This window comes from Sander lucioperca, chromosome 16 (assembly GCF_008315115.2).
Source record: "Sander lucioperca isolate FBNREF2018 chromosome 16, SLUC_FBN_1.2, whole genome shotgun sequence".
NCBI lineage: Eukaryota > Metazoa > Chordata > Actinopteri > Perciformes > Percidae > Sander > Sander lucioperca.
The window spans coordinates 2178678-2248903 of NC_050188.1; the positions used below are offsets into that span (position 1 = coordinate 2178678).

The 70226-nt window shown below is 40.7% G+C and overlaps 7 protein-coding genes across 12 annotated transcripts in view; 3 read left to right on the forward strand and 4 right to left on the reverse strand.

The window, feature by feature from the left end:
- Positions 1-2602: 2602 nt before the first annotated feature.
- Positions 2603-7748, reverse strand: txnl4a (thioredoxin-like 4A). Its single transcript, XM_031287205.2, has 4 exons — positions 7575-7748; positions 7145-7324; positions 3841-3944; positions 2603-3135 (listed from the first exon to the last, which is right to left on the reverse strand). The coding sequence occupies exons 2-4, from the start codon at positions 7295-7297 to the stop codon at positions 2964-2966; spliced, it is 429 nt and encodes a 142-aa protein (XP_031143065.1). The 5' UTR covers positions 7298-7324; positions 7575-7748; the 3' UTR covers positions 2603-2963.
- Positions 7749-9238: 1490 nt separating this feature from the next.
- Positions 9239-15773, reverse strand: LOC116041276 (E3 ubiquitin-protein ligase ZNRF2-like). Of its 2 annotated transcripts, XM_031287168.2 has the most exons (4): positions 15005-15758; positions 13537-13632; positions 11015-11120; positions 9239-10196 (listed from the first exon to the last, which is right to left on the reverse strand). In XM_031287168.2, exons 1-4 carry the CDS (start codon positions 15330-15332, stop codon positions 10139-10141), a joined length of 588 nt encoding a protein of 195 aa, XP_031143028.1. In that variant the 5' UTR covers positions 15333-15758; the 3' UTR covers positions 9239-10138. The 2 variants fall into 2 exon arrangements, with proteins under 2 accessions (XP_031143028.1, XP_035849070.1); XM_035993177.1 differs by lacking the exon at positions 13537-13632 and having other exon boundaries at positions 15005-15773.
- A 928-nt stretch (positions 15774-16701) lies between these two features.
- On the reverse strand, positions 16702-24310 carry mturn (maturin, neural progenitor differentiation regulator homolog (Xenopus)). Its single transcript, XM_031287198.2, has 4 exons — positions 23855-24310; positions 19932-20054; positions 18126-18331; positions 16702-18080 (listed from the first exon to the last, which is right to left on the reverse strand). Exons 1-3 carry the CDS (start codon positions 24011-24013, stop codon positions 18224-18226), a joined length of 390 nt encoding a protein of 129 aa, XP_031143058.1. The 5' UTR covers positions 24014-24310; the 3' UTR covers positions 16702-18080; positions 18126-18223.
- Positions 24311-26425: 2115 nt separating this feature from the next.
- On the forward strand, positions 26426-44988 carry LOC116041231 (SH3 domain-binding protein 5-like). Of its 2 annotated transcripts, XM_035993145.1 has the most exons (10): positions 26427-26822; positions 27674-27736; positions 30241-30369; positions 39113-39277; positions 39474-39604; positions 39892-39934; positions 41254-41470; positions 41658-41821; positions 41855-42038; positions 42725-44988. In XM_035993145.1, the coding sequence occupies exons 1-10, from the start codon at positions 26736-26738 to the stop codon at positions 42898-42900; spliced, it is 1359 nt and encodes a 452-aa protein (XP_035849038.1). In that variant the 5' UTR covers positions 26427-26735; the 3' UTR covers positions 42901-44988. The 2 variants fall into 2 exon arrangements, with proteins under 2 accessions (XP_031142980.1, XP_035849038.1); XM_031287120.2 differs by having other exon boundaries at positions 26426-26822; positions 41658-42038.
- Positions 44989-46713: 1725 nt separating this feature from the next.
- zgc:110239 (uncharacterized protein LOC550326 homolog) lies at positions 46714-54693 on the forward strand. Its single transcript, XM_035993144.1, has 11 exons — positions 46714-46922; positions 47721-47780; positions 47871-47963; positions 48703-48875; positions 49489-49750; positions 49832-50027; positions 51366-51559; positions 51646-51737; positions 53109-53270; positions 53858-54047; positions 54141-54693. Exons 1-11 carry the CDS (start codon positions 46880-46882, stop codon positions 54326-54328), a joined length of 1653 nt encoding a protein of 550 aa, XP_035849037.1. The 5' UTR covers positions 46714-46879; the 3' UTR covers positions 54329-54693.
- Positions 54694-56387: 1694 nt separating this feature from the next.
- si:dkey-166k12.1 (solute carrier family 22 member 6-B) lies at positions 56388-62526 on the reverse strand. Its single transcript, XM_031287155.2, has 10 exons — positions 61664-62526; positions 60865-60968; positions 60191-60345; positions 59664-59832; positions 59366-59480; positions 58559-58665; positions 57341-57552; positions 57084-57192; positions 56764-56976; positions 56388-56605 (listed from the first exon to the last, which is right to left on the reverse strand). Exons 1-10 carry the CDS (start codon positions 62000-62002, stop codon positions 56503-56505), a joined length of 1626 nt encoding a protein of 541 aa, XP_031143015.1. The 5' UTR covers positions 62003-62526; the 3' UTR covers positions 56388-56502.
- A 2396-nt stretch (positions 62527-64922) lies between these two features.
- LOC116041263 (trafficking kinesin-binding protein 1-like) overlaps positions 64923-70226 on the forward strand; it is a 19964-nt gene continuing 14660 nt past the window's right edge. Inside the window, exons 1-3 of one of the 4 annotated variants that reach the window (XM_031287153.2) lie at positions 64923-65305; positions 66967-67244; positions 68513-68707. Coding sequence is in view for 2 of the 4 variants with exons in the window: in XM_031287152.2 (XP_031143012.1) it covers positions 69989-70070 (82 nt within the window). In the remaining 2 variants the exon portion in view is untranslated. Of the gene's footprint in view, positions 65306-66966; positions 67245-68512; positions 68708-69779; positions 70071-70226 lie in introns of those variants that run through there. The other 3 variants (XM_031287154.1, XM_031287152.2, XM_031287151.2) reach the window with 3 other exon arrangements.

Here is a 70226-nt window from a genome sequence, read left to right on the forward strand (position 1 = left end):
GGCTTGTTTCTTTCTTTCTGTTAATAGTTTGTTTCTATGACTTTAACTAATTGCTTATGTTAACCTTTTTATTTTTATTCTATTGTAGGCTACATACAGTGCATTTGTTTTAAATCCTTCTCTAGGGTTTTTTGGCTCACACAAACTGTGTACATGCTGCTCATTTATATTGCACAGGGTTGGGTGTAATGGTTGAAATTTGGATCTATGATTTATTGTATTTTGAACTTGTATTTGTATTAATTGCATTAGTAGTACTAATGTTGTGTCTACCTTCCCAGAAAATGCAGATGGAAACTTGCTAGAAGCTAAATCTGATACATTGTTTTTCTTTAATGTTTTTGTACACAGTCCCTGACAAACAAATTCACTTTACTAAAATAATCTAATCAGTGGGGAATAACCAATCTGAATATTTAGTATTACAGAAATGTAATCAGTGACTGCCAAATATCTCTGGCACCACCTGATGGAGATTTTGGGGAAATGCCCTCTCTGGCTTTTAGCAGTAACATTGTCATGTTTTCACCACCAAATAAAACTGTCTACAGCTGGGTGCTTTTACTTTTTCAAGCCTTGGATTTCTTTCCAGATGAACATGGATTCCAATCAATGTAAATAAAATGGAATTATTCTTATGTAATTAAATCACTAAATATTGCCTACTAACTTTCCTTGGTTACTTTCAGTCAGTGTAACATTTAAAAAATATATAGGGAAGGTCAAATAACAGCTTTATCTTTCTTATTTGTAGATGAAATTTGTGACGTACTAATGCTGCGTTCCAGACACTTTTTAAGTCACGACTCACGACTTGGTAGCGTTCCAGACAAAGTCACGACAAACCCTTCTAGCTAGCTTTACTGTACAGATCCACTTTGGCAACACGACTGAAGCGTGGTGTCATGACGTCATACATCCATGGTTGATGCTCCACGCCCTTGACCGGCAGCTGATTGGACGAACGCGTCACGTGGGTCTGGCTACTCCCGAATTTCAAAATGACAGTATGGCGGCTCGTTCGGAATACAATCTAGTATTTTACGAAAATAGTTCACCGAAACGTGTTTCTGAAAACATTTTAAGCGAGAAGTAGGCCACACAGTTGCTGAATCTGTCTCCATTTCAGATTGACAAAGGTCAGTTCGAAAGATTTTCGTCTACTTCTACTGGATAGCTGCGTCACGTTCAACAGATTAATTTGCATAAAGATGGGCATCGGCCAGCTTTTTGGATGCGCTGCATTTTTTCAAATGTAGTAGTACACAATCGTATGTGTATTGTTTAGATTACAATGTGCGGAATTCTTTACGTTGCCTATTTATGTCTATTTCTCACCGTTAATCACCGGCGTCTGTACAGCATCAACAGGGGTTGCCACTGTTGTTAATGTATGTGTGATGTCTAAAACTGTAACTGGGAGTACAACGATCTGGTACGAGTTCACGAGTAGTAAGTTACGGGTTTGACTGCCGTTCCAGGGCACTTTCACGGGTAGAAGGTTGTGAAAACACGAGTTACGGGATGCCTGGAACGCAGCATACATTCCCATCAAAGCTCCGGCCCACCTTCAACCTGAGCAGAGGTCTAATCAGCCAGAATAAGTGAAGTCACCTGTGTGGGTATTCAGAGGCTTTAAAGCTTTTTTTTGGAGGTCTCAACCCTGGGTATCAAAGCTAATAACTTCAGTAAACATAATACAACACAAAGCTCTCCAACATGACTGAGTTGAATCAACATCTCTGACACTCCAGCAAAAAGCAAACAGCTTCACTGCTTTTACAATAGACAGCCACAGTTTTTAAAGTGGTTGCTATATTACCTAACCACTGTGGCAGAAAGTTAAAAGTAGTTTTTGTGGGTGATTGCGTTCACAGCGTCACAACTTTTTCTCATTCTAAGCAACCATGCTGTGTGAAGCCCCCGACACACTAATCTGAAGGCTGACCGTTGGCAGAAAAGGCAGTTTGACTGATCAGTAGGCTCCCTGAGGTCCAAAAAGTGCCTCAGAACACACCGAAGCGACGCCGACTTGAGCGTATAATACGTCTCCATAACAGCAGGCGGCGCTAATCTGTATTGTCGCCCAAAAAAAAGAAAACCGGCAACTGATTGGACGAACGCGTCATGTGGGTCTGGCTGCTCCGGAAATTCAAAGACAGACCGTCATGGCGGCTTGTTCAGAATACGATCTCATATTGTACTAAAATAGTTCACTGAAACGTGTTTCTGAAAACATTTTAAGCGAGAAATAGACCATGCAGTTGCTGAATCTGTCTTCATTTCAGATCGACAAAGGTCAGTTTAAAAGATCTTCGTCAGATTTTGAGAGGCGTTAGTCACGCTCATCATATCCGGGTTAGCACTCCACCAATCAGATTGGTCATGGAGTCCAACTGCCCGCCCTCCCGACGCAACATGTCAGGTCAGCTAAAATGAAGGCTGACGGCCCCTCAGACGGACGTCGGCACGGAACACACCGAACAGACTCGAGTCACTGACCTCGCCAGATTGTCCGAACGGCCGATTATGGAGTTGGTGTGTCACAGCCTTAAGTGACATTAACAGATCGGAACATCTGAAAAGACCTACAGCAATACACTTTCAAATGTAAATATCCATCCATGTTTATTACAACATTCAAATAAGAGGACTTTTATTACACTGTCTGGTTTCTTAAGCACCTGTTTCCCAATTGAGTTAAAAAAATAAAAATTGTTACAATACACATTGTTGTTGAAGAAACTGAAAAACACGTCAATCCGCGCACAAAAAACACAAATGGCACAATGCAACACAGTCATTACCACTGGTAAGAATATTGTCCTGTTTCACTAGCAAAAACAAAAATGTTGAAAAAGATCTTCCTTGACTTGTGTAACTTGTGTAGTCCGTGCGTCACTAAATATCAGGGGGGAAAAAACAACCCCTCAAAAAAAGTTAGATTAAAAAATAAATAAAAATCAATATCTGTATTTTGTAGAATAATCCTTTGGGGACACCACCAGACCTCTTCCCTTTCTTGCTCCACGGTACACTGTTTCAACAATGTCAATCATCTCCTGCTTGTCCTCCATTGTCCAGTTTATCTTGTTGTTGTTGCCGGTGCCCAAATCAATCATGATGTGCTTGTTCCTGAAAAAAACACCAATAATAATAATATGAAGTTCTGGAGTCGCACAGTAGTTCCCCAACAACGACAGACAGGAAGGCTTTATATGAGAAGGTCCTCATACAGCAACCATTTAAAGTGCTCATATTATGCTTTTTCCCTTTCCTTCATTGTGTTATATATCTTTTTGTGCACGTTATAGGTTTACAAAGTGAAAAAGCCCAAAGTCCACCCCAAAGGGACTTACCATCTCCAGCAGAAAACACTGTTCACAAACTGCTCCAAACAGCTCTATTGTAGTCCAGCCTTTACTTCTGTGATGAACGTGCGTCACTTTGTAACACACGTTATAATGCACGCCTAGCATGCCTTGCCCTCATACTCTGCTTCTGACTGGCTAGTAGTCCTCACCTAGGTACTGCTCATGTGCGACTCCCAACAAAGATGGACCAGAAGTGAGATGTCTCACTCTGTAGCTAAAACAGAGAGCTCAACACACAGGGTGAAAAGAGGAGCTGCAGCAATGTGCAGTACAACAAATATATGGTGTTTTTAGAAGATTAAACCATGTAAACCTATAAATACATACATTGTATTTAGATATAACCTCTAAATACAATTATGAACCTGAAAATGAGCATAATATGAGCACTTTAAATCACATCATAATAATCATAATTCATAGCATTCCCATTGATATTTTGAAATCCAGACATTAAGCGCCTTACCTGAAAAAGAACATGACGGTGCAGGGGTCGTACAACTCGTACATCTTGTTGAAGTCAGGCACTTCTGTGATGTCCACCAGGTAAATGACTGCAAAATTCTTCACCTGTCAGGTATATGGAGGGAGAATATTAATGCAACAGTAAACAATCAAGGTATCATGATGAACAGCAAATCATGTAGCATTACAGGCAGAACAACACAACAGGGAGTAGTTGGTTTTTGGAATCAACAAAACAGTTGTTTTGGCCGATTGATTGATTTCTTTTTTTTTTTTTCACCTGCTTTGCCAGTTCACACTACCATACATTGGGTTATTTGCATGACTAGTACACTGGCTATCTGATAACATTTAAAGTTCTATGTAAGATATTAACTATTAACATACCAAGGTTTTCCCTGCTCGATGGTGTTTTAAGCCCCCAACGTCGACTTCAAGGAAGCACTGCGACCGTTGACTTCAAGGCACCTAACCATTGCCTAATCCTAGTGCCTCCCAGGCAGCGCTGCCTGGAAGGCGACGTTGGAGGATTAAAACACCAAACACCATTTTCCCTACCATTATAAGTCTTAGATGCAGCACCCGAGCCGTTCCTGTCAGCACCTAAGCTGAATGAATGTGAAATGCGGCAAAAAAAGTGCCAAAAACGCGGGGAAACGCGCCAAAAAAAGCATCTAACTAAAAGACTTTTCTCAGATCTAAAGATTGTAGTTGGCTTTCTTTAGCAAGCTTTGTCTTTAAGCTTTTTGTGTGTTATATATTATCTGCTCTAGCTTTTCCAACGTTTTAGAAACAGGTATGGTGTCCTTCTTTGCATTACCTGCAAACCCTCACCATTTAAGTGTGTTGGTATGAAAAGTGGGCATGCTCAAATAAGCTTCAAATAGAGTATAACTTACATCTTTTAGAATGTATTGCAATGCTTCAGCTTTTTAACTGCCTTAATAGCTTTGCGCAGCATGTCCTGAAAATGGTCTACAAACTGCTGACTGAGAGTAAGATAACCCCAACATAACATACTGTAATGGGAATCTTAGTTGTAAAATCAGCAATAAACTGCCAAGAGCAGTGAACAGCGTGATGAAAAAAAGTGATGAATCTTCACATCCCTTTAGGAGACAGTATAAATCTATACTAGAAAACATCTTCAGCATTGTAGAAAAGGACCCTCAGATGATTTTCTGTTACCTGTAAAATCAATAGGATTTTCAGCTGAGGTCAAGTCAAACTATAAACTGTAATTGCTCATTTTGTTTTACCTGGCAAGCATTGTTTTTAAGTTTATTAATACTGCCGATATGTAGTGTTATCATAGACTTTAATATCATAATTTGTAAGTAGGTTTGGGTACCGAAACGCGGTGCCAATAGGGCACCGGTTCCGACGTAAACGGTAGTAACGAGACCGAATAAGAACGAAAATTTCAGTTCCTCATATCGGAGCTCGACTTTGTTTTTTTTCAGAAGCATCGCTGCACGGGACGCTACGTTACCTTTAGCTAGTAGCTGGATTAAACACAATGGTTAAAATGCTGACAGCTTACGTTAAGCGGTGTAAAGTGTGACTGTAGAGGATTCCAACACTGGGACGTAACAGTCTGCAGGCAGCTGCCGTTGTTGGAAAAACAACACAGACGGTGCGTTCACTTGAAACTTGCCAGCCTTGTGGTGCATTCAAAGTTATTGTAAAATACCCTTTTCCCATCTGGTGCTTGTTTTTGTCGTTTACCAGCAATTTACTGGTGAAATAAGTCATTGTTATAAGTTATTGTTATTACATATTAATCAATCATTTAATTTTTACCATATAGCAATAAACAAGCTGTTCTTTAATGTCGCAAACTGTCGTTTTGTGCTCCTTTTTTATATTATATACATTATAAATATATTATATATATTTCGGTTCAGGCACCGACACCGTTTTAAAAGTATCGTTTTAGCACCGGTATCGGAAAAAACCCAAACGATACCCAACCCTATTTATAAGTGTAGAATATACTGTCATTTGCACACAAAAAAAATATAAATTTAGCATTTAATGCAACTGATAGCAATTAGTCGCTGTAGCAACATTTAACCCAGCTAACAAAGAACTATCAAGGATATTAATAACGTAAAGCTCCCTATGGAGTTTAATTGTGTAGGTGTACTAAACATAACGTAACTTTTATGAATACTACAGCCTGCGATCATCATAGTATTTATTTTCCATCCCCAGCTGGTAACTGTTATTCTGATATTTTTAGGCCTTTATATTTTGGCATATCATGTGACTAGGCCTGTAACAATTTCTTTTTTTATTGTCTTAATATAAACAATATTTGTTTAAGTAATCGCCATTTCTTTGTTTATCCACAATAATTGCTAACATTAGCTAAGGTGCTATGGGGTAGGACTGTCGATGGTAATTGTCAATTTTATAAATACAATGTATTATGATAAAAAAAAGAGGCGTGGTTCACTTTATAGGCTGTGTACTTGTGTTATTACACTAGAGGTGCAACGATGAATCGATTAATCGTTTGAGTCATTTTTTTTATTAAAAAAAAATAAGATTTCTCTGATTCCAGCTTGTTAAATGTGAATATCTTCTAGCTTCTTCTCTCCTTTGTGACAGTAAACTGAATATCTTTGAGTTTTGGACAAAACGAGACATTTGAGGATGTCATCTTAGGCTTTGGGAAACACTGATCCACATTTTTCACCACGTTTTGACATTTTTATAGACCAAACAACTAATCGATTAATCGAGAAAATAATCGACAGATTAATCGACTATGAAAATAATCGTGAGTTGCAGCCCTATATTACACCATTTGGGTCACATAACAGTGATAGAACCAAAAGATGTATCCTGGAGTTCATTTGGAACTTTATTTGTTTGAAAAATAAAATAAAAAACGTTTTAATTTGACCGAAAGAGACAATTATATCGTGAATCGCAATTATTTCCGAGACAATTAATTGTACAGCAAAATGTTGAATTGTTACAGCTCTACATTTGACAGTAAACATGAGTAGTGTATACACCTGAATACATTTGACTGAAATATAAGGTCTAAGTCTAAATGTGAAACATCTTTGTTGGCTACTGTTGCTGTTCACGTACGACTTTATGCTTTGCCCCTTAAGACAAGTCTGTACTGTACTGCTGTCTCATTTGGCCAAATACAATGCTATCTCTATGGAAAGCTATAATATATCTGTTACAGCGGACCAGCCGGTGATAGCAGCCAGGGGGTAGCTTATAATGCTATTGTTACAACACACACGGTTTATCTAGGCTGGATCAGACAATAATCAAACCTTTTCAGCGATGCTGTAGAGAACTTCGTCCATTTTCATACATGTTGGGTCCCAGTCGTGTCCAAAGCGGATCACGAGGACTCGGTCCTCCTCAGACAGGATGGCTTGGTCAACCTGCCAGCCATTATGGAGATGTGGTAGCATGTACGACATCTTGATCCTCAACTGTCGATTCCCAAGCTGAAAAACAACACAATTTGACTTTAGCTTCACATAACTTGGGAGGCAATGAGAGCAACGTTAAGTTGACATCCAGCAAAATCAGGATTTCGCTCGTAGTTTTCAGTAACGTTAACGTTAGCTAGGTATGTTTAGCTAGTTATCCTGCAGACAACAGACAACGTTAGCTAGTTAAGGAGCCAAAGAAAAGTCTGGAAGAGGAAATAATTAAACTTAGTTACGATAAAAGAAATAGTGCGGAAACACTTACCTTAAAATAAAAAGGATTGCGTATTAAAACGTAGCGTGTTAACTCTAATATAAGGCAGAAGAACCCCGTTAACTGATGCTGCTGTGTACCTTTTCGTAAATGTTACGTTCTGTACACACGTCATCAAACGAGCGACACTGTGGACACGACGTAGTTACGTCACGCGTATGTATACCTAATTTTGCAGCACTGTAAAAAAGACTGTAAAAAGAATAAGGTATTATATTTTAATTTGTGTTTTTGTAAATAATAAGAAATGTATTAATACATTTTTTGAAAAATATAATGGTAGGCCTATTGCCTACCTTCAGTTAAGTTTTATTTATTTGTTCATTAAAAAAAAACTATATATATATTTATTACCGTTGTTTGTATTTATTTAACTCTTGATATGTTACTGTAATACATTTATCTTGTGTCCTGATAAGATAAGAATATATCGCCTTATTGAGAGCGAAGACATGGCTGTCGTTGGCTATTGGCTGTCGAGTATAATGCTGAATTGTTTTATATTTGATGTGTTTGTCGCAAGTTGTATGTGTGAATTTACCTATAAAGTTAATGTAAAAATACAAGTTGTGTTTTTGTTGTAGTTAACACATTTCAAAATACAAAATTGGATTTCTGATAAAACACATTCAAACACGTAATAAATGAGAAGTCAGTCATACAAATAATATTAGATATAATTGAGAAGATTTAGATTAATATGATTTGATTACTAATTTCCAAAAAAAAAAGAAACATTGTCAGTTTGCATGCAGGCATATATGATTTTATCCCAAATCAGAAATGTTTTAGATGCTTTAACTCACTCAATATACATTATTCAAAGAGAATGAAATAGCCTACATTGGCATAAAGACAGACTTGTTTGTTTTTGACTAATGTAAGGTGAATTTCTAAGTTTCCAACATTCCTCCAGTCAATACAATGGCCTTAAAACAAATAGCTGATGTGAGTTAGTGAAGAGAACTCTCTTTTACACCTCTCTAACCTGTGTGGTTCCAATCTGGATAGAACATGCAATAAGTAAATATGATAAAAGTACTTTAAGATGATAATAGTTGTCCTTCAAATGCTATACCTTTTCTTGGAGACAGACTTTCTCATTTGCTGTTATGAAAAATACCTTCTGTGGCACTCACATGATTTTGTTAGCAAATATATTCAAAGAAATACAGAGGCGTTATCTCTGCAACACCTTAGGTAAATTAATTAAAAGCTGGCATTTCGGGCAGACTGCTCATTTTGCAACAAACAGAAAGAACACTTGATCCACTTTAACCTGTCACATGTCCCTGCATGCCCAGTTGAGTCATTACTCCTCTTCACTGCCGTCTCTCGGCTGATAGAACTTAAGTAATCAGCTGTCTTGTTTATGATACTAATAGTGGACATTCTTTAATAGAAAATACCATTCCTTTGTACTTTTTGGGGAAATTTCTCAACTGCAAACGGTCTGTGTAAATTATACTTCTAAATACTTTTTTAAAAAAAGTCTATTTTTTAAAAAAAAAGTCTATTTTTTAAAAAAAAATGTTGTTGTTGTTACCTCATTTCACTTCTTCATCTTCCTCATCTGCGGCCACCATATGGTAAAATGCCTCTCGTTGGGAATGACTTATTTCCATTACATATAAATCAGTATATAAATTACACTCTTACATTAAAATATTTAATAGTTTGTATGCCGTACAGAGACATAAAGACAAAACATGTATTGTTGTGCAATTCATTACAGTTCAAATAGAACGTACAATAAACAAAGGTTCAAAGGTTACAGGAAAACATTCCAGTCTATGACATAGCAGCACATTATGGCACTCCTTAAAGTATGAATCATTATTAGATATGTTTTAGCCTGTCTTTAATTCCATCACTAAACTACACAATCACATTACTGAGGTTATCAATGGACAAGTGATTGACAAAGTCCGACTACTTCACATTAGACTATTTGGTCTAGGACACATGATTGTTTAACACAAAAACAATTCCGCCAATTTCACAATAAAATTAAGATCTATTTCCTAACTACCATCAACACTGTAATCATCCCTTAAAGCTGAAAAAAGGCATTTTTAATTCCGAGTGGCTGTTTTTCACATAGCACAACATCGGCCTTCAGCCTTCTGATAAAGTCTGAACAGTCTCTCAACCTCAATCTCTGCTGAAAAGAGATGGAACTCTCTCACCATGTTGGTTAAACAAGTCCTGTGCCATAAAACCACACCCTGTTCAGCAAAACAGTTCAGTTCAGATCCCAGGTTGCATTAACCCACTTTAGGCCAGCAGGTGGCATAAGGAACATTCACATATTTTCTGGAGACAAACTAACTCCACCAGTGGTTCTTTGAACATCCCACGACGTCTGGAGAAACATATCCGAAGTACATCTCTATTCCATGATGCAATATGAAAAAAATCCTGTGCACATTAATGTCTTAACAATCCCTGAGGAGTGCTGATGCTCGGCTGGAACAGACAGTGTTGGGATGCGGTCAGGGCACACAGTCGACCACAGTGATGTGCAGTAGACTGAAACTGCACTCCTGCAGCTCCTAGTCGGAGGGATGCTCTGGACACGAGCGATTCACCTCAAACCACTCATCTATACACCTGAAACAAGAAGAGGAGGAAAACAGAAATAAGATGAATTACATTTAACTCCAAATATTTACAATAACAATCTCCTTTTTATTTTATAAATGACCAAAAGATGGCATCTTTTCAAAAAGATGACAATCTTTATCCAATTACCTGGATGAAAATGTGTTGAGTCAATAGGGCTACCACGAGCGGCAGGTTAGTTTAGCATAAAGACTGGAAACAGGGAAAAACAGCTAGCCTGGCTCCCTCCAAAGGTAACAATTTGCCTACCAGCACCTCTAAAGCTCATTAACTAACATGTTGTATCTTGTTTTTGTGATTTTGTTACATTTGGACAGAGCTAGCTGTTTCCTTCCTTGGTTTTAGTCTTTACATGAGCTACACTTCTCTATTCTTCTCATGTGACTCTCAGCAAAACAGGGAATGTGCATACTTCCCTTAATTGTCAAAACTATTCCTTCATTACTTTGAATAAATAAAGCAATACATATGCTTTATTAGTCAATAACCATACTTGGTCCGTACGGGGACTTGAACCGGCCCTTTAGTTCCCAAACCAAGTAAGTCCCCATGGACTGAGCTATTGCCGCCCCAAACTATTAGTAAGCGAGACAGTATGTACAGCATGTATACTTTTTACACTTTTATTCAAGTTGTTCAGGCTCTTACGACACATGTCCGATACCACTCTCATGTTTGTATGCTAAAAATGAAGGTTACCTCTTGAGGTCGGGACTGTTGGCACTTGGTGCATTTTATGCATTTGTCAAACCATTTCCAACCACAATCTATTGATGTGTGTGTGTTTGTTTGTGTGTGTTAGTTACCCTTTATGGTAGATACAGAGGCAGGGCAGCCTGGCAATTGTGTCTCCCTGCTCCAGCTCGTCTAAACAGATGGCACATTCCCCAGAGTCTCTGGACAGGATGTCCTCTGAGAAAGACAATACAGACAGAGACTAACTGAGAAAAGTGCTCTGCCTCGCACACCAAACCATGTATCAGATGTTAAGTTCAGTCACTGAATCCTGCACAACCATCTGTTTAACTTTAGTACCAGAATGCCTGTTGTTGTCTGTGCCCAGGTGAGAACTGGTATCCCTCTACAGTAGTGGATAAATACGCAGACTCCAGTGGGAATCGGTTGTGTTATGTAGAACTTAGTTTCACTTTTTATTATCCTTTTCTTTCTGTAGTTTGATGGTTTGTTTTAATAACAGGTACGATGACTTCTTCTTTTGTCTCACGTGTTACCGTGCATATTTATCTATGACAGGCCCTAGGGTCAATACCTGAGGCGAAGGAGTAACTAGGAGTATCTGTTGTTTCTCATGTGCTCATGTCAAAATGAATCCTGCAGGAGAAAGACTGCACTTACGAAAATATTTGCATGGGTTAGGTGAAATATAAAGCGATGATTGTACAGGTTTTACACATCTGTACGCCTGTGATAAGCTAAGACACACTGTGCACTGTCTATGAGCAGCATGTACTGTATATTTATCAGTGACATGCATGCTGCTGTGGGTGTGTGCCAGCTGAAAAACTGTGTGCGCATGTCTCTGCACACTTAAAGATGAGCAATCTAATTTTGTTTGTGTACATGCAACACTGTCAAGCCTGGGATGTCTCTACTTGCAGAAAGTGTGTGTGGTGACAACTGTATGTCTACAGACACAATGTGCATTTCCTGTGTGTGCACATGTAGGTGTGTGCACTACACAGTTAGTCTGCATGCATATACTGTTGGTGGCTGTGTAAACGTGCAGCTGCATAGCTGCATGCTACACTGTATAACATCTAGTACAGGTGCATTTCTGTGGATAATGAGTTCTTGAAAAAAATATCTATGAATCTTTTATTACAAGACGTTGTGCATTAATACATGATCATCCTCATGATCTAGTTGTAGAAAACAATAGGGCATACAATTGTGACTGAGGAAGGGAAGACAGAGGCAGTGGTGGAATGTAAATAAGTACATTTCTGTACTGCCTTTAAGCACCATTTTGAGCTAGGCTTACTTGTACTTGATTACCTCCACTCTAGGCTACCTTATACTTCTACTCCTTTACATTTATAGAGGTGCCTTCGACTCTGTCACATTTATTTGAGAGCTATAGTTACCAGTTACCTTGCAAAATTACATAAAAGAAACCTGTGATGATCTTATAAAATATGATTATTGATTAAATTACCCAACAAAGAGTAGTTCCATGTCAACTACTTACACCATTAAAATGCAGCTTACAAAGTAATGCATTAGAGCACGTGTCGAACTCAAGGCCTGCGGGTCAAATCCGGCCCCTTGCAAATGTTGATCCGGCCCGCCAAGTCGTGAGCCAAACCAAAAACGTTTTTTCAAACTGCAATTAAGCGACACTCAAAAAAGAATTTGGTAGATTTGCCGACTTTGAGACTCAGTAATTCCCACAGAATCAGAGAGTTTGCATATTCAGGCTGTCGGATGCTACAGGATGCTGGGAGTCAGCTGTGTGGTAGCCTGCTTTTAAAAAAGGTAATCATTGTTTTGCTTGATTTGCTAAATTCTATGATGGATAAGGAACTTTTTTTGCTGAGTTCTTTAGGGCTTTATGTCGACCAAACTGTAAGTGAGAAGACTATATGAGACATGCAATAAAGTCACAAATATTGAACTTTTCTCTTAAATAAAAGCATGTCAATAAACTATACATGTCTGGACCTTGATGTGATTCTCATTCCCCAGTGTGGCCCTCAGTGAAGTTGAGTTTGACACCCCTGCATTAGAGGTAATATTCAAGTATGATAATATATTGAATGTTACAGTGGTTTCCAAAATGGGGGTCAGGACCCTCCAAGGGGTCCTCAGATAAATATGAGGGGTCACGGGATGTTTACATGGATATAAAAAATAAAAAAAAGATTACATGTTACACAACATTCTGTTCACTTTTTTGCTATTTGTCAATGTTCTTTGCTGGTTTCATGTCAGATAATGGCTGCTTTTACCTTTTCAGGGCTTTGTAAAGCTTTCAAATAAAACAATCTATAAAAATCCATTATTCTGCATAAGGAGTACTTGTATGCATGACTTGTACTTGTAATGGGATATTTTCACATTGTGGTACTGTGAGTTTTATTTGAGTAAAGGATCTGAATGCTGGCCATTTGTAGTCTGGTCCCAGCCCTCTGATGCACCAGAATTCATCAATGTCATTGTTCAGTTCTTTTGCATGCCTATTTTAAACAGAAATTAATAATTAAAACTGAAGAATTACAGATGGTAGCTGTGGCCAAAAACTAATACCAAATCCTTTGACTTTAAGAATCACCCATGGCCTCTTGCACCTTTACTCTTAGTTTCTTACTGTTGTAGGTGAGGCGTGTTTTGCTGAAACACATGAGCAGGTGCTTCTCTATTTCATCTGATGCCATAAACTTGGAGCAAACAGGACAGTGGAAGCCTGTGGAGGAAAACACAAAGACGACAAGAACATAAGGACCCAGATGTGCCAACGTCCCTCTCATAACTTATTTATTGACATTTATTTAATTTTTTAATGTACACAACAGAGGGCGTGGGACAGTTTGCATGAGCTTGATCTTAACACCTCCATGCACTTGCTTAGCTCAAATCACTCAATCACATTCTCAGAATCATTGATTCTCATAAGCAGAGGTTATCAATGTGGTGATTAATGATTAGACTTCCTCATCAGGGAAACTACCATTGCCGGTAATTAGAAGGAGGGGAGATAAAACTTCAGATCTAGTTTTATTGACCACGTTATGAAAGATACAAATATTGGAGCATTTACAAAAACTCCAACAACAATAAGGATTCAGGAAACACTGTCAAATGTTAAATGTTTTGTTAAGGAGCATTTGTTTTGTAGTGAAATGGTTGTTAGAGTGCCATAAAGGTCCTGTTACAGTATATGAGTGTCCTGTTTTGTTGGGACCTGAACCCACCCACCAGCTGAGAAACAGCTAGACTTGCAGATTCAGGAAGTATAAATACGTGTGTGTGTGTGTGTGTGTGTGTGTGTGTGTGTGTGTGTGTGTGTGTGTGTGTGTGTGTGTGTCAGGCAATGTGTAACCAGCAGGAAGCTCATTTCTTATCTGCTGACGTACATAATGCACTCTTCCCTCTCAGCCGGAGTGAAAAACTGGCCTGTTTTGCAAGACAGAGGAGGGGCAAAGGAAGAGAGAGGTACTGCAGTACAGTACAGCTGTGCCACCTGTGGCACTGGCTGCAATAAAAGTGCAGAAGTGTTAAACAAAGGGCTCAGACATCAGACTGCTATTATCATATGCCCGGTATCATATGTCAAATGGAAAAGCGACTTTGACAGCAACTGTAATGGATATAGCTTATTATATATTGTAGGAGTATCATAGACATATCCTACATGAACTAACATGTTGACTCTAAACTCATACTGAGTGCCACAGTATTAGAACCGGAAAAAATAGTTATGCCAAATGAGATAGAAAAAATGGTCCTTGGGTAAGATAAGGACAATAGCCTATAGTGTACAAAAATAACAAACACACTATTTATAGACACACACTAAAGATAGATGTTACTTGAATCTATCTTTTGTAATAAAATATTTAAAAAAAAGACAGATTCAAGTAAAAATAATGCTCCATGATGTATCTGCTCACTACAGTGTAACACAGACAATGTGTACTTCAGGAACAATCCGGAGATTAAAAAAGTTTCACTCGCACTGAGCGATAACACATTCCTGTTATGTGACTGCCCTCTTTCCAGAAGTTTTATGAAGTAACTGTTATGAATGTGTAGTAACCCATGCCTTACAATCTTACCTCCCAGCAGGCGAGGGGACAGGTGAGCCGGTAGGGACCCTATAAGCAACCTGTGGCCCTCAGGAGGCCGCTCGCTCTCCTCGTCACCATCCGTGCCATCGAGGCTCTGATTGAGTCCGTGCGACCCTGACCTGCCACCGGCCGGGATACTGCGCCCGGAGCTAGTTGGCCCTCCACCTGTGTAACGGATCCGGGGCCCATCTGGTCCATTTGTGTACCTAAACCCCGCAATCCTTTCCCCTCCGCTGGAGTTACCAGATGGGAGATCAGAGCTGGAATAAGCCCGAGTTCTGCCATCAAATACTGGGCTGCTCTGTTTGGCCCCCATGCTGTCTCGGGCTTCCCTCCTCAGCTTTTCTGTGCGCTTTAAAGTTTTTAGCCACGACACATGGTTACAGTGAGTTCTGAAGAACTGACAGCAACAAAGGAAATCAAGTCTAGCACGTGAACAACAACAAAGGCGAGGCGATCCAACATCTTAAAGTTTCATGGTGCGCCCTGTGCGTAAATTGCGCATTCACTGACGCATAACTTAATTTCCAAATGGTTGTTTTTTTTCTTGGCAGAGCCCTTCCCTTTTTTTCAACAATGGAAAAATGAAAAGGATAAAATCGCTTCAGATAAATGTCTTCAATTGCTCCACTTCAGACGAGGACATGCGTGCAAGTGTTGACCTACTGCTCGTCTGGTTCAAGTTTGTTTTTGTGCTCAACTGTGGCCGTCTGGAAAGAAAAATAAAAGCAGGGATTGCCCTCCTCCCCCCCTGTGAGACAGCTCCGTCAAGCTACCCAACGTTCACCAGAATAACACAAATCTCCTTCAAAGTAAAAGCGGTAAACACATGGAAAAAATATGACAAACTGTGAAAGTTACTGTTATATAGAATTAAATCCCCTGTCTAATAAAATTCTAGGCCTATATTATACTGTGGTTTGTTCTAGAGAAGCCTTTATCTTTGTTTGCCATTGCTGTTTCCATCCTGCCTTTGCAGGATCTTCTGCATCCACTGCAGTGGTGTAAAGTAATGAAATTATTGAAGTACGTGTATGTAAGTATGATTTAAAGGAACTTTTACCTTACTTGAGTATTTCCATTTCATGCTACCTTACTTCTACTCCACTAGAATTCAGAGGGGTGTGTATTTTTACTCCACTACATTTCACTTGTACTGCTTTTACAACTAGTTACTTTCATATTAAGATTTTACATTAAAAAGACATGATCAGTTTATAAAATATATATGCACTTCTGCACTGTTGTGCTGGGCAATTCACAAGGACTTCTGCCATTATTGGAGATGGTGTGTAAATTACGTGTGTGTATATTTGTATATGTATGTGATGTGTGTTTTTAAAGACCCACTGTAAACTGTAGGTACAAATCATCCAAAGACATAATGTTTGATCGTTCAGTAATTTGCTTTTAGTCAATCAGAAAAAGCTACGACTGAAAATCACTTCGATACACACCTTTTGTTCTTTTATTTTGAAGGCCAAATCATAGCTTCCTGTCTGCTGTTCCCTCCAGCCAATGCCTCCAGCTTCAGGCGCGTCAGGTGGCGCGTGACGTCAACCAGCGGGCTGTTGGCACAGCAGCAGGTCACCAGTCCACTGTGTGTGTGTGATATGAAAAGCCCTCCATGTTTGGCGCTTTGTGTTCCATTAACTTCAGACCATTAAGGGAAAAAAGGAGGAACGCTCTGTTCACACGGTTTATTGAACAATTTCACACACATTGGAGGACAAACAGAAGATACACTGCATGAGAAACATTCAAATACTGTAGGCAATAAAATGACAAACATTTACAAGCCAAAGTAAACAGGCTAAGGATGAACCACTGAAACAGTCTTGCATGTGGATCGAGTGGTTGAAGGCGGCGGAGGCCTGAAGCATTGCAGTGCACTGGATGTGACATACAACAACACAATGTGAGATTAGAGATAACAGGGCAGGCGAAGGGTGGCTGTCAACAAATATTCTCTCTCCCCTGTGATATCACTCAGGGATTTGAGTGTGCACTAAATTATGGTTAAGAAAAACCTCGAAAGGAGCCGATAAGTTCAAACAACACACGCAAAAGAGGTTTTGGCTAGATTTAGAAAGGTCTCTCGTCAGATTTAGCTGAGAAAGGAGGGCAAACCGTGAACCAGGAAGACTACAGGACAGGAGAACTAAAGGGTGTCGTGTGACAATGCAATACCCAAGCCAGGAATGGCTTAAGCTGCAACATGGGCCTTTGTTGTGATGGTCATGTAATAGTAACATTGATTAAAAACGTCCTCATTAAGTGACTTTAAACTCTTTGAGGTGTACTGCCTTAGAAACATTAAGAGACACACCTCAAGAAATGATCCATGCTACTGTAAAGCTGCACACTGTGATTTCCACATGAGGTGCAAAATGCTTTTGTCTGTAACCTATACGACTATTGTAACCGTGTGTGCAAAACTGGATAGTTTGAGAGCTGCCCTATCTAAATCTATATCACAGATATACATCCCTCAGTTCCCTCCTTGTTTCCCTCCATGCAGTGGAAAACTTTACCGCTTTTCCTCTCTTTATCTGCGTCACTCCAGCTGCCTCACAAAGCCACAAACCGTCAGTTTTTACCCATTCCTCTTTCAACTAGCTCTTGTTTGTCCTCTGTGTCAACATACAGGCAGAGAAAGTAGGTTATCTGTCACATTCATCTCCAAAGCCACGGGGGAAATGTGTGTATTGCAGTAACATCTGACTGTATTTCTGCATAACAAAGCCAGCTGAGGCTGATGTAATATTGCTGTGCTGTGGAACTTTAACTAACCGGATGGTGAATGATTATGATACTTGCATTGTACGTGGCTACTACTCACGTAGCCCCAATGTGTGTGTGTGTGTGTGTGTGTGTGTGTGTGTGTGTGTGTGTGTGTGTGTGTGTGTGTGTGTGTGTGTGTGTGTTTGGTTGGGGGGATCATCACAGTGCAACAGAGTGCACTCTTTGGAAAGCAAAGCCACTGAGACATTCAAAAACATGGTGGTGCATTTTTAGCAAGTTGGCCGTAAGTATGTGTGTGTGTGTGTGTGTGTGTGTGTGTGTGTGTGTGTGTGTGTGTGTGTGTGTGTGTGTGTGTGTGTGTGTGTTAGATAAGAGTGTGTTGTTAAGTGTTTGGGCTGATGAGTTGAGGCCCAGAGCTTCTCAGCAGCTCTGCCCCAGCTGCAGGCCTCATCTTGGGGCTCATCACTGCTGGCTGACCCCCATCTGCTGGTGGTCGGGCCCTGGTTCCCCCTCCATGTCAGCGTGGTAATGCTCAAAACTGTCGTCTTCTATGTCTGGCAGACCCAGCAGCTAACAGGGGTAGAAGGAGAAAGTTGTGTTACTATTTGTAACAAACATAATAATGATACATTTATATCAACTTAAAAAAGCAACTAAAATATGATTTGTCAGTTTTATACATAGACTGTTATATTTTATATGTTATAATATTAATGGACAAAGCATCTGGTTTCGGCGAAGTGCTGCAAATGAGGAAGTTCCTTAAACCTGCATTCTATCTGAATTCCAGCAGGGGGCGACACGTGCGGTTCCAAAAGGAGGTCGGTTTCTGTAGAAGTATATAAGAAAGTGACCCACTTCTCAAATGATTTATTACCTCAGTAAACATTTTCATAATGAGTTTATGGTCTCAATCGCTAGTTTTAAGTCTTCTGCAACACAGAATGATGTTCATTTTTTGAATTATGGTCTTGTTGATTTTAAAATCGGCGATAAAGCAGGGGGTATTTTAGGGCGTGGCTCTGATGTGATTGCCAGTGAAAGTGTGTAACGTACCGTAGAGTGTAAGCAGCTCCTCTCTCACTCCTCCCTCTCGTCTAAAATCGTCACATCCGCAACCAGGATGGCTGCGCCCGTAACGGCAAACTCGACGACGGATAGCAGATCTCCACAAACCAATGGGTGACGTCACACATGCGCTGTCCATTAATATGCAGTCTATGGTTTTATAACTGAGCTCTTCCAGACATTTAAATGAAAAACAAACTTTTCTTTTTAATAAAAAGAATAAATATGAAGTGGTGATCTACTAAAAGGGGCATCTTGCTGACGATATTTATGGATATTTTTCCTTTCCATCGATAATATTGGATCGTGATCGATATGTCGATCCAGATCGATGTATCGTTACAGCCCTAGTAAATGCAGTGAAGAGAAGTTTGTGGGGCGGGCAGCAGCTATGTTCTGGAAGCTGACGTGGATAACAGACTGTGTCACTGAGAAACTGACGGCATATTTTGCAACCCATAGGTTTCGGAAAAACCAAAATGACGCTCAAAGTGGATGGCTGTGCATTGTAGCTCCGGCCATCGCCATCTTGGGCAGTGCCTGACGTGGACTTATTAAAATATGGGTAAAGAGGTGGAGCGTGGATGGCGCTGAGGCGGGCTAAATGAAGCCTATGCTCGCCACCTGTCACTCAAAGCGGTACATCCTTAATTATGCAGAACTTAAAGCCTGAATATAATCAAAACGGGTAAATTATAACCCCGCCCACTCTATTTTTTTTTTTTTAAAGATCTTAAAGTATTGTTGTTTTTATTCTAATTTTTTCCTATTTACCAAAAAAGCTTGAGGAAGAACGTGTTAAAGCAATGTAAATCAGCTTAAATTGTTGTTTCATGAATATAGACAACAATTTCTAAGAATTTTCAAAAAGCCTTGAATCATGTTGTCCTGCTCCTGTTGTTTTTGTTTTTGTTTTTCTTAAAATGTCAGAATTCTGGGTGGAGTTTAACATGTTTTGTCCCTACCAAAGGGAACTGACTGTATCAGGGTTGTAATAGACCCAGACTCTACGAGCAGAGGTCACTGTGCTGCGGTTGATGCAGTGTGTTAAAAAGAAAACAGTGTCTCCAGAAAGCTGAGCGTCATTATTTTGTTTCCTTACAGGCCTGAAGGATGTGAAGACCTTCTCCAGCACCTCTAGCAGAGTCTTCTTCCCGCAGGAAGATATGTAGTCCTGGGCCAACTGAAGGAAGGGAAGGCAGTCCTCACTCTCACTCCACACGTGCTACAGACAGATAAAAGGATGAGCAAATATTAATGCAAGTAGGTCTTGGCTTCTCTACCCCTTTAAAAAATTATTTTATAACAATGGAGTCTAATCTCCAAAGACTCTGTACATTTCATATTATGCATATGTACAATAACTCTTTGCATATCTGCAACGAAGTCTCTTCTGATTGAAATATAATGAATTCTATGCCAGGTGATATAATTAATTCTATGCCAGATGATGTAATCCTGTCACACTTCCTCCACCAGCGTAGCCTCACGTGGGCTGTAGTGACATACAACTTGCAGGAATTAACCAGTAAATAAGTAAAGCTGGGTCAGGGGCAATGCAGCACAGAAAAAAAACTAGAACAAAGCAATTAAACCAGATAAAGAGACATTTGGTCAAAGACATGCAGCAGACAGGAGTAGGAATAACACAGTGGTGACACTTTACAGTCAGATTCACAGTCCTTAATATTTATCAAGGAAAGTGCAATAACTAACAATGAAATGAGGGACAAATTGTTCGTGATTATATAGTAGATAACGATACATTCTTGAGATCAGAGTGTTACATATAATATGTTAATGAATAAGTGTCAAATCATAAGCTCCTATGTATTTACATCCTGAACACGTTCTTTACGATAAATGATTATGAATATGATTATTATTGGTTATTCAGGAATTGGTATCAGATGTTGAGGACTCTGTGGGCCTTGTTGTAAAGTGTAACCTCAACAATAAGACAACTGCTACTGTTGTCACACTCAGTAAATGAACATCCATAAACACATATACTACACAGTGCTGTTTCTCTAAAACCTGGGTTTAAACTCTACCTATCTGTTGGGTCAGAAATATTAGTGTGCTAAAGGCCAATAAAACAGTAATAAGTAACAGTAAATTATAATTCCTGGATATCAAAGGTAAGAGTCCGAGTCAGATTAAAATCAACTTCCTCATCAGTGCAAGTTGTCTGCTACATCAGTGCTCTGAATTGTTAGATAAACATCACTGCTTGTTTAATTGGAGTCTACAGGCCGCACCGTTATAGATTATGTATTAGGTAATGCTATTAGGGGTGTCTGGCCAAGTGTGTAAAACAAAATGCAGGTGTTCTTACTGTAGTGTGGAGTCTACAGGCTTTGTAGTAAAAGTTTGGGTTACCTATCATTTAAGAGCATGCTATCTGATTTTATAATTTTAGGAAATCAGTATTGGGATTTCGGTTTACATGAAGGTCGGAAATATTTTCAGACAAAAGTTGAGGGAGTTATATTCCTAACAGTGATCAGGTTTTTATGCCACACATTTGGTGTTAATTCATGGATTGTTATTCATAGGCAAAGATTTTCTTAAAATTGACCACAAAACAATTGATACCATCCTTTTAATTTACACCTTAAAAGGGTCTTATTTGTTCAATGTGAATGTGTTCATGCCAAACATGGGGATAATTAATGGATAAATTCATGTTTGTAATAGTAATTTTAATATGTGCATGATTTAAGAGGTTTTTAATTTGGTGAAAGAAATATTTAGACCCTCTTCAAAATAGCTTCATATATTACAATCTATATATTTATCCATTAAAAACACCTTAATGTCATCATTATTAGTGGATGAGTTAATGGAATGCTAAGGAAAAACAACTAATGGCTTTGGTCTACTTGTGTGGTAGGGACACACCTTCATGTAACAGTTTTAGGAGTCACGTGAGAGTCATGTGAATCCACCTGGGGAAATAGTTTTCACGGTGTTGTAGACGGGTCTAATATTGAGCCCTCCAGCTCACCCTGCTTAGGGACAGTTGTTCCAGTTTGACACTGATGGATGAATGAATTGAATGAATTTTTCAGCAGCTAAACACTGTCTCACCTGACATGGACGACTACTTAAAAAACTACTTAGCTACTTGCCCTGAGGAAAATTACAGAGCTGGAAACAGTGATGTGCAGCTGTGCTGTGACTGTATTATGGTGGAATTGATCTCACAGCACCCTCCAGTGAAAGGTTAGGGTAATGATACAAAGTTTTGAGGGAAAACTAAAGATAAATAGTGGATGTGAGTGTGTGTGTGTGTGTGTGTGTGTGTGTGTGTGTGTGTGTGTGTGTGTGTGTGTGTGTGTGTGTGTGTGTGTGTGAGAGAGAGAGAGAGAGAGAGAGAGAGAGAGAGAGAGAGAGAGAGACAGCATGTGAGAGCCCTGCTGATAGCTGTATTGATCGAGCGACAGTAACCAGATCTCAAGCAAAAGGAGACAGAGTTATTCTAGCTGATTTGAGAGTGCATAGCAGACAGCTAACTATGAAAGTGTGTGTGTGTGTGTGTGTGTGTGTGTGTGTGTGTGTGTGTGTGTGTGCAGCACTTAACTTGCGTTAGATTCAAAAGCAGGAGAAAAACTGAGGGTTATGAGGGAGATAAAGTGATTTTTTTTTATTGTGCAGCAGCTGGATTTCTATTGATCTATTTTCCACCAGCAGCCATGGAAAGCCCCTGCTTAAGCAACCCTGCTCTGCTGTCTGTGGGACAGACCAAAGTCATAACACAGGCACGGTCGGCGTGACATAATGTGTTATTGACTAAACAGACGCCCTGGCTCCTGGGTCATCTCCATCTGCTCCCTGCCTTGTTAGCCTCTGTCACTGAGCAGGAGGAGGGAGCAGGGCGGGTCTGGCCTCAGGAGCTTTCAGGGCTCACAACACCACCACTGCACTACACTGGTGTAGCACATAGGCTAGTCTGTATGATTAGAGTAGGGCTGTAGCTATACCATTGAAGACACTGAGCTCATATTCTCCATATTGTTTCTGGAGTTTGGGAGATTTTAACAACTTCAGGAGTTTATGTTCAACAATTAGGCCTACAGACAAATTACACATGGTGTTTCTTTAAGGCTGACTTTGATACTGCTTAGGCCTTTTTAAATGTGGCTGTTTAAGGGGAAACAAATGAATAGGCTAAATAAAGTCAAAAAGGGATTTGGTATTTCTCACCATTGCAGTGTGGGGAATTCTTAGAAACATCACCTACACCCTAATGTCTGCAAATAAATGAACATAACTTTTTAACTGAACAGTTAAATTAATACATTTAAAAGCATCAAATATTTACATTTGTGTCTAGGCCAACATTTTTTTTATAACTTTGGTTTCACTGGGATAAATTTGACTCTATAATTTGGCCTAATTCCTTCAAAATAAAGATATAAAAATGCGTCCCTTGTTAAATATTTACTATGTCTGCAGAACTACAACTTCTCAATCAAATAAGTCAGTTCATTAATATGGAGAGAAATATCTCCACATTAGCAGCAAACATTGGCCTTCATTGCTATATACAAATAATGTATGTGTAATGAAAATGACATTTTAATATAGAAGTAGAATATGCTACTTATATTTCTCCAGACACATCCATTTCTTAGTTTTAAAAGAGGCCCTTTTGTATTCCAAATGCAACATGATGGTCTGCAGGGCTTTTATTTTGAAAGTGGAAGGCCTCGTGTTTTTTTCTAACCTGGCTAGCTGTGGGTTGGAGGGTTATCGCAGTTTATTATGATGGAGGAATAAACACCATCGAGAGACGGGTGGAAGGGTGTGGGATGTGCACCCAAATTGAAATGACATCATCCCCTCCATTCTTCGCCCAAAGCCCCCCCCCCCCCCCTCCCCACCCCCTCCTATATGTCCATCAGGCGGAAAACCGGGACCAACCGTGACAACCCCACCTCCAACTCACCCTCGACACACCTACAAGAACACGCACGCACAGAGTGAGGGAGCTGAAGGCCCTGCAGAAGCTCTACTTACGAAAGTGTCGGTGCCGCTGGGACACAGCACGTAGAAGGAGACGCCGGGCTCTGCGTAAAAGTCCAGCCGCCTCTCGTCGTCCTCCTCGGCGAATATGAGGTCGAACGGGTTACCGGAGCACCACTTCTCCGCCGCCTCCACCAGATGCTTGAACTCCATCCTCTGTTCTCCGCTCTGCGGTGTCCCTGCTGGCTCCGGAGCTTGGTCTCGATCTCTCTGGCCGTCACGGCGATGATGCTCAAGACAAAAATAACAGCTGATCGGACAGCAGCATCAGCAGCCTCCTCTACCGCATCTCCTCTAGTGCACCGCCTGCATGGCCCGGGAATAGAGATAACACTGATGGTGCATAGAGCCTACCTACCGGGTCTGGTGCTCATCCGTTCTCAAAGCCCCATTCCTCTCTTCCTCCCCACGTTATGAAATCAGCCCGTCGGTCGCATACATGCATACGCAGGAGGACGCTGGGAAAAACGCGATGACGAACAGTGAAGCCGGGCAGCCGTCCATATCTGAGGCGCTGTATAGGCCTACTCCCAACTGTCTCACTGTAGGCATCATGACTGTATCATTTATGACCTGCTGACATCATGCAGGAGGCAAGTCAACTGACTCCTTTTAGGATATTAGGTGATGCATTATAGAAGCTGCTATAGAGTATAGGAATATTGCATAAAGATAGCCTCCAGTAGCTGGTAGGCTATATTGAGAAAAGACTAAATGTCATCATTAACTAATAAAGCAGGCCTAAAAACCATTACTGCCATAATATAGATTTATATAGGCTACGACTAATTCACTGAAGGACCAGTTCACCAATATCACAAACATAAAAGCTTATTTTATATTGTAAGCCTACATAATCATTATTATCACTGGGCAGTGTTGGTTTTAATTGCTAAGGATGCGTAGGTCTGAAATTCAAGTCAGTTGGCAATATTTATTATAGATTTTACAAAAAAATAATTATCTAAGAAAATTGCACAATATCCACTTAGCCTACTGAAAAGACCAGAGTCAACTATATCCACTGATAAAGACCACAACATGAAGGTGTGGCTGAAAGGTCTGGAAAACTTCTACTAAATGGACGTTGTGTTGCTTTTTGTCAAACTACTATTTCCAAGGTCAATAATGAACTCTCAAGCTCAGATAATAGAAACATATATAATACTACTACTACTAATAATAATAATGATGATATTGATAATACTAATTATAATAAACATGTACTATTTCTATAACAATAATAATCATGTAATATTTCAATCAAAAACCTGAATTTTAAAACATTTCTATAATCATGGTTCTGAAAAACTCCTTTAATAATGTCCAGTCGATGCCATATTACTGGTAACCAGTGGTCTCCATAAACACCACAATGTTTACAGGAATGCAGCGTGCTGCCAGTATCACGCCTCCAGGCTGACCCTCCCCGCTCCCAGGAGTCCTCACCGCCAGAGGGCGGTTGAAACCAACTCACCATCCCATGCTGGAGCTGCGTCAAGCTCGTAACAAGTAGCTCCATAAAGACCGGAAAATATGTGCGTGTGTCCCGTCAAAATAAAAGCGTAATTTGGGGGAAATAGGTATATGTGGGCAATAAATATGTCATATAAGCTAGCCTGTGTTAAGCACATTAAAGTTGCAGACCATTATCTAAATAACACATCTTATATTACCAGTACACGAAAAAAATGTCTATAGACATATTCTAAATTAGGATTAGGCCTAATTGAGAAAGTCTCAAAATATGCATTTAAAAAAAATCTATGAATCAAAATGACAGTATGTGAACATATTTGTTACTGCAGTGGTCAATTAAATGACTGGTTAGGCCCTAAACTATGGGTTGAAACAATATAGACATACACTTTGTGTAGGTTTTGTGTATGAGGCCAAATTTACAGTAGGCCTATAGGCCCTGTCCAACATCATGCAATTGAGGGCTTGTAACTGTAAGGTCTCAGTTTGATTCCTGAATGGACGTGATAATCTAGGGAAACTCTCTCCGCCCTCAAAACCACCAATGAGGTTCTTCCATCGTAGAGCTGGGCGATAAGGAGAATATCAAATATGACAATACTTTTGACCCAATACATCGATGTCTATATTGCGGCGATATTGTAGGGTTGACTATTGGTGCTTCCACAAAATATTACCACAATGAGAGTTTAGATAAATAATTACCAATAATGTGGATACAATGACTAAATGGGTAAAGGCACATAATAAAACATCTAGCAAGTCTGGTAAGTTAAAAAATGACATCACTTTACTGTAATGCAGCCTTTGAAACCAGGAAACAACACGTGCATATCACAATTTTACGATATCCAAAATGTAAGACAAAGTCTAGCCTCATATATTGATGTCTGATATAATACCGATATTTCCCAGCCCTACGCCAATGGCTCAAGTGGGACTGCCAGTATGTTTCTGAAATTTTTTATTTGATAAGGTTGTTTAACATACTAGAACATTTTTATTATATTATCATGCCTGCCCACTTTTTGACAAAATAGTTTGCGGCCACACTAAATTGGCTTTTATTTTGAAAGTTCAAACCAGAAGTACTCATATTGATCATGATCGTTAGTTTAATACTTTCTTTTCCACAGTGGCTCTGCTGCCTATCCCTGAGGTTATGATCCTACAGTGTGTGTGTGATCTCCCAGCGGTCAGACGCGCTCCTCTGCAGACAGCGGACTCCCTATGGTCCTTTAAACTCACTGGAACCGAAGCATGGAGTATGCAATGTGCTCTGTGTAAAGGTTAGGGAGGGCGGATCACTGCTGGATACCCCTGCCGTCCAGCACCCCGGGGTCGCGCATTGTTTGCAGTGAAGACCCGCATTTTCAGATTTCCACATATCCTGAAAATGGATCCTTTACGAAATGGGAATAATTGTGAGGAGGACTCCCAGTGTGCTGAGGTGGAAGAAGAACAAGTGGATCCAAGAATCCAGGTGAGTATTTTTTATTTATTTAAATTGGATCCAGATGTTGCCACCAGTGAAAGTGACATTGAGATGAAAATGGGAAGCCCAGTTAAAAGTAGTCAGGTTGTGTGTAATCGCCTATTATTTAAACCTTACATTCAGTGGAATTTACACAGCCAGTAAAAGCCAGGAAAATGTGAAATATTACTCCTTTATCATAATAATACTATATTACAGCAACTACAGTTCCACTTATAGACTAAATAATTTAATATAATAATTCATTGTTAACTGAATGTGTCAATTGTTCTTTCTACTCATGCAATATGAAATAGATTTGAGAATATTTGTCCCTTTAATGCTTTCTCAACACACACACGCGCACACACACACACACACACACACACACACACACACACACACACACACACACACAGTGCATCTCACTATCTTTGTGGGGACCCATCATTGACATAATGCATACCCTAGCCACTTACCCTAACCTTAACCATCACCACTAAATGCCTAACTTTAACCCTTACCCTAACCCTAACCATAACCTAATTCTATCCCTAATCATAAAACCAAGTCTTAACCCTCAAACAGCCCTTCAAAGTTGTGGGGTCCAGCATTTTGGCCCCACAAAGCTGTCCGGACCCCACAAGTATACTGTATTCCCATTTTTTGACCCCACAAATGTAGTTAAACAAGAACACACAAACACACACACACACACACACACACACACACACACACACACACATACACTGATGGCTGCATGCTCAGTAATTTGGTAAAGAGAAGTCACACAGTTTACACTCACAATCTGTTCTCTTTGTGCCTTTTCTCTCCATGCATGATATGCTTTATGGAAACAGGGAGAACTGGAGAAGTTGAACCAGTCTACAGATGACATTAACCGCTGGGAGAGTGAGCTGGAGGTAAGACGAAACACCAACTTGCAACACTATTGTCATTATCATCAGTGCCTCTCCCTGCTGGGGTAAACACTTAGTTATGGCTGAGCTGCGCTGCAAAAACAGGCATCTCAAGAAGCCATTAAGTCTAAAGTTAAGGCCCCAATCCTGCCGGTGCTGTGAAATAACTCATCTCATTTCCAGTTCCGTTTCGTGTATTTTCAGGAATTTGCCTGGCAAAGTGGCCATTGAATAGAAACAGTTTACACTGACTGATGGAAATTGTCTAAATGCGGGAGCTGCTTCTGAGGGAAATGTGGAAAAACGGAAGCAGCAGCTGTCACTCCTCCTTAATAACACTGCACTGTACTCTGAACTCTGAAGTCTTAGTGCAACAAGAGGTGTAACTGTGATCAGAATGTTAAATATAATATTTGAATGGCACAGTTGGAGCAATCTAAATCCCAAGTGCTCTCCTCATTTCCTTTAAAAACATACCAAACACGTAAAGAGAAAAGAAGCTGTAAAATTCAGCAAGAAACAGCAGAAATATGGATTGTAGTTGTTGTTTTTTTCTCTCTAACAGCGCTCACTTGGATTTAAACATTTACTAGAAGGGTTAGTGTTCAGCAAAAGTAAAAACATTCCAGAGGCAGCTATGTTTTTTCTTTTCCTCAAAGTAGGCCCCTTCTGTTTCTCATTAGATTAGATCAGATCTTCACTGACGTCCGGATGCCACAAACTAGTGCTGGAATAAAGTTAATAACAGACAGTGGCAGGGGACGGGATTTTGTATATGCACATCTAAGCGATGGAACTATTGTTATATATTGCCTAATTCATGCTTCCATCTAAATACTGGGTAATTATTATACAGTAGATCCTGGTCATGTTTACCCATCTGGTGTAAAAGGATTTAACTGCTGTTTGCTGTTTTTTGGAAAAAGCTAACTTTTTTTCTAGTGATTTAGCAATATTTTGAAGCAACAGTTGTGCCACTGATATACATACTGCATACACACACACAGACATAAGCAAACAGAAAAAGAAAGAAGGCAATTCATCGTGAGGCAGAGTGAAAGTTGAGAGCTGAAGAATGTGAAAAGGCAGGCTGCAGAGTCTGGGGTTGATTAAGGACCATGTACAGTAGATTCAGGAAAAGCTGAGACAGTGAGGTTAAAGGGTTCTCATACTCTGCCAACATAAAGGTAAATCTTTTATGGCAGCGATAGAACATTGTGTGTGTTAGAGATGAATAGTGTGTGCTATCACCTGACCAGTTAGCGTACACATTTTACTTCCCACACGCACGCCGTGTCACTATTTCATGGCAGGAGCAGGAAGTCAGGAGACGTAATAATGTGACGGGAAGTGTGCTTCCTGTAGGACCCTCTCCCTTTTCCCTCTTTTACCCTCTCTTGTACTCTTCCGTCAGTTTTACGAACAGGATGCAGGTGCTGTTGCCTTTCAAACTCTCTCCTCTGTAAAGTACAACACATGCAGGAACACATACCTGTACACACACTCAGTAACTCGGATTAGGTGATTACAGACCTAATTGCACACGCACGCACGCACGAACGCACGCACGCACACACACACACACACACACACACACACACACACACACACACACACACACACACACACAAACACACACACACATCCATACACATTTCAACATTATTTCACCACCAAAGAGTGTATAAGGTTTACTCAACAACACTGAGGAGCAAAAACTATAATTGAGATACAGGTAGTACTGGGCCATATGACAATATATATATATATCGTCAAAACAATATAAAAATGTCTATCGTATAGATTTTTCTATATCATTTATAACGCGATGTTAAAAACTAGCGGCCGAACTGAGCAATATTTACATCATCTGGAGGATGCTTTACGTTCTGATCCTTGCACGTTATGTTCATTTTTGCACAAACGTTCTTAAGAAAATGAGCAAATACACATTACTTCTCATTTGTCAAGAATTGAATTCATGCAGGAGTAAACAAAAATAGGCTTTACCATAAAAATAATAATGCATTTTATTTATATGGCATATTTTACAACACTCAAAGACACAGAGTTTTAAAAAGAAATCCATACACTTATGTGCTATTTATTTATTGAATTACCAGAAAACATGTTATATCATGGTATATATCTTTATCAAGATGTAAAATTACCTATATTGGGACAGAAGATATTGGAATATTCGCCCAGCTGTGTATATCACTGCATGTGCTTGTATATGGGTAATGGTTTAGTGATGACTTGAATTAGAAGAGCTGCTTTGGAGGCGCCAAGCCAAATTGATCAGGGCCAGCAGGACAGCACAAGCAGCAAGGCAAGCCAACTTATGGCTAAAGCTTACAACATTAAAAACGAGGGTCGTACTGAGTAAATCACCAAAAGTGATTTCCCAGTTTTCCACCTCCAGTCAGCACCTTCACAACAGCTTTGACATGCAGTATTATGACTGTATGATAAAGGATAATATCTGTGTGTGTATCTGTGTGTAGGACTGTCGTCAGCGGTTTCGTGCTGTGCTGGTGGAAGCAACGGTGAAACTGGACGAGCAGGTGAAGAGGATCGGACGAGCTGTGGACGACTCCAAACCTTACTGGGAAGCCCGCAAAGTAGCAAGACAGGTACACAGACACACACACACACACACACACACACACACACACACACACACAAACACACACACACACACACACACACACACACGCACACACAGCTGGAAAGCTAGAGTGACTGAGGTCAGCAAACAGTGAGTGTGAGAGCAGGCTTACTGAGGATTAGCAATGAGAACATTAAAGAGCTCAGAGTATAACTACTTAAAGAGAGCACAGTCACGTGATGCCTATTTTTAAACTCAGTCACACCTCTGTATACAAAGTTACTTCACACTCACGCATGCACGCACACGCACACAGGCACACACGCACGCGCACGCAGGCACACACACACACACACACACACACACACACACACACACACACACACACACACACACACACCGACTCTGTGTGGGGAAGATGAATATCTGAGCTCCACTTAAACTGCTAGTCTTGCCATATTTCTCATAATCTGTGTTTTCATGCTTGCTGCGCTGTTGCAGGTAGATGCAAAAATGGGGTGACTTCCCCAATGGTTAGGGAACTAAAAATAGTACTGTGTACTGTGTGCAATGTGTGTTTATGTTCTTTTTTTCAGATTTTAGCTACCTGCTCTAGTCTGTACAGCACTTTGGTCAACATGGGTTGTTTTAAAATGTTGCTCTATAAAAAGATTTGACTTGACTTGACTTCTTTACTAAGGAAATTAGTTGTGACCGTCTCTACAAGGCCTCACATAAATATATCGATACATAAATATATTGTGAACCACAACAATTATTGTATATATTGGATAAACTGTGCCGTTCCCTCTTCAGTGGGTCATGTCCGCATGTCCTTTACTGTGGAATTGTTCCAGCCTCTTGAGGCTTTGATCTGATTGGGTACCACCAGAAATTTAGAGTCCAGCGCACCCCTCGTCTCAGCCAATAAGAAAGAAACTTATGAGTCATTCATCAGAAGGCTGACATTTGTGTGTCAGAGCTGAGCTGCCAAACTAAAATAGACTGTGTATGTATGTGAGTGTGTGTGTCCTTGCTTAACTTTGTTGCAATATGACAAACTACCTGCCACTAGCATCAGCTTCTGACAGTAACACATGAGAGTCAGGATTACTGGGAGGTTTTGGATTTTGATGCGTTCACGTGAAAGAATCCAAAGCCTTTTTCTAGCTTTGGGTATGTGTGTGTTTGTGTGTTTGTATGTGTGTGTGTGTGTGTGTGTGTGTGTGTGTGTGCGTGTGTGCGTACGTGCATTAAGGGTGTTGAAAAGAGCAAAGCCGATGAAGCCCCCAGGTTCAACCAGCGGATTGTCTGGTCATGATTTATGGATGCATATTTAATATTTAATACTTAACCTATTTTAAAGGGATTCAAATGCTTACCCTAACACACACACACACACACACACACACACACACACACACACACACACACACACACACACTACCTACCCCCACCCATAAGCCAGTCTCAGCCCTCAGCCCCCCATGTTTATCCTTCTACATTCCAACAAACTGGGGGGTGGTGTATAGGAATTTGCCTGTACTGTCATATCTTTTGTCCTTTTTACCCAGCATTCTCTTCTGCACCACTGCCTGTCTGTCTGGCTGTCTGTCTCCTGTACCCCTCCCTCCCTCCATGTTTTAGTCACCTCTCTCCACCTCTTTCCACTCAATCTCTCACCTCCAGAAAACTGTAAATGAGGTGACTTTTTAGAGTCAAAGGCGTCAGACAGGATGACAGCGTCTCACATGTGAAATAAAAATGAGTCACACTGACACACACACACATACTCAATAGGATGATATGAATAGCATATACTGTATACGAGGTGACAGCGTGTCATGGTATTTCAGACCAAAACCATCGTATTGTTTGCCTTACAGACAGTCACATATTGTGGGCTCTGTGACATGAGGTTAATTAACTGATAACAATGCTTGTCATTTGCATGCTGGCCCATGCTCAGCAGGCTTTTGTGCCACAAAGATAACGACAAATTGTGTCCTCCACCATTGATGAATGTCACTCACCAGGGTGCTAAAGATTTGTCATTTGTTCAATTGTTATTTTTGCAAAAGTAAAGAAAGGTAGAGACTCACATAGTCAGTGTTTGGTCAGCTTAGCTACTGACAACACCAACCCTGTCAGTAAACACCAACCCTGCATGAGAAGGGAAGGGTGCTGCTCCTCTGTCCAGGAAGTCCTGTAAAGGACGGGCACTTTTGTGTGATTTTTCATCTCCAACTTGACAAAAACCATTGATGAGTAGTGTTAAAGTCTCAGTTCTTTCTCTGTTCCTCGCATATGCTTTCTCCTCATTAAATATCTATCATAGTCCTTCTGTTTCCCCTGCACCCCCTCTCTTCTCTAAGCCTGGGAAATGGGTCATGATAGAGGACAAGGAGGAGGGATTCAACTTTGCCAGTCAAACTAACAGATAACGCGCAGAGAGCAACTGTTATCTTCCCACCCCCTTACTCCTATCTCTTCACCTTGGGTAGGCTGTCCAACCACTGCAACACTTAAGATATAACAACAATTCGGACACAAAAGATAATAATAATAATAATAATAATAATAATAATAATAATAAGTTTATTTGATATAGCACCTTTCACAGACAAAGTCACAAAGTGCTTCACATGATAAAAATTTGTACAAAACATAGTAAGTTATAAAACTAAAAAGACTAAAAGACTAAAAACAATCATTAAAAAATCATCATTTTTATATACACGAATCAAAAGCAAATTTAAACAAGTGCGTCTTCAGCTGCTTTTTAAAAGCTTCAACAGAGACTGCAGAACGTAAGACAATTAGAAGAGCATTCCACAGATTTGGAGCCACCGCTTCAAAGGAACGGTCACCTCTAGTTTTTAAACGGGTGCGTGGGACAACCAGTAATCCCTGGTTAGAAGACCTGAGGGGCCTGTTCGTAGTGTACGAATGGAGCAGGTCCGAGATATACACTGGAGCCTGACCATGCAAAGCTTTATAAGTCAGAACCAAAACTTTAAATTTGAACCTGTAGTTAATCGGAAGCCAATTAAGCTTTTGGAGTTTCATAAAATTGGTTTGTTTGAGTCCACCGCGCTGTTTTACACGAACACAGCTCTACTCTGCAAATAGAGAATTTTTACAAACAAACTAAAACAAAAGCTGTCTGTTTGTAGTCTAACTGTTTATCTTAGTTTGCTGGGAATCTTGAAATTTGGACAAATTCTTATAAATTGAACTGCCGGCTGAACGAACCGTCCTCTCTGCTGGAGCGGTAAATCTATGGATGTATTAAGACCAAAACATATACATGTGGCTACTTAATATGCACGTGAATGACGCGACCATTATGTTTGCGTTCTTCATTCTTGATGATGATGCTGGTTGTATTATTTTGCAACAACATCGTTTCATTGCAAATGGGCATAGGTGACGAATGCATAGCCTGCTTATCTGTCCATTCATCATTAAAGCTGGGCTTTTCCACGTCAACTTTTCTCCTCAGCCTCTTTGACAGTGACATTCTTACCTGACAACAGCCGTTTCTTTCTGCAAGCATTTTCCACCAATCAGGACGCTGCATACTACAACCATGTTTCCTAATCACAGACTTTAACCATCACTCCTCAGTGAACTGCCTCCTAGTCTGAGATCTTTTTCTATTTAAAGAGCTAGTTATCAGTATGGAGTTTCCATGTTTTTTAGGAGTTTGCTCACACTAATACATGTAAAAAAAAAAAAAAAATATATATATATATATATATATATATATATATATATATATATATATATATATATATATATAACATTTCGAACAAAAATAGGCGTATTAGGAAGTCCGGATACAATGATTCACATACATGGATACATTTTTGCAGCGCCACAAACCCACCGGGTGGTACGTTCTGTCCAAGGGGGTAAGCTTTGCTTCAGAGCTCGAATCTCCTATGGCGCCATTTTGATGCTACAAAGCGATCACCCGACGTTAGCATTCCATTGACTGCCATTCATTTTGGCGTCACTTTGACAGCGAATAACTTTACATCTGAAGCGTTTAAAGACTCTATTTGTCCATTGTTTATTTCTAAAGAAACACGACAATGTATAAAAGGCTCCATTACCTTGTACATCACGTTATGGCTCCGTAGCAGACGTTTTTGTAAAAATAGGCTAATGATTGTGTCATAACCATGCGACTTACTGTCGCATAGTAGAGGAATTACCGTACAGTACAGGAGAAGCTCGCAGGCAGTTTCGACTTACATTAGCTGTTTAAGTTTAATTACTAATGTTAACTAGCATTTAGTTAGCAGTAATTAGCCTGTGTCCATGTTATCTCCTTACATATACCTACGCTCTCCGTCTCTGCAAGAATGGGAATGATTGAGATTTCTCTTGGCACAGCTACCAGAAGACTTCCAACTTTCAGACACGTTGCTCACGTCACATTTACGTCGTCTCTCTCAGTTGGAGGCTGCGCAGTAACGCTCAGCGCTCACCGGAAAAGTGCTTCTAAAGGCCTTCACTGGTCTCCATCCAGAGCAACGGGATCTGTTGGTCCATTCTTATATACAGTCTATGGTTCTGTCACAGTTTTGAGAAACAAATGTCCACTGGAGGTGCTAAAGAGAAGACCTCTAATGTGAAATGTGCCCTGAAATGGGTTGTAGTTGACTCCATTTTTTATGTTATTAATTATCAAATCAACAATATCTTAAAGCTGTTTTTTTCGTGACGCTCAGCATGAATTTACATTGCACCATGTATTTTTTCTGTCAGTCGGGACTGCAGCAGATAAGCTGTATTGCTTTATTGTTTTTGATATTTATTAAAATATAATCGCTGCTTTAATCTTTATTTATTCCCGAGATGTAATCATGGTTTTTATTTCTTAATTTTAATTTGTTATTATGTCGGTCTTATTAGAATATTACAGAATATTACGTTATATGCCACGATGCAATGCGGTCATTTATATCAGACAATCATATGTGTATATATATATGTATATATATATATATATGCTGTATACGTACAAACAAACAGCTTTATTCCTAATTGACTTAACTGTCTGTTTTTAAATTTCGTCTTAAAACCCACCTCTTCTCCTTGGCCTTTGACACCAGACGTTCCTACAGACGTTACACGCATTCCCCCCAGCAAATCGCACCTTGCGTATATCCCATGAGCCTGGCCCCCATCATAGGCGGGTTCAACCTCCTCTAAGACATTTTATCTGAGTTGTGAGTCACTTCCTGTTTGGAGAGTTTTTAAAATGTTTTTACTCTTCTCCCTAAAAGAAGACTGATTCCTCCTCTGTGTTTGAGGAGGTTAAAATCCTTTCCTTCATGAAACAGAAACAGCACAGGTGGGATTTCAACGCACAACCTTCAGACTGTGAAGCATTGCTCTTCCAGCTCAGCTATCAGTATACTGAAATAGCATTGCGATATATTTTAATTAAGGTTCAACATCACAGAGTCGCTTCACATCTGTGGAGTAGGTTTTCAGGTTATTATATCAATAGATACATGTATTACATTATATTTTGGTCAGATCGGGGGCAACAGTTGTTTATATATATATATATATGATTGTCTGATATAAATGACCGCATTGCATTGTGGCATATAAATGCCCTCGTAGAGACTCTACAGTCCTGTCTTGCATATTGTAATATTCTACAGGTAATAAGACTGACATAATAACAAATTAAAATGAAGAAATAAAAACCATGATTACATCTCGGGAATAAACATAAACAATAAAGCAATACAGCTTATCTGCTGCAGTCCCGACTGACAGAAATAATACATGGTGCAATGTAAATTCATGCTGAGCGTCACGAAAGAACAGCTTTAAGATATTGTTGATTTTATAATTAATAACATAAAAAATGGAGTCAACTACAACCCATTTCAGGGCACATTTCACATTAGAGGTCTTCTCTTTAGCACCTCCAGTGGACATTTGTTTCTCAAAACTGTGACAGAACGTACCACCCGGTGGGCTTTTGGCGCTGCAAAAATGTGGCCAGGGATACGTACATCGCAGGAGACCAGGTTAAAAATATCAGCGTGGCCTCCATCACATCCACGTCAGGATCAAAATCCTCTGAGCCGTTTTATCTGAGTTATGAGTCACTTCCTGTTTGGAGAGTTTATAAAGGGTTTTTACTCTTCGTCCTAAAAGAAGATTGATTTCCTCCTCTTAGTTTTTTTTAATGAGTTCAGGCACAGGCTAAACTCCTTTCCTTTGTGAAACAGAAAAAACACAAATGGTACAAGTGGGATTTGAATTCACAACCTTCAGACTGTGAAGCATTTTTTTTTTTGGGCATTTTTAGGCCTTTATTGACAGGACAGCTGAAGAAATGAAAGGGGAGAGAGAGGGGGAAATGACATGCAGCAAAGGGCCGCAGGTCAGAGTTGAACCCTGGCCCGCTGCATCGAGGAGTAAACTCTTTAGCTCCAACTGAGCTATCCAGGCACCCAGTCTGTGAAGCATTTCTCCTCCAGCTCAGCTCAGGTCTCTGAAAAAACAGCTCAATATTTCAATTAAGGTTCAACATCACGGAGTCGCTTCCCATCTGTGGAGTAGATTTCAGGTTATTTTATCAATAGATACATGTAATACATTATATTAGGGTTAGATCGGAGGCAACAGAAGGAAAAGACAAACTAAGTTTGTCTGCAGATTGACGGACATGAAGTAGTTTCTTTATGTTTTATCATCCCTGGAGATGGTCCAGTGGGGAAGGACACCGACCGACAACTAAGAGATGCGGGTTCGAACCCCGCCTGAGGTATTCCACACAGGAGTGTTAGTGATGAGTGAATGTGGTCACTTGTATAATTCCAACTAATGAATTTTCAACAGCGATTTCAACTTGCGTGTTTCCAACAATGATTTCAACTTGTGAATTTTCAACAACGATTTCAACTTGGGAATTTCCAACAACGATTTCAACTTGCGAATTTTCAACAACAATTTCAACGTGCCCATTTCCAACAAAGATTTCAACTTGGGAATTTTCAACTTACCTTTTTTTGGGGGGGGCATTTCTGCCTTTATTTGATAGGAAAGCTGAGATATGAAAGGGGAGAGAGAGGGGGGAAGACATGCAGGAAAACCGTCACAGGTCGGACTCGAACCCTGGACCTTCTGCGTCAAGGAATAAACCATATCTGCATATGTGCATTAATATTTAATGAGTGATATGTGAACCCATTTGGATTTCAAACAATTTGTGTTTGAAACAGTGAAATGGTCTATAGTTTCAACATGAATATATGGCTTTATTTCATAGTTAGAAATGGCCATTTAGCTGCAACACTGGCATACAATAATCCATTCAAAATGCAAAAGGATAGAAACACAACCTAGACCAGCAATGTTTATTTACATTGTAGTATACAGTCAATGCAGACAGACAATACAGTTCAAACAGGACAAGGGGCATACTGACAGACTTACAGTACAGGGCAACAACCGATTACCCTTCAGTTTTAAAGGAAAATGTGTCCCTTTAAACTGTTGCATTGAACAAAATGTACTCTAACTCCCCATAAAGCTGTTAACGGATCAGAGGGAAAGTATCAGTGGGGCAGCCTGTTGTTGCAACATTTTGGATGTCCCTGATGGAAGTAAAATGATATGCCAGATAGCTTGGAGCAGAATTCTTCACAGATGTGCTTGCTGTTAACTGTTTAGCCTACAATAAACCATTTTAGTTTCTTAAACTTAAAATGGGTAAGGAGATAGGTTAGTTTCTTCTGTTTGTGATTAATGTTCGATATGTAGAGGTAGAGCATTCCCAAAACTAACATCATAATCAATATGTACAGCATATACGGCATGTATGTAAATGTATCACAGCCCCAACTAAATGCTATAATATTGCTTTGTCTTGGAACAAATTCTTACGAGAACAGCATGCTGTCTTTTTGGTTTATTTTCATGCCTTTAACACCAGACTTCTTATCATGTAAAATACATAAGACATTGTTATCTAGGGTTCGCCAATGTCCCCAATGAATCTCGGTGATGTCATCGGCTTAGTTTTATCTTTTCACAACATATAGACCTACATTAAACCCAGCTAACCATATTTTCTTATTTCTTATCGTATTCCAGGAAAGCTGATAGGAGTTACTGTAATGGCTTTCTATTCAGCCAATACACTGACCTTTAAGTCACGCCTGTCTGAGTGGAGAGTGGGTCCAAATATGTCCAGCATGATTGGAAGAATCCTACTATTGACTGTGACTGTGGGCAGGAAGAGCCCACTGACAGTGTGTCAGATTTTCTTAGTGACAAAGCCCCTGTTTGTCTATTTGATCAAGGCAGGGTTGTCTTTCTGTGTGTGTCGTATCTATGTGCGAGCTCTTCGCCCCTCTATGGGTGTCATAAGGAATCAACCATGGTTCCTCAAAAGGGAAATATAGGTCATGAAATACACAAAGACACACACTGGACACGCAAGGACAACTGAGGCACTCATAGCATGTGATGACAAAGGCTGGGCCAACTTGCTGGTAGAAATTAGTGTCAAAGGAATGTCACGATGCTCTGATTTAAGCTCTCTGTCAGTTTTTTCACACTTCAGAATAAAGTGAAATCGCAGTCCATGGTTAAACCTTAAGCTCCACAGCAGCATTTACCACCTGAAAGCTGATAAAAGTAGTATTTTCAAGCAGGACACTTGTAGCTATACCTCGCTTTCACATTTGATGTGATTTTAACTGACCCTTCTCTCTGAACTCTAGGCCCAGGTTGAAGCCCAAAAGGCCACTCAGGAGTTCCAGCGGGCGGTGGAGATCCTGCGGGCAGCCAAGGAGACCATTTCCCTGGCTGAGGAGAGGCTGCTGGAGGAGGACAGCCGCCAGTTTGACTCTGCCTGGCAGGAAATGCTCAACCATGCCACACAGAGGGTACGAACATGATCCAAGACAGCTTAAAAATACTGAAAAGGTTCCGTCCTAACAAGTTATTTGTGCTTGAGAGTGAGGTTTAGACTGCTACTGATGCTGGAGAAAACGAAAGTGGAAGTATAGTCAATATGAATATACTGGAATTGTCTATTACTTGGTTTCTACAGTGAAAATAAACTTGTCTTGATTGTTTCAGGTGATGGAGGCCGAGCAGGCGAGAACACGCAGTGAAGCTGAACACAGAAAAACAGCAGCCAATTACAATTCCTGTATCAGCCACATGAGGCAGTTAGAGAAGAAACTCAAACGCTCCATCAACAAATCCAGGTCTGTGCCTTTGTCTTCTCTCTGAATGTTTCCTTTTCTTTTTCCCCCTGCTTGAGCCTCGCTGTGTGTGAGTGTGTTAGTGTGTGAGAAAGCAGGGCTACGTTTATGTCATCTGATGCAGTCCAGATGTTTCATGTGTTGGTTGTGCAGTGTTGGGGTGTGTTCTGTAAGAACCAAGGAATGTGACTGCTCACAGAGTGTTATTCTTCCAGCAGTTTCTCCACTGACATTTGGCACAGTTTTTTCCTCCCTCTCTCTCAGTTTTTCTTCTTTTTCTCCCCCTGTAGGCCGTATTTTGAACTGAAAGCCAAGTATTATCTACAGCTTGAGGTATGTATGTTAGCAGGCTTTTAAACTATTTAAAGGTAAGATACCAAACCAAACCAGTTCAAAGCACTGTAGTTTATACATTTTTAGCTACACTAATGTTGGTCGGTCCATAAGTTGATCCATCATTTATAAAATATATCTCACATTTATTCATGCCCCCCTGAGGTTAAATTGCAATAATTTTAGTGAACTTAACCATCATAGGTCAACATTTAAAAGGGATAGTTTGGATATTTAAAGTAGGGTTGTATAAGGGAACTTATCCATAGTCAGTGTATTACCTACAGTAGATGGCTTAGGGTTTAGAGAAGCAGCTGTACAGTACCAACACGGAAGCTAAGCAATGTACTTCTGTGAACGGGGCCAGCACGAGCAGCAGCAAAATGCATTTTAGCCACCTAAGCCATTATATCCATCCAGACTCCTTTCACAAAAACAGTAATTTTACCTGGCAGAACACAGGAGTTGCTGGTCTACTACTGCCTCGATCGGTTAGTTTTGCTTTGTGTTACTGTGTAAATCTTTGGTGAATCTGAACTAATCCTATAAAACACCAATGTCAATACATTAAGAGACTATAACATTAACAAATCAACTGATTGAGGCAGCGGTAGACCATCAACTCCCTTGTTCTGTCAGGTAAAATTACTGTTTTTATGGATATAACAGCTTCAGTTTCTCGTTGGGAAAAAAGGCTGTCTGACGGCAAGGTAAACGGCTGAAAATATTTCAAATATAGCTTACACTATTTTTCAGGTGGCTAAAATATCTTTTGTTGCTGCCCGTCCACAGCAGTAGGCCTACTTTGCTTCGCTTCCATGTCGGTTCCTCTGGCGTGGCGTCCGCCGTCTACTGTAGGTAATACACTGACTATGGATAAGTACCTCAGACAACAACCACTTCAAAGTATCCAAACTATCACTTTAATATGTTGAATACTACCAAATACCTGCAAAACTAATGACAGCTGTCATTTGTTTAGTGTTAATTAGCAAATGTTAGCATGCTGACATGATAAACTAAGAAGGCGAACATGATAAACATTATACCTGCTAAATATGTTAGCCTGTTTTTATGCTGACGTAAGTACTTAGCTCAAAGTACCTCTATGCCATAGTACAGCCTCACTGGGCTAGCATGGGTGTAGTCTCTTAGTTGTGTTCGCTTAGGAATGAAAGCACTACCCCTGAATATCATCAAGTGTAAAGTAAATATCATGCTTACTTAGCCTAGGAAACCATGTCAAATGTATATAATTCCTATTTACATAAAGTTTGAGAAGGTGTGTTTACTAAGAAACTGTGTTTGATTTCTCATAGCAACTAAAGCGCCATGTGGATGAGCGTCAGGCCAAATTGGTGGTGGCTAAGGCCAACTACCGCGCAGCACTACGCAACTTAGAGAGCATCTCTGAAGAGATCCATGCCCAGCGACGCTCCCTCGCCATGGGAACCAGGGAGCAGGGTGTTGGTGCGGAGGGAGATGGGGGCAACGAGGACATCGCTAACTTCAAGATGGAGTCAGACGGTCTGTCAAGTGAGTGTAACTGAAGCTTAGAAATGAACATGCATTCACTTCATCCATCCACATTATACGTTTTTGTTTTGTTTTGTTGGTGCATCTGTGTGTTGGCATGTTTAATGTGTATATCTGTGTGTGTGTGTGTGTGTGTGTGTGTGTGTGTGTGTGTGTGTGTGTGTGTGTGTGTGTGTGTGTGTTTCAGTGGTGTCCGTATCAATTGATGAAGAGGGCAGTCACAGTTGCAGCTCAGAGGAGGAGACCGACCCTCATTCCACCTCCTCCCCCCGAGCTATGCCCTCCTCACCTTCCTCATCTTCCTCCCAACCTTCCACCTCTGCCTCCACCCCTCTGGACATGCCCTGCCCTTACCCCTCCTCTTCGTTCCACACCTCCTGCTCGTACCTCTCCTCCTCTTCCTCTTCCTCCGTCCACTCCTCCTCCTGTCCCGGTGGACTGGAGTTAGCGAGCCCATGTAGCTCTCATGACCCAGACTCAGTGTGGGGTTCAGGGCATGCCTCACCTCTCCTGGGCCCCCGCAGCCAGTGCAGTGGAGCTTCCTCTCCAGACTGTGACCAGGAGAGAGGTGTGTGTTCATCACATCAGCGTGTACATGTGTGTTAACTTCTGATGTGATGCTTCATCCTACAGTGGAAGATCAATACCAATTTCATGTCAGGGGATTAAGGACAGAGCTGGAGTCAGGACTTGGTTAGCCTAGCTTAGCATGAAGACTAGAAGCAGTGGGTAACAGCTAGCCTGGCTCTTCCAAAAGCTAGGAAATACACATGCCAGCATCTCTAAAGATGTAGATGCAGAAGCTGATAAATTATTCAGCAACAAATACTAAACTTTAATTGCCAATAAGTATTTAAGCAACACTTAAGACCATGTGAGACTTGACTCATAAATAAAAATAACTTGTACACAGTATATTTGCTCAAAGCAGCATTAATTGAAGTTGAGCTCACAGGTTTTAGCCTGGGTGTGTGACCCAGACTACACAAAAATAAATTAGTTTGTATATACTTGTGTGGAATCTGAATTGTCCCTTTTGGGTGAAGGATTTCCCATAGTTCAGCAGAGTGATATTTTATTGTGTAAAAGTTTGCAATTAAAACAGCGTCATATTCACCATGCTAGAGGTGGATGGCATCTACTGGAAAGTGTTTTGTTTTCAATAAAGTTCTGTTCCAGCAAAGATAAATTGGTTTATCCTTGGTTCACTTGCACATTTATTAACCATTGCCTTTTTGTGTGTGTTTGTTGCAGGTGACAGAGCAGAGGGAGCCGAGGCGACGCTAGAAGCCGGTTTAAACAAGCTAACATTGACTGTAGCACAAAAACAAGAGGGGGACTCTGGGGATGAACAAGACTCCCATTTTATTAACCCTGAAACTTCCTCTCCCAGCTCAGCCACTACCATTCTGTTACTTAACAGTGTCTAACGAACGTCTGTCACACTTAAAACACTCACTGTGCCCAGCTTCAAGCCTCAAACTGGACTCTGTGGCAGAAGACGTGGAGCACCGCAGGATGAAATGCTCAATCTGAGCAAAGATAGAGCAACCTGCACACTCTAAGCTCCATCCAACCTGACATTATGTCTCCATATGGTCTAAACATCTGATGGTGTCATATTAAAGGTGCTATACGTAGTGTATTTAAACATCAGTATGTCATTGTCAAATACATTGTGAACCTATATTGTAAACAAATGAAAGCAGGGACAGTGGGATTGGTCTCTATTGGTATTATTAGTGCTAGCATTATTCAAAAGACTGCATTTCCCATAAACCTCCTTGCTTCCTGTTGCAAAGAGGATGTGGCTTGTTGTCACTGACCCAGTTTCACTAGCTCTGTTTTTGCTAAAAGAAAAACATGTCTATTTTGTGCCACAAAGAAGTGTGTGTTGTACAGCAGAATAGCACATTTTCTTTACTTTGGCATATTGTACAGGTTGTTACTACAATAATGGTATTACCTATCTGCAGCTTTATAGTAATGTGTCAAAGTGAATGTGGTAAACATTTAGCCTGTTGACATGACAACAGTTGGCACCATTAAGTCAGCAGTAAGCCTCTTTTTGGATCTGAATCACCACAAGATGATCAAAATGGGACAACATAATCAGTTGGATGTTGGATTATGTCTTGTTCTGCCTTCATTACTGAGCTCCCTCTGTAGCTCCGAAATGTAAAGTTGAAATGTAGGATGTGGAGAATATTGTGGAGGAATAGTTATCAAGGAGAAAGTGGAGTGCAAGCAGTACTCTGAGCACTAAACTAAGAAGAAAAGAAGAGACTGAACACAAATGGTCTTCCATTTGGATTTGTGAATAAGTGAGTGAATGTTTTGAGTGCAGCTCACCATCTTAGGTGGCGGTGATTGAACTAATGATTTTTTGAGTGTTGTCTGTTGTGTTTTAGAAAAAGGCTCAAATACTACCCTGTAGCACAGATGTATATTTATACTATAATAATTTATACTCTAATGTCATGCTCTAAACTTACACTTTTGTTTGTCTGGGGAGTTGGCAGAACTCATACACAATAGCAGGGGTTACAGGAACCTGAGTTCTCTCACACACAGCTGTCCCTTACTGCCACAGTTGAGTGTATTGCCTGCTTTGCGCACTAACAATGACTTATTTCAACATTTTGGGAAATACACGTATTCCCTATTTTGTCGTGAGTCAAATGAGAAGATTGATACCACTCTTCAAATGTTTGTGCAGTGTGTAAAAACGACAATTGGCCGTTTTAAAGGGGTTATGTGTTTGACCGTCAATAGGCTCTAAGTAGTTGCCAGGCAGCCAGCAGAGACTCCAGAAAGATACTGCTCCCAGCAAAGAAATAGTCCCGCGAGTAAGCGTATTTCCCAACCTGTCAAATGATTCCTTTAAAGTTAAAGGAACAGATTTTCCCAGAAAGACCTTTTTAGCAGTGACTTTGCTGAATCAGAATCTTTCAGCAGCAGGAATTAGAAGCCTTAACCTGTGAAATCATAACATTATATTTACTGTATTGGAAGGCTGGTTAAAAGTCTGAAACTGATTTGTCACAATATTCACCTGACTGCATTATAATGTGTACAGATATGAGGTGCAACTTCCCTTTTTCTCCAGTCTTTTCAGTCCTTTTTCACCCACACAGTACCTTAAACATGATATATCAACTGATATAAGCTAATTGCTGATATAATGTATTAGCCAATATGATGAACAAAAGGCTACTGTAAGTAACATATGTAATTGCAGTACAAAATGCCAATGAAATGTTTGAGGTCATTTACAGATAGTGTCTTTATTTTATAGTTTGTCCTTCAGAGAGCACTGACAAGTGTCCAGGTCAGTTCCTTAATTTTTTTTTTTATATTCATGATTTTTTTTTTTTAATTAAAAATGTTTGCTTATGCCATGTGTTCATGTGAAAATGTAATAATGGCAGACATATGGTTCAGATGTTTGTAAACTCTCAAATATGAAGTCCAGTATCAGATGTCTAAACTAACAGAAATACAGTAGGCGTACTGAATAACTGTTTCCATTTGATGCCTGTATCATGATATTCACAGTCAGTTCCTAAAAAAAAGTCCCACAACAGTCCTGCTGGCTGTAGTGTCATCTCTTGACTTTAGTAAGTACCCTGAGTTCAGTGCAGCCCAGCTTTTTTTTACTCTGTAACTTTGTTTTACGATCCTTGCTGCTCTCTTCTGCATGTCTGCACACGCTCCTGACATCATGATGCCTTTCAATTCTTTCAATTCAATCTTGTGATTTCAATATCTGTGCCATAGTAGCTCTGGACTCTTTGATTTGTAATTGGGCAATAATATGACCATGTTCTGTAAGATACTGACATCTAGTGCCAAGTTTGGGTTTTGTACGCCCGCCAGTCCTGAGGCTTTAGCAGGAGCTTCAGACTCGCTACAGTTATAATCACATCCATGTCCAGACTATGCACCATTGCTGCATCCGGGGCTTAGTGCCACCTGGGACAATTGTGATTGGTTTAAAGAAATAGAAATAGAAACAAGCCGGAGTGTTTTCCCCAAGAATCTGAGAATAGATGAGTGGTGTAGCCAGACCAAACTCCAGTGCTGACGCAGTACTCTGGACATAGGACTGGCCAGACTAACAAGGACCAAAGATATGGAGCCTTCTATTTCTGTTAGTCACACCACCTTTCCTGCTCTGCAAAGTCCTGTAAGTGACTAATGGACTGATTTTCCTACTCAAAACAATAAAAGCAACATTGACCATTAGTACCACAGGTCACCCCTCACACGTTACACAGCTATCCAACTCGACCTTTGGTATCTGTTTGTACCATGGACTGTATAAAACTAGTTTTTATTTATTTATTTATTTTATTCACTCATTCAGAATGCAAATATACAAACAAACATTGTTTGCATATTTACACATCCACTTCAAAAAGAACTTTTGCCTCGGGTCGAGCATATAAACAAAACCTAGGAGCGTATATATAACAAATCGACAAAAGGATAAAAAAAATAAAAATAAAATAAGAGAAAATAAATAGAAGGGCCTATCTCAAATTAAATGAAGAGTTTCAAGTAAATAAATCAATTCAAGGGCTTTTTTATCCTTAACCCATTTCAATGACCGAGACAAAAGATTTAGCTCATTCTTCCAATGGATAAGGGAGGGTTTGGTCTTAAAATATCTACAATTATGTATAAAATGTTTTCCTAAAAGCACCAAGTTGTTGAGAACAAAATCTACCTTCTTATCTTCAACAAAAACACCAAACTTTATATTCTTCATTGTCAGAGGTGGTATCTCAATTTCCCTGGTCTGTAACCAGCTCTGCAGATCTCTCCAGAAGGATTGCACCGACTCACACAGAAAAAATACATGTTCTAGATTCTCAATAGTTATTAGTATCAAAATTGAATCTCAGTCTTAAAAATTCGTTTGTTGGGTAGATTTCATTTAAAATTTTAAAGTTGACCTCTTTCACCTTTGGAAGAAGAAGAAATGAGATATAACTTTTCCTTATTTTCTTAACCTCTCCATCACCAAATTCTTTCAACATATATTTTCTTTTTACTGGATTGGGATAATATTCCTTTAACAGGATATTTCTAATAACTTTGTTGGAACATTTATAGTCAGTATAAAACTAGGTTTGTACCATAGGTTTAAACAAGGTTTTCCTAAAAGCTAACCACAGTTCTTGAGTCATATGACACAAATCACATGATTCACAAATAAAACCCACCTCTCGTGTCTGATTGGAGTTCACGCTTCCGCGCCACAGTGTGATTGGTTAACTTGCGGTTAGCTAGTTATTTAATGCGTTCTGGACAGCTGTGTAGGTTGTATAGTCATGTGCTTTTTGTTGTTGCGTTTAGTCTGACTGCTTTATCTCCTGGATTTCTGATTTCACGGTAGAAACAATGCGTTTGTACATTGCAGCTGTTCTTCTGTGGGCTGTCATAGGTAAGGGACGACATTTAATTTGCCACATCGTGTTTCCAAAGCAGCTAGCTGTTAACGTTAGTGTTATGACTGTCTTTTCACGCTCGCCATTGTTCAGGTTGCTAAAAAAATACTTTCAGAAATACGTACTTTACAGCAGTGGTAAATACATATATACACGTATCTAAATTCTAATGAAAGCGTCTGCGTCTGTCTCATATATGCTGATGAATAAAGAGAATGCCATGCCAAACTTCAGGCAAAAATCTGTTAATTTAGAGTTGACTTGCTTATCAAGGTAGCCGCATGCAACCTTAAATATGGCGTATGATATCGGACGAAGCTATAGAACCTTATCTTTGTTTCTATACATGCTACATTTTATTGACTAAACTATAACTATTTGTCATAAGCCCTTCTGTTACATCGTCATTCCTTCAGTGGTCCCCTAGCTAAATACATTGTGAGGGATTGTGGACAGTAAAGGTCTGAAAGCTCTTATGTTTAAGTACAAATAAATGGAACGCAGTGAGTAAATTTTACTGCAAAATGACTCATTAAAGACGTCAATACGTTGTCTTCTATTAAAAATACATCATTTACTAAATTACCACATTTTCTTGGCGATATTTGCTTTGACTCTTTGTAAGTGATAATAAGGACATGTCAGAGCAATGAAATGCCCCAGACAGCTTGTAATATTCCCAGTGACATTTATTAGGTTTGTCCTTGTGTTTGAGAAGTAAATGGACAAGGTCAGAAACCAAATACTGAAGAGTTTTTTGTAAAGCACCTTTTAACACTTATGTTTGTTTTCAGCTACAGAGGGAAAAGCAGTCCCTTCCCTTCCAAATTTTGGGAACAGCTATCATGTCAAAGGTAAGCAGTACAACATCAGATTACACATTAAGGCCTCATTTCCCTCAGAATTTAGCCTAATCACAGTACTGTTTTACATTTCTATTGCAGGAGTGATTTCTCTGCCGTATGCTGAGATCAAGGAGCCTTTTGAGGCCTGGTTAGACCTAGCGGCAAAGTCCAGCCGAATAGACTATTACCATGGTAAGAAACCTTTTGACCCGTGGCTGTTTCGCCTAAACCTGACTCTGTATTTTCCCTGCTCTGCTGAATTAATGATGTGAAACTGAGAACCTGTTGTGGCAGACCAGTGTGACCAGAGAAGTAAAAAAGAATGAATAAGCACTTTTGGGGAGCTTTCTGTTGACTCGTGTTACATACTCATATGACTTTATGCCTGTTCTTTTCTGTCTCGTTTAAGCTCATTTTGTAAGTTGTGTATTTTGTATCCGTACCATCCCAAGGAGGTACAATGTCAGAATTTAAATTTCTCAATTATACACAATGGGTTTATCTCCTTGTACAACTATGTATGTAACTGTATTTATTATATAACATAACATCTTAACCAGAGGTGGATAGAACAACTAAAACATTACACAGTAGGTGCTCTGATGAAAACATTAACTTAACATGCAAACATGTGGACAATTAAACATTATTAGTTCTGTAACTTTTGAGTGAAATAAACACATACACTTGCAGGTTGGGACATATTTATAAAATAAATCAATGGGAGATAGATAGATAGATAGATAGATAGATAGATAGATAGATAGATAGATATATGGGAAGGGTGGCACTTTGTAAAGGTAAAACAAATATTGGGTGTAAAATAAAGCTGTTACTTGTAAGTAAAGTATTGTATGGCTACATGTAATTTCACACTGAGATTTCAGAAGCTAATGTCTTAGTTTCAATATCTCACATTGATCATCAACAGGCCAGGTGTCAACCTACCAGTTGGGGTCAGAGCAGCAGTGGGGTGTTGCCTATCAAATCACTCCTGAGACCACAGAGACAGAGCAGAATGTGATGAAGTGTTTCCAGGTCAACGGAACAAAGGATGAAGCAGTCACATCACAGGCGTCGTTGCCTGATGTGCAGGGCTTCCAGGTCTGTGATTGGAAAAACGCTTTGTACAGTATTGGAACACCAAACCATAGTTTTAAGATGGATTTGTGTAACAATAGTCTTATCACCATAATCCACTAAGTCTTTGCTGACCTTTTTAGCAGTTTTCACTGCATGGCACCAGGTCAGATCCTGCAGTTTTAATTACTGAATTAAAAACTGCTAAATATCCCGGTTGCAATGTATTCTGTGACCCACTTAAGTGTAGACTGAACCTGAGTAGACAGATTTTAAGTGTAACTGTTTGCTACTTTTTTGCATTTGTTGTCTTGCATTTCAACCATCACAGAATCTAGTGTTACACTCCCTGATGTGCAGACTTGAATTCCTGTAAAAAGGCTGCAGGTCTTCCCGAGATTCTGTTACTCTTACCCAGTTATTTACACTTAATGAGTGATATTTTAGTTGAGGGCTTGGGAAAACCGGGTTATATGAAAAAACAGAACAATTGCCGTTATGCACTTTACAAAAAGACGCAATAGTGTTTATTGGAAATGTGTACCGCTCTTCTCCACCATGGACTTTTTTCAGATTTAATCTAAGATTAAATAAACACTGTATGCTCACAAGTCAAATGTTGATTCCCCTCCTACAGTTCCTGAGGTTGGAGTACTATGGAGGTTCCCTGTGTGAAGTTTGGCAGAATGTGACCACTGTGGGTTTAAAGAAGAACACCTACACACTGTGGGTGACCCATTTAGAAAGAGGTGCAGATGGCAAGGAAGAGCCTTCCACTCCGCTCCATTATGAGATGATGGGTTACAACACGCTGCTGGGCTCACATTATGACAAATACTATGTGGACTACAAAGAGTTCAGCACCCACGTGGACCCTAAAGTCTTTTCGCTGCCTGAAGGTTTGTACTCTCCTGTAGGTGCACACATCAAGATGTTTTTAGAAAGATTTAAAGAAAAGAGAGAACTTTCTTTTCCTACAGGTATGAGCTGTGGTGGATTTCCTGGTCCAGGAGTGGAGCACCACTTGTTGGCCAATCCAATGAAAGAGCTCATCCACACCTCGGCATCAGGCCACTCACAGCACATCTTCAACCATTTTAAGGACAAGTTCCAGCGTCAGTACAGCGATGAAAGAGAACATGAGAAAAGGGGGCACGCTTTTGTTCATAACCTTCGGTGAGAGGAACATTAAATACTGATAAGTTGTGACACTGCAGCATTACCAATTCAATCTTTTCTTAAAGGACATAATGGCAGTCCAGCACAGATACACTCACCTAAAGGATTATTAGGAACACACTACTAATACCGTGTTTTACTCTTTCGCCTTCAGAACTGCCTTAATTCTTCGTAACATTGATTCAACAAGGTGCTGGAAGCATTCTTTAGAAATGTTGGCCCATATTGATAGGATAGCACCTTGCAGTTGATGGATATTTGTGGGATGCACATTCAGGGCACAAAGCTCCCGTTACACCACATCCCAAAGATGTTCTATTGGGTTGAGATCTGGTGACTGTGGGGGCCATTTTAGTACAGTGAACTCATTGACATGTTCAAGAAACCAATTTGAAATGATTCGAGCTTTGTGACATGGTGCATTATCCTGCTGGAAGTAGCCATCAGAGGATGGGTACATGGTGGTCATAAAAGGATGGACATGGTCAGAAACAATGCTCAGGTAGGCTGTGGCATTTAAACGATGCCCAATTGGTACTAAGGGGCCTAAAGTGTGCCAAGAAAACATTCCCCACACCATTACACCACCACCAGCCTGCCCAGTGGTAACAAGGCATGACGTATCCATGTTCTCATTCTGTTTACGCCAAATTCTGACTCTACCATCTGAATGTCTCAACAGAAATCGAGACTCATCAGACCAGGCAACATTTTTCCAGTCTTCAACTGTCCAATTTTGGTGTGTTCGTGCAAATTGTAGCCTCATTTTCCTATTTTTAGTGGAGATGAGTGGTACCCGGTGGGGTCTTCTACTGGTGTAGCCCAGCCGCCTCAAGGTTGTGCATGTTGTGGCTTCACAAATGCTTTGCTGCTTACCTCGGTTGTAACGAGTGGTTATTTGAGATCAAAGTTGATCTATCAGCTTGAATCACTCGGCCCATTCTCCTCTGACCTCTAGCATCAACAAGGCATCTCGCCCACAGGACTGCTGCATACTGGATGTTTTTCCTTTTACAGACCGTTCTTTGTAAACCCTAGAAATGGTTGTGCGTGAAAATCCCATTAACTGAGCAGATTGTGAAATACTCAGAACAGCCTGTCTGGCACCAACAACTTAGATCACCTTTCTTTCCCATTCTGACATTGTTTGGAGTTCAGGAGATTGTCTAGACCTGGACCACACCCATAAATGCATTGAAGCAGCTGCCATGTGATTGGTTGATTAGATAATTACATTAATGAGAAATGTAACCGGTGTTCCTAATAATCCTTTAGGTGAGTGCATGTGAAGTTTTAATTGAAGGGTTTCTGATGACTGTTTTCTTATTACTCTAGGTATGTCCACTCCAAGAACAGAGCAGGGCTGTCCTTCTCTCTGGCTCTCAACTCTCTTTCAGATCGCACCATGTCGGAGCTGGCCACCATGAGGGGAAGGAAACAAGGAAAGACTCCAAACAGAGGACTCCCCTTCTTCTCAAAGCTTTACGAAGGAGTGAACGTACCTGAGTCACTTGACTGGAGGCTTCAAGGTACCTATATACAATCTAAAATGTTAGCCAAAGATGCATCTCCCTGGCAGGACATCCTAGTGTTTAGCTCAACTCTGCTCCTGCAGGTGCTGTGACCCCAGTGAAGGACCAGGCCATCTGCGGTTCCTGCTGGAGCTTTGCCACCACTGGAGCAGTAGAGGGCGCTCTCTTCCTAAAGGTGAAAATGATAAATAGCAGCCACTGGCCACATTTTCTACTGGGGGCTACTTCCTTGTGTTCTTTAAAACCCACAGATGTTCAGCATGGCGGCTCATTTGTTCATCTTTTGGTATACTTGCATTGCAGTTATGTTTGGTGTTAATCTATTATTGGCACCATTCTAAATATTTAAGATGCAGCTTGAATGATACTTTGGCTGTAGGGGAGTGGATTATTTATGCAGAAAAATACAGCGCCCATGTCTGGGTTAAATGTGACATTTGGAGTCTGTATTCAGTCATTTTGGTGAAATTTTTCTGCATATATCTGCATCTGATTCTCTTTATTTAAGGTGCAGCTCTTTTGTCTCATGTGAGTAAAAACATGTCCTCTCCTTCAGAGGAGGCGAGGTTCCAAAGGACAATTCGTCGTGCCACTTTCATTCACGTTAAATAGACTTAGTGTGCAAAAAAGAAATAAAAGTGAGTGAATGTCAGCTTCGCAAGGATGAGCTCAAAGGCATTCCTTTAACGTGTTGCCAAGCAACTTCGATCCAAACATTGGATGGTTTAATGGCACCCCATTGATGTGACAATTCTTTCACTCTCTCACTCACACACACTCTTGATTTTGTCTCTTGCTTTGGGCCAGTTGCTGTTTAATTGCTAGGCCAATAATGGAGCTTTCTAAGGAGGTAGTTAACCCACTGCAGGAAAAATGGAAGAAAAAAAACATTTGGGAGGTGGGTTGTTAATAAAACACAAATGGTTTTGAATTTAGAAGGGCCTTACAGAGTCACTAAGAAGTGTTTCTGGGCAGAGGGTAATGTGTTGGTGCTGTGCTATGTAATAACAGAAAAGGAGGGGTATTATGAACTGCTGAAAGCAAGTTTATAATTGGATTTTCTTTTCCTTTTTGAATGAAAGGAAATGGAGCAAATCAAGAAATCCCACCATTTAACATTCAACCTTAATATGTTTTACTAAAGTGTGAGGGGGAAGATTTGTTAGCTTCTCTGTGGAGGAGTACTCCACTATTTATTTCAGTGTTCAACAGTTCGTCTTTGGGGCCTTTGCCATCACGCAGCAGCAGGAAGTGACCTACAGCACGGCACCCCCTGTCCCCACAGGCAGGTTCATAAACAGAGCCGCTTCCCAGGGGCCAATTTTGAATGTACTTCTTCGTGATCTCACAGCGCCTGCCTAGCAACCTGTAGATAACAGCTGGTGTACAAATGTTCGTTATAAACTTCATTGTTGTGTCTCAAACCATCTGTTTTGTGTGCTTGTATTGTACTTCAGAGAATGTGATTCATGCAGAGCAGGACAGGGTAGTAATCTGTGTGCGGAGTGTGATCATGTTTTGTTCTTTTTGTTTTCCCCTCCCCCAGACGGGCTCCCTGCAGGTTCTGTCTCAGCAGATGCTGGTGGACTGTTCCTGGGGTTTCGGCAACAACGGCTGTGATGGAGGGGAGGAGTGGAGAGCATACGAGTGGATCATGAAACACGGAGGCATCGAGACAACAGAAACTTACGGAGCCTATATTGGAATGGTGAGATGATTGAGAGATGTGAAGGCAGAATCTGTTGAAGTAGAATAACCTGTAAAGTCAAAATCGAATAGCACTGCATTGAGACCATTATGATTTTTTTTTTTAAAAAGAATAGCAGGTGACTGTGAAGGTGTTTCATTTTGGTTGACAAAATAAAACACCCTCACATGTGGTCCTCTATATTTGAGGTGAATGGTGCATTTTACCCACATGTCATTTTGGAAGTCTTTCTCTTGGATTAACTAGGGGATATTTGCCAAAATAAATCCTGAAAAGGAACCTTTGAGCTCATTTGACAGCTTTACTGAGGCAGCGAAGCTCAGTTGGACATTTCTTTTAAAACTGAGATCCTATGAAACATGATTCCATTCGTCTGCACCCAATTACGTCCAAGGGAAATATATTAAGGGGCCCCAAGAAATGTTCTGACCAGTACAATGTGCCTCTGTGAATATTGCAATTGCAATATCAGTTACTGTAACATCTTTCCTACATGGGACCCGTGTACGACCGGGATGCAGAATTGTTTGCAGCCCTGCTGCACTACAGGGTTCAGTATTAAATGTTCGGTCTCCCTCTCTCAACAGAATGGATTTTGCCACGTGAACACATCCCAGCTTACTGCACATATCCAGAGCTACACCAACGTGACATCAGGAGATGCAGAGGCCCTTAAGCTGGCGCTCTTTAAAAACGGGCCGACGGCTGTCAGTATCGATGCTTCACATCGATCATTTGTTTTCTACAGCCACGGCGTCTACTATGAACCGGCTTGTGGTAAGTTTACTTCTCACTCACACGTTTTACAGCAACAACGGGCTTTCTCGCAATATAAATCAGGAATCCTTCTTGGGGTTTTTTTCTTTATAGGTAATACCACTGGTGATTTGGACCATGCCGTGCTCGCAGTGGGATACGGCACCCTGAATGGGGAGCCATACTGGTTGGTAAAGAACTCATGGTCCACCTACTGGGGCAATGATGGCTACATCCTCATGTCTATGAAGGATAACAACTGTGGAGTCACCACTGATGCCACATATGTTACACTGGCATAGATGTGCCCATTTTCTGCTGTGTATAACCAAATGTTAATACCACTATGTGAGTGCCTGAGAATGAATGATGCCAAATGCTCGATGTGTTAAGATGTGGTTATTAAATCAAACTGAGATACTTGGTGATAATAATGTGTTACATTTTGCTGTTGAATGGTGTCAGAGTGAAGTAAGATGCTGCACAACTCGCACACGGAACGAGCCCACTTTTTTTAAACCTGTTTTATTGCTGGTGGCACATAGCTGCAGTGCCTTCATTTCAGTTGTACAAAATGTAATTGTGACATGTTTTGTTGTCCTTTATAATTTGTTGCATTCAAATGCACTGGACAGGAATCAATGCAATAAAAAATTGGAAAGTTTTCTATTTGCTGGCTTCAGTGACATCTCAGATTCATGCAGTGGTGTTAGATTGTATGAATTCAAAGCATACTGGCCTCAAATATCTTGCTATAGGAATAGTTTTTTCCTGAGTAACAATTTTTTTTTTTTTTTTTTGTATCACAAATCCATATAGACAATAACAACCCTTAAAGGTCCAATGTGTAGGAATTTCTCCCATCTAGCGTTGAGATCATATATCGCAATCAACTCTCTCGCGCCACACAGTTCAAAGTAGATATTACAGCTACGGTAGCCTTCACGTTTTTTTTTTTCTGATGACGCTGGTCTCTTGCTCTTTTCAATATCCTTTTTCTGGGTGAAGAAGACTCCTGTTCCTGAAATTTGGATTTTGAATAACGTGTGGCCCTCTGTTTCCTTCAAACTTGCCAGGGCCGGGAAGCTACGATACCCATTAGCAGCATTAGCAGCACCTGTGAGTTTATCAGTGACAGTGAAAACGCGAAAGGCGGTGCAGTATATCCTATACGTCCCTTACCGGCTAACGTAATTCAAGATGGTGCATGAATATGGAGCATCTACCCCAGTTCATGCAAATGTAAAATGTCAAGCCAATAGGAATACTTGGAATTGATGGTGGGGGTAAATATTCATGAAAAAGGACAATTTTGTGAACAGGCAACACAGATTTTGATAATGAACAACTAAAAACATTACACACTGGACCTTTAAACACTTAAAATGGAAGTAAATTTTAAGAAATTCACAGATCCAAATCATCTTCGTGAATCATTTTAAACCACATGCTGGGTGCCTGGGTAGCTCACTTGGTGGAGCAGGCACCCATATATAGAGGTTTACTCCTCGACGCAGCGGCCGCAGGTTCACCTCTGCCCTGCGGCCCTTTGCTGCATGTCATTCCCCCTCTCTCTCCCCTTTCATGTCTTCAGCTGTCCTGTATCAATAAAGGCCTAAAATGCCCAAAAACATAATCTTAAAAAAAACATGCTGATCAAAGTCACATCCCATAGTATTCATAAAAACATAAAAATGAGCTACATTAGTCTTAAAACGGGTACATTAGGCTTAAAGCTAACTAGTACATGCAATCTTATTAGCTTTTCTTTCTCTTGGTTTGAGAATGAGGACATAGAAAACGAGTCAGTTTGTTCAATACAGCATTAAGATACACCTATGGTATTCCACAAACAGTCCACAGACATGTTACGCTTTTATACAAAAATATTATACAAGTGTTTTTATTTAATGCAAAAATGTAATAAATCCTTCAGTCCTGAAACATGAAGTCCTAACAATAGCTGCTTACGGGGACTATGTGTACTGCATTAGAGAGGAAGTGCTAAAGTCATCTTGTCCAATCTGATTCGTCAAATCAGCACAGGTTTAGAGATTTGAGCTCCGAGCTGATTCCTTCAGATTTATCAATATATGAAATCTGTGTGTCTGCAAAGTCTGAAGGGGAACTATTTATTCTGTCTCACCACATATGCAAAATATATCAAACCACTTCTCAAAATTTGAATAAAGGTATAAACATCTGAGAAATGCACAAAATGATACAGGACTATTCCTGACTTCTGAGGGTGTTTACCTGTATCTGCTAAAACAGTAGGCTGTTGATTTATCCTGGAAGCACATATAAGAATGCCTGTTCTGTGCATGTGCACCTGCATGCTAGTTTGGTTGGTTTGCATAGAGCTCTTAATCAGATCCTGACATGTAATTGCATAGAGGATGTTATGTTACGTAAGTACTGTATCTGGTAACAAAGTTGAGGCTGTATAATATGTGAATAATAGAAAATGTGCAGCTTAGGCCTGACTGGCAAGACATCTTAACTCCTGCTGCTCTTTGCTGTTGGCTGATTGACTCGTATCCTCAGACATCTCAGGGTTGTCCTTGTTGGGAGGCGACCTGTAGGAGACAAAACACTGAGCTGTTTGCAAAGGTTGGGTCTTCACATGTGAACAACATGGCAGCGAGATGATATCCTGTTCAGGGTCATGGAGGCTGAGCAGCATGGACACATTAAATGCACAGTGACCAAAGTAAAAAACGTCACATTGTAATACCTCATGTCCCAGTTCTCTGCATCCTCCACAGTGTCAGGCAGGGGTCTGTCAGCAGTTTCGGGCAGCGCCAGGCTCAGGACAGCACCCAGCAGCGGGGAGATACCGAAGATGACCAGAGGTGTAGTGAGGCTATGGTCATGAAGCATGTTTATAATGGGAGCTAACACACCGCCTATCCTCGCAAACATACAGGATACACCTATTCCTGTTTGCCTGTAGGTAAGCAAGGGAATAACAGTTGTAGGTATCACCCACAGAGACTTTAGGATCATGTGTGGATGAGAAAAGTAATCAAAACTGTACAGAAAGACATGTCTTACCGAAGCACAGTGGGGAATATCTCAGCAGTGTACACATAGACTACAGCGAAGGAAGCTGTTATACCAAACTTCCCTACCATGGCAAGACCAGTTAGGACATTGGGATGATCTACAGACAGATGGAGGGAAATAATTATCAGTGATGAAATACATTTAAGTCAGTTTTTTGAGGATGAGATGAAAAGCTGATGTTTTGATGGTTTGGAGAACGTTCACAGTCCTGTCAGAACACAACAAAAACACAGTGTCCAACCAACCTGCAGGGACAGCAAGCATAAGCAGACAGGCGAGCCCCCCAACAGCCAGGAATCCGCTTTGGGAGAGTCTGCGACTGAAGGGCAGGACAAGTAGGACGAGAGAACGAGCCGGGATCTCAATCAACCCGAACACAAACTGGGTCAGGTAGAGGTTTGTCCCTAACTTGGACACGCCCAGAGAGAGGCCGTAATACACCAGCACATTCACAAACCTAGGGTGCAGAGGAGGCAGAGAACACACACACACACACACACACACGTATATATATATATATATTAGGGCTGTCAATCGATTAAAAAAATCTAATTAATTACAGACTCTGTGATTAATTAATCGAAATTAATCGCATACATAATTAACGGTGCCTGAACCGATACTTTTTAAGAAAGTAAAAAAAGAAAAGAAAACAAAGGGTCCTAAACAACAGTTGGTGACATTAAAGAACGGCTTGTTTATTGCTAAGGCCATATGGTCAAAATTAAATGATTTAATAATAATGTATAACAATAACAATAACTTATTTCACTAGTAAATTGCTGTTGAACGACAAAAACAACCACCAAGGACATTTACAATAACTTCAAATGCACCACGAAGCTGTAGTTTACCAGTTTCAGTGAACGCACCGTCTGTGTTGTTTTTCCGACGGCAGCTCGGCAGCTGCAGATTGTTACATCCCGCTGTTGAGTCCCAGTCCTCTACAGTAAAACACAGTCAAACTTTACACCGTTCAGCGTTAGCTGTCAGCATTGTAACCGTGTTTAATCCAGCTACTAGCTAGCGGTAGGCTAACGTTAGCTGCTGTCGAGTATAGTGTTAACTAGCTAGCGGTAGGCTAACGTTAGCTGCTGTCGAGTATAGTGTTAACTAGCGTCACATGCAGCGGTGTTTGTGTTGCCTGTATCGTCTTCAGAGCATCAGAGAGAAGCGCAGACATATCAGTGGCACCAGATTAGCCAGGTAGATTTACAAGTAAATGTTCCAGTTAATGATCCAGGCAGCACATTCTCGTCTCCCTCCTTCATTTTACAGTCGAATGGTGGCTAGAACGGCTCCGGGTCAAACGTCAATATGGAATGGATTAATCTGCGTTATTTTTTTTAACGCGTTATTTTGACAGCAGTTATATATATATATATATATATACTGTATATATATATATATATACTGTATATAGGTAGGCGTGCATGCAGACATACACACGCAATTTAGCCTACCAGATGTAGAACAAGATGATAGTCCTCTTCCTCATCTGAGGTGTTCGTACTAGATCCATTGCTGAATAACTTCGCTTTCCTCCATCCAAAATCTGACACTTCTCAACCTGGACACACGAAAACAAAAAACATTCAAAAGATAAGGCTGGTGTGGTGATATTCTGCATTTCTCTTATGCCTAACAAATCCAACAAATACACACAGAGTGGTATCAATCTTCTCAACTTACTCTTGGCAAGATTTACATCTGCATTAGGAAACATGGACTTGGGGCTGAGAGCCACAGACAGGGTATAGAGAAGTTGGAAAGTATTGAGAGATGGACTTCACATTGTTGGTTTTGGTTTTTTTTATGAGTTTGTTGGCAATAATAAAAATATATATAGTAACACCATCCTTATCCTTTTACAAAATAAGTCATACTGCATGTGGTAGACAAAAAATACATTTGAACAGCTTAGATCAGTGGTTCCCAAATATTGTCATATCAAAGACCCCTAAACTGGCACAAATAAGACCACGGACCACCATTTGATAATATTTTGTCCCAGGGGCCCCCCATCTGATAGTAGTTTTGCTTATAAGAAGTTTTTATTACAGAAAGTATATAAAAACCCATGACCAAAATAGTTATACATTCTGTCATTGTGTTACTTATGGATGGAATTAAAGTGAAAATAATGATTCCCGTTTTTGCTGGGAATCCCCTGGAACTCCCTCAAGGACCTCTGGGTGTCAGCGGACCCCACTTTGGGAACCACTGGCTTAGATAGCACAAGAGGATATGGAGCAAATGCAGAGACACACTTGTACAGCAGCAGGTAAGACCTGGCCATTAACGAGTGCTGCCTTGCGGAGGAGTGCGATTGCTTCCTCCATCCTGTCGTTGGCTAACAACCATCTGGCAGACTGAGGAATCACCCTGACAGGAGATAGAGAGAGCATGACAGTAGACAGGGAGAGAAGGGAGACGAGAAAGGGTGGACAGAGGCAACGGAAATTGACAGAAATAAGGGCAGAGGATGAAATGTGGATCACAAAGAGGGTATTCATGTACTCAATACACAGTGGATTTAATGTTCAGATGCTCATTGGATTTTCCCACCATATATAGAAGATGAGCAGGAAGCCTGGGGCTGATATAGCCAGTTGCAACTTTCTCCAGTCTCGTATCAAGTACGCTATGCCTGCTAGCAGCATGTAGCCCAGACCAAATGCGTAGTCGGTGAAGATGCCGGCTAGCATGCGCCTCTTGGTGCACGTCCACTCAGTGCCTTTGAAAAAACAGTGCAGGGTTTGGAAGGGGAGGAGGGGAGGAAAGGAGAGGTGAGGAGTAATCATGGGGAGAGGGTGAAACTGAGGTTGTGGTGTGGAGTTTTAAGGTAAGTAGAAGGAGTGGCAAGGGTCTGATTTGTGGAATTGGGCAAAAATAGCACAATAAAGCATGAGCCATTACACCTCAAGTACAATATCTGCAGATCTGACAAATGAAATCACTCCTTCCTCTGACTGATACTGAACAGTTGTGCTTGCTAGTGTCGTCTTGTTTGTTATCCAGTTTCCATCATCCATATGTGAGGAATCTAAACATGCTACAAAATAGTCTGCTTAGAGTCTGGGTTTTGTTAGTACCAAGTACAAAGGCATTGATGATGACTCCGGAAACTGTGGTGCCAACCAGAAAGCGAAGAATCACATAGACGGAGAAGTTAGGTGCAAAGGCCACAGCGACTCCAAACCCAGTCTGAAGAGCGATGGACAGCAGCAGGATGAAACGCCGGCCGTACCTTGCACAGAGAGAGGAGTAAACAGGAGTTTGCACAAGCATAAATGAAAGCATAAGTGAACATTGTGACAGGGTAAGACCAGGCTATTCAGGTCAGTGTTAGTGTGTGACAACTTCCACACACTGCCAACACACCTTCAGGAATTTCAGTAGTATGTGAGAGTTTAAGTGTCCCATGAACAAGTACATTTCTGTCATACAGGAGAAAAGCAGTTAATATTTCATGACATAAAAGTATAAGATTTATCACAAGATGTTTAAGGTACAGACAACTATAAGCTTAATTGAACAATGTCAGTCTTCAGTGAAACCGTGTCAGTCAAACCCTAGTGTGTAACTTCAGCTCTTCAACTCAACAGCATGACTTGCACTTCTCACAAATGTATACCAAATGCCAGAGACTCCACATGTGTCTGCCCCTGCAGCCATGCTTTAAAACTAAAAGGTCTAGCTGTGTGTTTTATTTGTACAAAGTCAGAGGCTACAGGGCTCCAGGCTAAAAGAGAGCAACAAAGCCTACCTGTCAGCCATGGCTCCAAACAGCACAGATCCCACCAACAGGCCAAACATGTAGATAGATGAACTGAGACTGTTTAGTCCAGCTTTGTTACACACCAGGTCCCACTGGCAGAAGGAAAAACCAAACCTTTTACTTTTCATTCATAGACTGGTGACTGTGCGAGTGTTCAAGCAGGAGTCACTTGTGTGTCTTAACCAAAGTGAGTCCATATTGACATTAATAAATGTACCAAGGCTGCATTCCAGCTGGACAGAGCAAAGGCTGCATATTTCCTATGTTGTAGTTGATTTAAAGTAAAATGAATAACTGTAACTATCATCCATAGAAATGGGAATATGCAACACTAGAGAACAAATATTAATAGAAATAATAATGGCCTTAATGTGGGTCCTTCTTTATTGAGCTCCCTGTGTCAAAACATAGCTTTATAGAAGTAGTTTGGGGAGTTCCCTTCTTTGCTTTCTTGCCGAAAGTTAGGCACCCATGGCTCCCTAAGGTTAATCCGGCCTTGTATGGTACTTGGTTTATCTGCCATCACAATTATATAAGGACTTTGTGTGTAATCCTTGTGTGGCCTTAATACTTTGTGATATAGTCAACTTTTGTTTTTGTTTTGTTTGTTTCTAATAAGAAATTCTCCCAGACTTGGGTGATTATCATGCAATAATAGTAAACGGATGATTCATTGTGAGTGGACAACTTATTCCACCAGTTTCCACGCAGGAGCATGAATTATTAAAGTTGCATACTTTTCATCTCTGATTAAACAGATGTGCACATCAACAGCATCCTACTGTACCTCGGTGACTGTTGTACTCTGGAAAGTCTCCTTGCTGTACACCCATCCCTGGCGACATGGGACGCGCTCAGTCCGGTTGCTCTCCAGCAAATCATCGGATGAAAAGCAGGAGGAATCCGAGAGGCTGAAGTTCAGGCTGAGTGTACCGAGAAAATGGGACTGATTCCCGGCCACTGAGATCGAGCTCTCCCGGCAGTGGTGGGGCGGCGTGGATCCAGTAAAGATGCTCACCATCATATGGAAGGCGAGGAGGATCTGGGGTAAACAAATCCATATGTACAAAATTTTCTGATATTTGCCAAAGCCTCCGACGGCAGAGAGGATCTGGTCGAAATTCATTTTTGGGAAATATAGGTCAATTTGGAGGCTCTATTCCAATGGACCAACCAGTGGGAAGGAGGCGGAAGGCTGACAACAACTGGTAGTAAACATCCACCAGGCAATAACTCAGAGGGGCGAAGGGGAGCTGTGGTGTGTGGTTCAGGAGGTAAACAGTCTACATCAATTACCATGTGCGTCCGTAGTCAGTCCAGTTGACAACAGTTACCAACATGCATCTTTATCAGTCTTGAAATGACCTGAAGAAAACACTATCTTCCTGTCGACACGTCACACCTTGCTGCATGCAGTGGCATCTATTCTCTCCAAACCAGGGTTCACACAAGTCGATTAAGTGCAAAAGTGTATTAGGTTTTCTCCCAAAATAATGTGGAAACCAGACAAACATCAGATCCATGCATGGAAAACTAAATGCTACATTTTCCTCGTTAGATCCGTTGTTGCAAAATGTTAGAAAGTGAAAAAGTGATGCATCCAACAAAGTGCCTGTATGTATTGATGCTATTGTTTTCCTCACGACGCTAAATCTGTAGAAACCCACACCCTATGTTGGCAGCAGGGGGCGCGAGTAGTGATGCAGACCTATCCTTTACAGTTAGGCCTATACTGTAGGTACATGGCTAATAGTCTCATTACAAAAAACAAACATAAAGACGCTCAAATGCAAGACTCTCTGTGATCCTTTAGGCGAATTAATTTATTATAAAGCTTATTCTTCATTGAAATCATTTAAGCATCAATTGCACGTGCTGCCATTCACCATGTTGAATAGGCTACCACACTGTTTATGTGTGGTACACAACATATTAATGTGCAGCTAAAGGTGCGTTTTGACACATGTTCTGGGGTCTTTCTAAATCAGAAGAAACTAAGGTTCCTTCAGCCCATTGTTGTGTGTGTTTCCACCCGTGAAGATTATGCAAATCAGTCCGCTGATGTACAAGCAACATGTTAGAATGAGGAGCTGAAAACCAGCCCTCTGCTGTCATCAGCTGTTGGAAGTTTGAATTACAGCGAGATTTGCAGTTAATTCTGTCAGGAAGGAAACATCTGTCAGAATGGCTACTGTACTCTCCTTCTCTACTACTGGATTTAAATATAGTGAAAGTAGGGTAGCTCATTCTGTCAGGTAGGAAATATCTATCAAAATGGCCTTCTGTAAAAATGTGGTTAAAAGTAGGGTATGGATATAACTACATTTATAGAGGAAGATGCCATCATAGAGTTTAGTAAATCAAGCAAAACAATGATTACATTTTAGAAGCAGGCTGCCCCACAGCTGACTCACAGCAACCTTTTTCATATCCTTAATATGCAAACTCTTTGCTTCTGTGGGAATTTCTGAGTCTCAAAGTCAGCAAATTCTGCTTTGAGTGTTGCGTAACTGCAGTTTGAAAACATTTTTTCAGTTTTTGGTTTGGTGCACAACTAGGCGGGCCAAAATGAACCTAAATTGATGTGTGGGCCAGATCAAAATTTGGGAGGGGTCTGATTTTGCCTGCGGGCCTTGAGTTTGAAACATGTGTCCTAAAAGAATGAGCTACCCTACTTATTTATAGAGGAAGTAGGACAGTCTGATATAAATGTCCTACCTGTCAGAATGAGCTACCATACTTTTAACCACATTTATAGGAGATCGTTGTCCATTCTGATAGATATTTTGTACTTGACAAATATTTATTACCTGCAAACATGCCCTTTTGGGACCTGTGTGGCACCACTGTGGGCAGAAAAATAAGCCCAGAGTGGGCCCCATTACCATCGTGTGCCACTTTGGGGCCCATTGTGAGCCCGCACATTGGGCCACAGTGGGCCCACTGTGGGTACATTGTGGCACTCTGGGCACAATACTGTACATTCACTAATATATTTACAGTACATATTTATCTATCTATCTATCCATCCATCCATCCATCCATCTAGACTATCTAGACTACCAAGACCAGAGAATAATACAAAAAAGGGCCCCACAGTAGCACAGGGTTACTGTAAACTCACTGTGTTGAACCATAGTGTTTTGTGTGTGTGTGTGTGTGTGTGTGTGTGTGGTGTGGGGAGGCTGACTCAGCCTAGTTATTATTTGGAGAACAATGGCTCCTCTCTCTTCAGTCTAGCTGGTCAAGTGGGAGGCAATCACTGCAGATTCATGGAAATTGGTTTCATATTTTAGTCAGTGTTCAATTAAAAAAAATACAGCTGCCTTCATGCTCACGCTATATCACGCACGTCGGTGGAAGGATATTATGCATAATAACCCACCTTACCTTGCTGGGGTATAATGTCTATATGTTGATAAAATGTAGTAATAGCCTAACAAATGTTACATTACAAGTAAAAATTGTGAAAGATCGAAATACCCAAATACATTTATTACTGAATGATTTGGAACTACATGTCTGTTATAAACAGTCGCCTGTCCCCTTTCTGTTGTGGGTGCTCATGACGTCACTGATGCTCGAGCCAGAAGGTTTGGGTGTCTGGATAGCAGCTGGGAGAAAAACTGTCAAGTCAGCTAGAGTTCGCCAGGAAGCGGTTGGAAACAAAGCGTTGCTTTTAAAATTAAAAGCACAAAAATTATATTCCCAATTTACATAATAATATAAAAATAAAAAGACGGGGCTAGTGAAATCTTGAGTTGTTCATAACCAATAACCATATCATTACACAACACATTTGATACTGTAACCTATAGACATTGGAGCTCCTTTTCCTTAGTTTTTTTAATTGTGGATTTTTGGAAATTCAGGCCTTTATTGCTATGCTATGCTATTATTGTTATGCTATACTGAGGAAATTGAGGTAAACACATCATATATCTTTTTATTTTTATTTTTGATCCCTCAAAATACATTTAACCATTAAACAAATCAAAAAGATCTGATCACTGATAAGGCTTTTATTTTGAAGGTGGTGACCAGAAGTGTTATTGTTCTCCGCCTGGCTGGCTTCACAACGATGAGGGAGGCTCCGGAGAGAGTGAGAGACAAGAGAAAGAGACAGAGCGAGATGGCTGAAGGGAAGAAAGAGTGGACCGGGTCAGGAGCGACTTTGGAAACCAAGCTTATGTGACCTGGATGGTCCAGAGCTGTCAGCGCTGTGGAGCGAGTCCAGACACAGAAATATCACAGCGATCCGCCCGGCCTGTGCACACACAGACTGTTTGACAGGGACCGTCTCTACCATCCGAGGGACAATCATCAATATCTCCTCCGATTTCCTCCCTGAAGGATTTACTCAACTGCACCAGAGTTCCTTTTGGATTTCTGACAAAGAAAACGCTTTGGATCAGTCACTATACTGAGTGTGAGTATGGCTCTGTACCGGGGCTGCTTCACAAATGAATGGTTTTAATGGAGGCGATGTCATGCATCATAAGGTCAGCTGATCATGTTCTGGCACTTTGTGTTAGGTTAAAACAACCCAGATCCGCATCCGTGACGCGACCTGCTAATGTAGATGAAGCCACACCCTCAGACAGTATTCAAATAACCAGCAATAACATTGTTTATGCCACATGCATTAATAGACCCTGTCCTGTTTACTGGGGATACTCAGCAGCAGCTCCTGCATTCACTGCAGGACAGTACTCATAGTTTTTACTGTATCCAATAAGCTGTTGGGCCATGTACAAGTGCCTTTTAAGACATATAGATGTATTGCTTTTGTTTTGGATTATTTAAAAGAACAACCACCCAGATTTGAGGTTTCTCATCCTGAGATCATCATTTTGCTCCTTTTTTGAAAACCTGACGAGGAGGAGCTTTTACAAGTGGGGGACAAGTTGGGGATGGTGATTTGGGAGTGTTAGAATGCATGCCTTTTAATCCCAAATCTGCATGTGACTGTGTTGGCAGTTTGAACCTGGAATTATCTTTCATTTGCACGTTATGTAATTGTGGAACTGCCCATTGAAAAGGGTTTGACATGCCAAAGAAATATACACCAGCACACTAGTCCAACAGAGAGTGAATACAGCTGCCGCAATGGGAAAGACATCCCAAGGTTGTAATGCTGCTACACAGAAAACAGAGCATGTGCAAAAGGGTCTGTTCACCTTTATGTGTTGGTATGGTCATGCATGTGCTTGTCAGTTGTAGGAGCATTTGATGTCAGATGCACTCATCCATTACCAGCTGTCTTTTATCTTATGCAAGCACAGAGACAACCACAACCACCTATTCATGCAACGGGCTACAGAGCACACACGCACACTTATGCATATGCACACAAACCTCTGTGTGCCGCGTCACAGGCTGTTTGATCAGACACACAGGTGAATTTCATGATCCAGATCTGCAGTGTGTTTACTGACTGCAGCCTGCTGTGCATCTGCACTGACACATTGAGCCCTGCAGAATAAAGACAGAGAGCTGCAAGGTCACTATGCTGTATCTACTAGGGGATAAATAGGGGACCCAGGATCAAACTCTGCTCTTACTTCAGTAGTCTATGCTGTGAGGGGGGCCTCCCTGGGAGACTGGGAGGTCAGGAGGTTGGGGTTGCAGCTATTGGTTAGGTTCAATACCCATGTTGACATGCATTCTTGCTGCTGAAGTAGCCTTGAAACACAGAACCCCTCGCAGCCCAGGAGCCCCTGTTCTGTGGTTTTACCTGCTGTCTGAATTCCCGCAAGAGGAAAACGAGAAAAAAAGCATTTTACCAGTCATGGATCAATTAAGTAGTACACTTTAATTTCATCATGCTATTATCGAGAGTTGCTCTTACCCCCCATGGGCCATGTGCCTTCTTACATTTCCCGACAGATGAAGAGTGGCGTCTGTAGGCAATAGGCTGTGATTTGTTTAGCTTGCTGGCAGGCAGCACAGTGCATACTCAGCACTTGAAGTTAAAGACTCTGGAGGGAAAGAAAGAGGTACATTGATTAGTATGTATAGCTCTGTAAAGGTCTCTGCTTCTCTCCATCCCTCCTTGCTTCCTTACCCCTCCCCATCTCTCCTCTCCAGGTTGCTGTACCTGCTGTGTCCTCAGGTGGATCTGCTAACCTAGTGGAGCTCCAGCTCCAGAGGCCCATGGCCCCTGTTTCTCTCCGCCAGTGAGAGGTAAGCCAAGCTGGCCTCCCCAGCCCCCTCCCCGCCTCCGGCCCCAGACCTGGACCCGGACCCAGACCCAGATCTTGACCAGCGGCACACCCACGAGGAGCAGTATGTGAGCGAGGGTGAGTCCATCCAGCTTGACACACACCTGGCGCCGCCCAGCTGCAGGGACGCTGAGACCATCACAGGTATGTGTGTTCATGCGTGCATGTTAGTGTTAAGAAAAACTTGATTTTCCGTTTGCATTATGGAGTATCCAGTGGGTCGTAGAAGAGTTAACTCAAGCTTGGAAGGCATTTGTCGCAGCATAAAAGGATTGCATCTTTAACTGAACTCAAAACATCAAGATCTCCAAATATAGCTACATAGTTTGCACATGACATCAGCAAGATGTGTTTCTTCTAGCAAGTATTAATAACTTTCTATTGTGTGGTGTATGTTATTTAAATTAATTTATTTGTTCTAATTAACTGTGTTATAAAATAATGCTGTTTTAAAGACACAATGTCCTAAATGGCATACTTTTGGAAACTCTTATTAAGAAAAGATTGTATCACAAAGACCACAACAAGTATTAGCAACACTTCATGTGTACTTCAAGTAACAAAAGTACTTGTTTTGCAGAAAAATGCCCCCTGTAAATGTTATTATTATATTTGGTTGGATGTTTAATACTGAATCATGTAGCATTTTAATGTCCTAGCTGGTCAAGATGGAGCTAACTTTATATACTATTGGGTATTCAAATTATAAGGTTACTGCTTTTGCATGTACTGTAGAAGAAGTATAAGGTAACATACAATAGGGGCACCTGGGTAGCTCACCTTGGTAGAGCGTACTCCCCATGTACAGAGGCTCAGTCCTCACCACAGCGGCTGCGAGTTTAATTCCAACCTGCGGCCCTTTGCTGCATGTCATTTCCCCTCTTTCTCCCCTTTCATTTCTAAGCCATCCTATCACAAAAAAATGCCCAAAAAAGGAACATACAATGAAAAAAAACTTGGTACAGATACTTGAAAACCGTACTTAAGTACAGCACTTGAGTAAATCTACTGCACCACCACTGCTTACATCTATCACACGTAAAATATCTGTCAGTCGCAGGCTTAAGAACAGTTATTGGTCCAAATAATTACTTTTCTAATTCCAAAATCAACTCTGAAGAAAGTGATCGGATAAACAGCATGTCTGCATGAACCATAATATTAATCAGATTAAATCCAGTAAAGGCATTAAGTAATAAATAATTGTTTACAATAAATAAATAAACTGTTAACACAGTACTTACCTGGCTATTAGTTGATAACGTTGTTGCAAAATCTTTAAACTGATACGTCTTTAAAATGATTATATCTACACTAGTTTGTGTTGAATTGCTTCCAATGAGCCATTTTTCAGATAAGTGCACCATCAGGCAGCAGTATATTGACTGTCCTCTCCTCTCTGTAATGTTCAGATGTGTGCAACAGCACTGACCTGCCAGAGTTTGAGATCATCAGTCTTCTAGAGGAGCAGTTGCCGGTGTACCGGTTGCGGGCTGACACTGTCTATGGCTACGACCACGATGACTGGCTGCACACTCCCCTCGTCGCACCGGACGCCAAGCTTGACCTGACCACCGAGCAGATCGAAGAGACACTCAAATACTTCTGTAAGTCTGGCTGGAGTACAGCCAACAGCGTGATTTTATTCATTATTTATATCTACAAACGTATTTCCTGTGCTGCCGAAGCTCCTGATGAAGTGTGCAGGAAGCTTTTAGTTTTAGAGTGGAAGTGGAAATGCAGTAAAGAAATACATAAGGAGAGGGACAATGAAGATTAAACTGGGTGGGGTTTAATTTCTGGGACTTGTGCGAATACATATGAAGGATTTACCCACCTGAGTACGTGCTACATTTAATCCTTCAAATGGTTTTTGGAAAGATAATCTACGATAGTTGAAACACATTTTCTTTTCTACATTTCATATTAAACCAAGAAAGTAAGGACATACTCTCTATTCAGTACATTGGGGTCAATTAGAGTCAGGGTAAGGTTATTAGGGCATAGTATTACTGTAATATTACTACATTATTTTGTAATATGTAGTAATATTATACAACATATTGCTTGTCATCATAGCTATTTCTTTCCACAGAGGCTCAAACTACACTTTTACACAGTTACACTTTGTACTTTGAACTGAGTTGCTTAGACGTAGATAGACGTCTCATATGTTAGTTAATGCCATATCTCCCTTTTCTGTTGTATTTCATTCTTGTAAAAACTAATTCTGCTAGTTGGCCCAGGACGATCAATACATTGTCCGCTAATAAAGGTCATCTATGCCCTCCTCCTGCCCTATATATACCGTATATATATACGGCCTAGGCCTCTGATTGCAGCATGATCAATGGTAGAGAGTTAGTGTGTATGCCTCTGCGCGTGTGTCAGGGGTTTGTTGGCGGATGAGGGTCGCCATAGTAACAGTTATAGTCGCTGGAGGCAGATAGATGTTCAGCGGCCCTGCACAGAGCAGAAGAGAGAGAGAGAGAGAGAGAGAGAGAGAGAGAGAGAGAGAGAGAGAGAGAGAGAGAGAGGAAGCAAGGTGATGAAAGTAAGGTGAAAATAGGAGAGAGATGTGGGAGTTATCTTAGCACTGCAGCCCGCCATCTCTGATTGGCTCTTCCCTCCATCCTGCATCCTCTCAATCATACAACTTCTACTTCAACTCAGTAGCTGTAGAGTAGAGCGCACACACTCTCTCTCATCTCTCCGCAATCACTCGCACTCCCTCACAGGGGGGTGTCCATGTGGCCGGACAGTCATTTGGTCTCTGGGCCTGTTATACAGTAGCTGAGCAGTAGGAGTAGGAGAGGGGAAGGGAATGGATCAGTGTTTGGACCAGTTGTGGTTTCTGCTTGTTGGTCATCGTGGAGGTCAGGGAAGAGATGGACAGCAAGAGCGGGATGGAGCGATTAATGAGGAATGAATGTGAACTGCATGACTGGTACTGTAAGGAGGACAAGGAAGGTAAAGGATATTTCTAAAACGAAGGAAATAAAGACATGTTTGATGTGATTTAATATTTGATCAGTTTAACTGTGGCATTTCTTTTCATTGCCAGTACTTTGATTTGATGTTTGTGCACAGGGACTGAAGGGCAAGCTGACTTTTGTAGCCCAAGAT

Coding starts and splice junctions, on each gene's coding strand:
- txnl4a (XM_031287205.2), bottom strand. CDS start 7,297: ATGTCGTACATGCTACCACATCTCCATAATGGCTGGCAGGTTGACCAA. Junction 3,945..7,144: donor TCTACAGCATCGCTGAAAAG/GTTTGATTATTG, acceptor TATACCTGACAG/GTGAAGAATTTTGCAGTCAT. Junction 3,136..3,840: donor ACCGTCATGTTCTTTTTCAG/GTAAGGCGCTTA, acceptor TGTTTTTTTCAG/GAACAAGCACATCATGATTG.
- LOC116041276 (XM_031287168.2), bottom strand. CDS start 15,332: ATGGGGGCCAAACAGAGCAGCCCAGTATTTGATGGCAGAACTCGGGCT. Junction 13,633..15,004: donor GTCCCCTCGCCTGCTGGGAG/GTAAGATTGTAA, acceptor TTTCCTCCACAG/GCTTCCACTGTCCTGTTTGC. Junction 11,121..13,536: donor AACACGCCTCACCTACAACA/GTAAGAAACTAA, acceptor TGTCTTTCTCAG/AGGACATCCTGTCCAGAGAC.
- mturn (XM_031287198.2), bottom strand. CDS start 24,013: ATGGAGTTCAAGCATCTGGTGGAGGCGGCGGAGAAGTGGTGCTCCGGT. Junction 20,055..23,854: donor CCAGCGGCACCGACACTTTC/GTAAGTAGAGCT, acceptor ATCTGTCTGTAG/CACGTGTGGAGTGAGAGTGA. Junction 18,332..19,931: donor TCTTCACATCCTTCAGGCCT/GTAAGGAAACAA, acceptor TACCCCTGTTAG/CTGCTGGGTCTGCCAGACAT.
- LOC116041231 (XM_031287120.2), top strand. CDS start 26,736: ATGGATCCTTTACGAAATGGGAATAATTGTGAGGAGGACTCCCAGTGT. Junction 27,737..30,240: donor GCTGGGAGAGTGAGCTGGAG/GTAAGACGAAAC, acceptor ATCTGTGTGTAG/GACTGTCGTCAGCGGTTTCG. Junction 41,471..41,657: donor GGAGTCAGACGGTCTGTCAA/GTGAGTGTAACT, acceptor TGTGTGTTTCAG/TGGTGTCCGTATCAATTGAT.
- zgc:110239 (XM_035993144.1), top strand. CDS start 46,880: ATGCGTTTGTACATTGCAGCTGTTCTTCTGTGGGCTGTCATAG. Junction 46,923..47,720: donor TCTTCTGTGGGCTGTCATAG/GTAAGGGACGAC, acceptor GTTTGTTTTCAG/CTACAGAGGGAAAAGCAGTC. Junction 51,560..51,645: donor ACTTGACTGGAGGCTTCAAG/GTACCTATATAC, acceptor CTGCTCCTGCAG/GTGCTGTGACCCCAGTGAAG.
- si:dkey-166k12.1 (XM_031287155.2), bottom strand. CDS start 62,002: ATGAATTTCGACCAGATCCTCTCTGCCGTCGGAGGCTTTGGCAAATAT. Junction 60,969..61,663: donor AGAGTACAACAGTCACCGAG/GTACAGTAGGAT, acceptor TCCTTCTGCCAG/TGGGACCTGGTGTGTAACAA. Junction 59,833..60,190: donor CATCAATGCCTTTGTACTTG/GTACTAACAAAA, acceptor GTTTTTTCAAAG/GCACTGAGTGGACGTGCACC.